Genomic DNA, 72089 nt, shown 5'->3' on the forward strand with positions numbered 1-72089 from the left:
CTTTCACTAAGACCCTCACCAATTTCATCATTTTTCATGAAAAAACCTCCAAGCATGTTGAGCAAATCCAACCATCTCCCAACCTTGGTTTTGAGTTTTGAGTGATCCTAGGCATTTCCTCACTCCATTCCACCCACCAACCACCTTACCTAATCCTTCCATCACCTTCAGCACCCATCGTTTTTCTCTCAACTGTATCTTGTAGAAATATAGGGAATCTTGTAGGTTTTTAGGACATCCTGTAGATTTTCCTGTAGTGCCCTGTTTTGAGGCTGAATTGAGGGAAAACCTATAGGAAGCCACACAAGGTCACCTAAGGGTCTCCCAAATATTCCAACCATCCACCAACATCCCTAAGGCACCTACCACATCACCAAAAGAGATTAGCTTTCACACCTCTCCATAAAAAGGGAAAAGGAAAAAAGCAAAAACAGATTTGTTGTAACCATTTACATGCACAGTAGTAGGATGTTGATGCTTTGAATTTACATGCTTAAGATAATTGAATTTCATACGTGTTAATCTAGAATTCTTTCTTACACATTGTCTCTTAGCAGTTAGGTAGGAAATGGTGTGTTTTACCATTGGATTTCAGTCTTTTTCCTTACTGCAATAGACCAGCTTTCTCTTAGAGTAGATTTCTCTTTCCCTCATTAGTAATAAAGATTCTTCTGAATCCATTGAATTTTGGCTTGACAAACCCTAGTGGTCTCTCACCAGCTGAAGAGTGACAAAAGATAGAACCATCACTTTTACTTGTTTATAGAGCATTGTGACCTCCAAGTTTGTACGAACCTCGGGTTGATAAAGTAAAGTTCGTAGCCCCAGGAGTTGCAACATTCTTGCTGCAATATTGGTGCTCATCACTTTTTGGCATCATTTCTCGGGAGGTGTCTGAGTAATATGTCATTACTGCTTTCTTTCTTCCATTTTTTGTTTCTGATATTCTACTAGTAGTTTCATTTTTGCAAGAGTAATTTAGTTGCTTTGTTTTCCATTCTGCATTATTTGCTTTCCTTTCCATTCTGCAAGTAAGATTTCATGCAATTAGTTAGTTTTCATTCAGTCTGCAATTTCAATTCTGCAATCACTTTCAAAGTTTGAAAAAAAAACTCAAAACAAAACAAAAACATTTTTTTCATGCCTCGTAGGGATAGGGATAACTTAGGAAAAAAATTCCAAATACCACCACTGCTTCAAATAGCCAACCTTACCTCTTCTTCGGTGGCTGTCAATTGGAGAAACCCTTAGGAGAGAAACCTAAAATATTTTAAGAACCTACAGGGGAAGAAGAAGACGAAGAACCCATTCCTACTGGTCCAATGGCTGAAAATAGAAATGACAGAGGAAATAGAGAAAGATTTGAGGGTGCCTTCCCCATCAGGGAAACCAATGGGGATACTAAGATGAAGAATATAATCCCCTCTGCCCTTCCTCATTTCCATGGCTTGACCTCAGAATATCCAAAAAACTTTCTTATTTGAATTTGTTGTCATATGTCGAACCTATGACTACACCAATGATGAGTAGAAGTTGAAACTATTTCCATCAACTCTCAAGGATGTAGCTTTGTGTTGGTTCATGGGTTTACTGGAGATAGTATCACAACTTGGGCTCAGATGCAACAAGCCTTAACAAGTATCGAGACTATTATAGGTCTAAAAACACTAAAGAGGAAGATTCCAACTTAGCTACAAAAGGGTTAGGTGCACACTTGACCCCAAGTCACTGAAGCTATTCCTGCTTAGAGGAGTAAGGGGAGATCTTCTGGATACCCTAAACTTGTTAGCAGGAGGGGACATCTACCAGTTACCCTATGAGGATATCAAGACTGTCTTTAGAAACCACTCTAGGGCAACTAGGAAAAAGGGTAGGGGTAGTCAACCTATGTTCAGTTCATCCTCTTCCAATACATCCATCAAGGGTGAAATTGGAAACATGTTGGAGGATTTCAAGAGTGAGATGTTGCAAACCTTTACCCTACATATGGACACTATGCACATTAAGAGAAAATAGGAGGAAGCAGAGAGAGCCTTAGCAATATTCTACCTCACATGCACCAGGAGGCACCCAAGGAATGAATGTCCATTGAATTCTATTGAAATCTGCTTAGTTTGTGAATAAAACCACTCCACAAACAAGTGCCCTTCTCTCCCTGGATTAAAAGTTGTATATCAAGGAGCTAAAGGGGTAACTAAACAGCTATGCTACATAAACCAAAGGATACCTCATGGGCCTAGGCCATACCAGCAAGGCATGCATGGGTCATCACGTGCATATTACAACCCCAACCAAACCATATCCATACCTTATTTGGGGGGGGCTATGTTGGCATTATGATGCATGTGTTGTACTTGATGGCAAACAACTCATAGAAGATCAACTCACTTATATATATCTAGATGAATCTACGGAAGAGATATCAGATGACAATTCTCAGTATGACAAGTCCAAAGGGGGAGATTGTTGGCATTATGAGACAAGTGTTGTCCTTGATGGAAAATCACACAAATGATAAATTATAGTGCAACAAAGTTTCCTTCATGTAGAGAAAAGTTCACGCGCTTTTATGCAGAGAAACGTTTATTCCATGTAGAGAAAAGTTCACGCACTTTTATGCAGAGAAACGTTTATTCCATGTAGACAAAAGTTCACACACTTTTATGCAGAGAAAAGTTTATTCCATGTAGAGAAAAGTTCACGCACTTTTATGCAGAGAAAAGTTTATTCCATGTAGAGAAAAGTTCACGCACTTTTATGCAGAGAAAATTTTATTTCATGTAGAGAAAATTTCACGCACTTTTATGTAGATAAGAGTTTATTTCATGTAGAGAAATGTTCACGCACTTTTATGCAGAGAAAAGTTTACGCACTTTCATGCAGGGAAAAGTTCCCTTCATGCAAGAGAAAAATTCTCACACTTTCATGGTTGGTTCATGGTATTAGTCTAACAGTTTTTGATCCTATGGTTTTGGTCCGTGGTATTGCATCCAAAAGTGTTGATCTCACGCACTTTCATGGTTGGTTCATGGTATTAGTCCGATAGTTTTTGATCCTATGGTTTTGGTCCGTGGTATTGCATCCAAAAGTGTTGATCTCACGCACTTTCATGGTTGGTTCATGGTATTAGTCCAACAGTTTTTTGATCCTATGGTTTTGGACCGTGGTATTGAGAAAGGACTAAGGCTATAAAAGAGGAAGGAGATCATTTGGCAAAGCATCTTCTGAATTATCGAATATCTGATAAAGTGCTAGATCTGGAATATGGTGATTGGGTTATGGTGCAGATCTGGATCTGAATGAAGAAGGAACCTGAGCGTAAGGAGAAGGATAAGTTCTATTGATGGGTCAAAATCTTAAGGCTAGAATAGTGGTATCTCTATATGATTTTGATCTGTGATATGTGGCACACGCTTGATCTATAAATCTAATAATCCTGGTTAACTAATATCTAAATATTTGAAAGAATGAATTTATAGATTTGAATTATTGATGCATGTTTTATTGTACACATGTTATGATCTGGGTATGTCTGATGTATGGAACAACTGCAAAGTTATAAGGAAATATTTGCAGATCTGTATGCGGGTTGGCTTTGGTGAAAGCATTGATTCAGTATTGGATAAATCAGAGATTGATGATGCAAGTGTAGTTGATGGGTTTTTGATGTTCTTGGATCCAGTCTGAAAATTAATGAAAAGTGGTCCTTGAAAGAAAAGAAGTAGGGGGTTGTAGCTCCCTTCCAGGAGAGACTGGAAAACGAGAGAGAGAGTTGTAGCTCTCTGCAGGTTGTAGCCTGCGTACTGGTAAAGGACTGCACCAATACAAAATCATTGTAAAAGGAGTTTCTTATTAAAAGAAGATAGAGACATATTGCAGCAGGTGGTTTTCACCCACATTGGGTTTCCACCTTATATCTGGTGTTCTTTTGTGTGACTATTTTCTTTTCTTGTTCCTGCTCATTATTTTATGATACTGACATACAAAGTAATGATCAATATTTGAAGAATTATTCAAAGTATAAATAAGGAAGATATATTGAAAAGAATTTGATAATACTGATTCACCCCCCCTCTCAGTATTATTTCCAACAGCCTACTCATCCTTCCTGGTATACACCTCCTCCTTGGTCCTTTTCACCTTAGTATCAAGTCCCAGCCAACCAGCCAGCCATTTCAACCATATGCTCCGCCACAGCCTCAGTGGAATGTACCACCCCAGGGGTGGAGGCCACCATACAATAATGCTCCAGCTTTATTGCCTTCTCCACCTGCTCAACCATAGCTTTTACACCCTGATCCACATAAACAACACTAGATATCTGCCCAGCCAAAACAGAACCCGAACAATAGACAGACACAGCAAGTATATAGTGGAGAGACATCCTATCATGCTTATGTCGTGAAGATTTAGGAAATCAACTTGAGATCTGGGAGGTTACTCTCAGACAACCAACATCTACCTCAACCTAGGGAGGTTGAGGAAGAAAGAGAGGAAAGCATGCCTAAAGTAAATCCACCACCCTTTCCAGAGAGATTAACCCAACCACTCTAGCCTACCCTAGAAGAGAATGAACTTCTAGGAGAATTGAAAAATCTATGTGTCAAAATTCCACTTCTCCAAGCTATAAAAGATGTGCCTATTTACAACAAGTTGATCAAAGATAAGTGCTTCAAGCATCCAGGGAGGCAAAGAAGAGATGCCCCTAACATTAATGTCATTGGATAGTTATCTGACTTAATGTTGGGGCAGGTAATCTGTCCAAAGTAGTTGGACCCTGGAAGCCCTGTAGTAGATGTGCACATCAATGGCACCATTGTCCCACACACTTTGATTGATCATGGGGCTTCTATTAATGTGATGAACAAGGAAACCATTCTCAAGCTCAACCTCCAGGGTTCATTGAGAAAGACCACAGCAGTCTTGCAACTTGCAAACCGCTCCACAGTGACCCCTGAGGGGATTTTAGAGGATGTGATGGTCTCCATTGACTCTTGGGAATACCCTACAGATTTCCTAGTTCCCTAGCCTAAGGCCTAGCTTACTGGTTACCCCTCATCCTTGGGATACCATGACTAGCCACTGTCGACGCTTACATTAGCTGCAGAGCTGGGAATATGACTATCAAGAATGGGCATATGTCCAAGCAGTTAGTCCTATATCCTCCTGCCCAACCATCTCTAGAACATGACTTACCTTTATGGCTGGAAGAGGAGGAAGAAGAAGATGAAGTTTATTCCACCCAACTCTATACCTTAGAAACAACCATGGGAGGGGGACAACCAGATGAAGATGATTTGATTGAACATATACTCCAAAGTCCAACTCCTAGTACATTATCCTTAAAATAAGTAGTAAAGGAAACCTAGAACAACCATCATATTGATCTATTCTTAGCCGATTCCAACCCTATCCGTGTCAAAACCATAGAATTCGACCCTGAGAGAACTTTGAAAATCAACCCATCTCTTTCTGTTCACCAAGAAGAAAAGTTGTGCAACATGCTAAAGGAACACCTGGATGCCTTTGCTTGGAGTTACAAATAAATGAAGGGAGTGCACCCCTCAGTGTGTACTCACCACATTTATATCAAAGAAGGTTGCAAACCAGTCCAACAACCCCAAAGGAGGATGAATCCAGCTCTCAAAGATATAGTCAAAGAAGAACTGCAAAAGTTGCTAGATGCAGGATTCATTTACCCTATCTCCGACAGTGAGTGGGTCTCTCCTTTGGTGTTGGTTCCAAAGAAAAATGGTAAGTGGAGGATTTGTGTCAATTACAGAGAGTTAAACAAATCCATAAAGAAGGACCATTTCCCTCTACCTATCATTGACCAATTTCTAGATGGTCGGGCAGGGAAAAAGTTTTTCTCTTTTGTAGATGGATTCAGCGGGTAAAATCAAATCCAGAGCGGCCTGGAAGACCAAGACAAAACCACCTTCACTTGTCCTTGAGGTACCTGTTGGCATTATGATACATATGTTGTACTTGATGGCAACCCACTCATCTCAGATAATAATTATAATGTAGAGAAAAGTTCACGCACTTATATGCAAAGAAAAGTTTATTTCATGTAGAGAAAAGTTCACGCACTTTTATGCAGAGAAAAGTTTATTTCATGTAGAGAAAAGTTCACGCACTTTTATGCAGAGAAAATTTTATTTCATGTAGAGAAAAGTTCACGCACTTTCATGCAAGGAAAAGCGCGTATATGTTGGAGAACTTACCTTTGGTCCATGGTAGTTAGTCCTTGGTATTTGAACCTATGGTTTTGGACCATGATACCTCGTCAGAAGTGTTGAACCCAAGTATTGGGTTCGTGGTATTGGTTTATTATGGTTTTGGTCCGTGGTATTGCATGTAGAGAAAAAGTTCACGCACTTTCATGCAAGGAAAAGCGCGCATATGTTGGAGAACTTACCTTTGGTCCATGGTAGTTAGTCCTTGGTATTTGAACCTATGGTTTTGGACCATGGTACCTCGTCAGAAGTGTTGATCCCAAGTATTGGTTTCGTGGTATTGGTTTATTATGGTTTTGGTCCATGGTATTGCATCCAAAAGTGTTGATCTCACGCACTTTCATGGTTGGTTCATGGTATTAGTCCAACAGTTTTTTGATCCTATGGTTTTGGACCGTGGTATTGTGGAAGGCCTAAGACTATAAAAGAGGAAGGAGATCATTTGGCAAAGAATCATCGAATGAATTGAATATCTAATAAGTGCTAGATCTGAAATATTTGTGATTGGGTTATGGTGCAGATCTGGATCTGAATGAAGGAGGAACCTTAGCGCATAAAGAAGGATAAGTTCTATTGATGGGTCATAATCTTTATGCTTGAATAATAGTATCTTTGTATGATTTTGATCTGTTATATGAGGCGCATGCTTGATCTATAAATCTGACAATCTGGGTAAATTAGTGTCTGAATATTTGAAAGAATGAATTATCCTTTATAGATCTGCACGTAGGCTTTAGGTTGTTGAAGTAGGGTATATCTTTAAATTATGATCTAGCTGCCTCTGTTTATTGCTGCAGTATTCTGGGTTCAGAATTTGGTGTGTGGTTACTGTTACTGTGTTCTGGGTACAGCTATCAGAGAAGTGTTTACTTGATTCAGTGCTAATTGGGAAAAGGAGATTGTTTGATGCAGATATACTTGATGATTGATTGATGTTCATGGATCGAATTTGAAAATTTATGAAAAGTGGTCCTTGAAAGAAAAGAAGTAGGGGGTTGTAACTCCCTTCCAGGAGAGAGAGTTGTAGCTCTCTGCAGGTTGCAGCCTGCGTACTGGTAAAGAACTGAACCAGTACAAAATCATTGTAAAAGGAATTTATAATTGAAAGAAGATAGAGACATATTGCAGCAGGTGGTTTTCACCCACATTGGGTTTCCACCTTATATCAGGCCACCGAATTTTGATGGAACAAACTTCGTATATTGGAAGGTAAGAGTTACTGCCTATCTTCAATCTTTGGGTACAGAAGTATGGGACATTATAGAAATAGGGTATACTTTTCCATCAGCTACTCCTACAGATTCAGCTGAGAAGAAGAAATATGAAAAAAATTCAAAGGCGGTTAATACTCTTCTAGTATGTCTATCTCAATCTGAATTCGTGAAGGTTATGCAATATAAATCCGCAAAAGAAATATGGGACAAGATTGTTTTGAGCTACGAAGGAGATGAACAGGTAAAACGTGCAAAACTTCAAACCCTCAGGATTCAGTATGAGAATCTCAGAATGTATAATGATGAAAGTGTGGCTAACTATTTCCTTCGGGTAGATGAGATTGTTAATTGTATGAAAAACTTGGGTGAAGAAATAAAAGAGGTTGTTGTGGTTGAAAAAGTCCTAAGATCATTGTCCCCCAAGTTTGAATCTAAAGTGTCTGCAATAGAAGAAAAGGAAAATCTACGAACTCTTACTATGTCTCAGCTACACGGAATTCTAACTGCTTATGAAATGAGAAAAGGAGGTCCATCAGACAGGAGAGAAGCTTCTTTTAAGGCTTCAGGCAAAGGAGACTACTATGAATCAAGTCACGTGCCAGAAGAAGAAGAAGAATCAAATTTTGTCAGAAATCTTCAACGGGGTACTGGAAGGTTCAGAGGTAAGCTACCTTTTAAATGTTTTGCTTGTGGAAGAGTAGGTCATTATGCTGCCAAATTTCCTCATAAGGATAAGATTGACAAAGGAAAGGAACATGCCAGATGGAACAAGAAACAGAATGCAAATAAGAAAAGCCACTACACTCATGAAGACAGTGATGGTCTATCAAATAGTGATGAAGATGAACGAGGTAATGACTATAAACTTGTAATGGCATTTGAAGATGATGATTACATGGATGCTATAGATGTGGATAGTTTTTGTGAAGAGATTTCTAGACTTAAGACATGTATAGAAGAAAAGAATATGATCATTGATACTCTACAATTTCAAATTGATGAAAAAGAAAAATATCTTGAAAAGTTAGAAGGTGAAATTGTTGGCCTTAGAAAAGAAATTGAGAAAACAAAGGCTATTAATCTTAAGTTTGTCAAAGGATCTGTAACTCTGGATGAGATCATCAATGTACAGCGTTCTCCGTTAAACAAGACAGGTCTGGGGTATAATGGAGAAACATCTCAAGCATCCACCTCAAAGAGTTATCTTGATGCAGCAAGAAGGAATGAGCAAAGGCACAATGGAGATCACCAGGTAAAGCAGGGACGAATTACATCAAGAACTAACAAAGATTACCAGGTAAACCAGGGGCAATCTGTCTTAAGGGTGAACAAAAGCTACAACCAGCCACAGGTAAAATCTTCTCAATTTGCTTCAAGAATGGATGACAATAAGAATTACAATCATTTGGGTGGTAGATTTGATAACCGCAAAATTTTCTTCAATGGCCAATGTTTCTCTTGCCATAACTTTGGTCACAAAGCAGTTCAATGTGTTGCATATAAAACAATCATGACTAGAGAAGCTCAAAAACAAAGAAGTATGACTGAGATTACAAAAAGGACCTATAACAATTTTTTGGCTCTTGAAAATGAAATTGAATGTTCTATTTGTAATAACTTCGGTCATGAAGATTCTGAATGCAGGAGCAGATTTCAGCAGACAAAGGAACAAGCCTCAAGCACCAGAACATGGAGAATAAAGGAACCACAATCAGAAAGATGTGGGGTAGCCTTTTATGCAGAGGGACAGGAAAATCTATGGTACATCGACAGTGGATGTTGGAAGCATATGACAGGTGATAAAGAAAAACTTGAATCATATTCTGCTTTAGAAAAGGGAAAGAAAGTTTCTTTTGGAAATGATACTCCAGCAGCTATAAAAGGAAAAGGCACAGCTCAGTTAAAAGAAAAGGTCAAAGATGGAAATGTTTTGTATGTTGATGGCTTGAATCATAACCTTCTGAGTGTCAGTCAGATGTGCGATCAAGGAACCGAGGTAATATTTCGATCAAATGGATGTAGCGTTCGTGATCTTGATACAGGGAAAACAGTGATCAAAGGTAGAAGAACTCCAAATAATCTATACATGTTTGAAGAAGGACAACAACAATGCTATTTGAGCAAGGATGATGAACATTGGTTATGGCACCGGAGGTTGGGGCATCTAAGATTTTCACAAATAAGGAAGGCATGCAAATATCAGGCAGTTCGTGGTCTTCCAGATATCAAAATTCCAGACAACACTATATGCAAATCATGTCAGTTTGGTAAGCAAACCAGAACCAACTTCCCGGAGAAGGAAGGATCAGCCAGCAGGCCTCTTGAACTAGTCCATACAGATGTATGTGGTCCTTTCAAGACGAGGTCACCTCGAGGAGAAGAATACTTGATATTATTCATTGACGATTTCTCCAGGTTTGTTTGGTTAGGACTTTTGAAGCATAAAGACGAAGCATTTGAAAAATTCAAATCCTTCAAAGCCTTGGTTGAAAATGAATCAGGTTACAAAATTAAGTGCCTCAGGTCCGACAGAGGTGGGGAGTTTACCTCAAATGAATTTTTCGATTTCTGTGAAGAACATGGGATAAGAAGGGAATTCTCTACAGCTAGAACTCCTCAGCAAAATGGAGTGGTGGAAAGGATGAACAGAACAGTCCAACAAATGGCCCGTGCTATGCTTGATGAGTCCGGAACTCCCGCAACTTTCTGGGGTGAAGCTTCATATGCTGCAGTTGTTATTCTCAATAAAACAAATGTCCGAGTGAACAGCACTCAAACTCCTCATGAACTCTGGTATGGTGAGACTCCTTCGGTAAAACACTTCAAAATCTTTGGGAGCAAATGCTATATTAAGAATACTGATGAGCAACTTGGCAAACTTGAACCTAGAGCAGATGAAGGCATTCTTCTTGGTTATTCTCCACACAGCAAATCATATAAGTGCTACAATAAAAGACTTGGAAGAATTGTTGACAGCATTGATGTAGTGGTTGATGAAAAAGGATACATTCCTAGGCAAGTAAATCATGAAAATATCGAAGAAGATGAAGACTACCCTCAAAGACAGAATGATGAAGAAGAAGAACCTCAAGAAGCACCAGAGGAACATATAAGGGTAGAAGAGAAGACTCCATCCAGGTACGTTCAGAAGAATCATCCAAAATCTCAGATTTTGGGGCAAAAAGAAGCAGGTGTATAAACAAGAAGAACAATTGCAGAAGCTTCAAGCTATTTGGCATTACTCTCATCCACTGAACCACAAAATGTAAAAGAGGCATGCAAAGATGAATGTTGGGTCAAAGCAAGGATGAAGAACTTGAGCAGATCGAAAAGAACAACACTTGGGAGTTGGTTCCTAGACCAAAGGATAAGAATGTTATAGGGACAAAATGGGTCTTCAAAAATAAGTTGAATGAAAATGGGGAAGTAATTAGAAACAAGGCCAGACTTGTTTGTAAAGGGTATGCGCAACAAGAAGGAATAGATTTTGAAGAAACTTTTGCTCCTGTTGCAAGACTTGAGGCCATCTGAATGTTCCTTGCTCTCTCAAGCTTTCAAAAGTTCAAAGTATTTCAAATGGACGTGAAATCAGCCTTTCTGAATGGAGACTTAGAAGAAGAAGTATACATTAAGCAGCCAGATGGTTTCATTCTTGGAAATGATCCAAATCTTGTATGCAGATTGAACAAGGCTCTCTATGGTCTTAAACAAGCTCCAAGGGCTTGGTACTATCATTTGGAAAAATATCTTCATCAACAAGGTTTTTCAAAAGGATCAGCAGATAGCAATCTTTATATAAAAATTGAAAATGACAAATTGCTAATACTTGTTGTGTATGTAGATGACATTATCTTTGGTAGCAATGAAGAATCTATGAGTCAAAGCTTTGCCTTGGTGATGCAGAAAGAATTCGAAATGTCCTTGCTTGGAGAATTGACATATTTTCTTGGTTTGCAAATCCAACAAAATGAAGGAGGGATCTTCTTGTCTCAAACCAAGTATCTCAAGCAGATTTTGAAGAAATATGGTATGGAAGAAGCAAAACCAGTATGTACACCCATGGTCACAGGATGTAACCTCAGTGCAAATGATGAATCAGCAGCAGTGCATCAACCAACTTACAGATCTATGATTGGAAGTCTACTTTATTTGACAGGTACTCGACCAGACATCATGCATGCAGTGGGAATAGTTGGAAGATTTCAGGAAAATCCAAAGGAAACTCATCTTCAGGCAGTGAAGAGAATCTTCAAATATCTTCAAGGGACTCAAAACTATGGCTTATGGTATCCTAGAGATACAGATCTCACACTTCATGCTTATACAGATGCAGATTGGGCCGGAAGCGTGGATGACAGGAAGAGCACAAGTGGTGGTGCATTCTTTATGGGTTCCAGATTAGTATCTTGGTTCAGCAAGAAACAGAGTTCGATTGCCTTGTCTACAGCTGAAGCAGAATATGTTGCTGCTGCATCTTGCCGCACTCAACTCCTTTGGATGATGCAGACCTTGCAGGATTTTCAAATCACTTGTACACCACCCATCTCCATCTTATGTGATAATACAAGTGCAATCAGCATTTCAAAGAATCCAGTCATGCATTCAAAAACCAAGCACATACCAATCAAGTATCACTTTCTCTGGGAACAAGTGCTTGAACAAAAGGTCAAGTTGGAGTATGTTCCTTCTAAGGAACAGGTTGCTGATATACTTACCAAACCATTGCCTAGGGAGACCTTTGAATACCTCAGGCAAAAGCTGGGGGTTGTTGATGCATCATCTTGTTGTTGAATCTCTTCTGATTGTTGGTTGTACGCAAGGTTCATCTGAAGTATATGCGTACATGTGCTGGGTTACGGATTGGTCAAAGATCGAATGACACAGGTTCAGGGGGAGCATATCATGCATTGTTGGCATTATGGATGAAGTACAGAAGGAGATCATGGATGCTGGTCTGAATATTGTTGCAATACGTCTCTATCTCTTTCATGGTCATGGATTATGGTTCTTCTTTGCAGATCTGGTTTATAGTCAGGGGGAGCATGTTCTTAGGGGGAGCATAACCCTTTGCCCTTGATGTCAAAGGGGGAGAGTGATTGGTTGTTGTTGCCATCAAGTCCAAAGGGGGAGATTGTTGGCATTATGATACATATGTTGTACTTGATGGCAACCCACTCATCTCAGATAATAATTATAATGTAGAGAAAAGTTCACGCACTTATATGCAGAGAAAAGTTTATTTCATGTAGAGAAAAGTTCACGCACTTTTATGCAGAGAAAAGTTTATTTCATGTAGAGAAACGTTCATGCACTTTTATGCAGAGAAAAGTTTATTTCATGTAGAGAAAATTTCACGCACTTTCATGCAAGGAAAAGCGCGTATATGTTGGAGAACTTACCTTTGGTCCATGGTAGTTAGTCCTTGGTATTTGAACCTATGGTTTTGGACCATGGTACCTCATCAGAAGTGTTGATCCCAAGTATTGGATTCGTGGTATTGGTTTATTATGGTTTTGGTCCGTGGTATTGCATGTACAGAAAAAGTTCACGCACTTTCATGCAAGGAAAAGCGCGTATATGTTGGAGAACTTACCTTTGGTCCATGGTAGTTAGTCCTTGGTATTTGAACCTATGGTTTTGGACCATGGTACCTCGTCAGAAGTGTTGATCCCAAGTATTGGGTTCGTGGTATTGGTTTATTATGGTTTTGGTCCGTGGTATTGCATCCAAAAGTGCTGATCGCACGCACTTTCATGGTTGGTTCATGGTATTAGTCCAATAGTTTTTTGATCCTATGGTTTTGGACCGTGGTATTGTGGAAGGCCTAAGACTATAAAAGAGGAAGGAGATCATTTGGCAAAGAATCATCGAATGAATTGAATATCTAATAAGTGCTAGATCTGAAATATTTGTGATTGGGTTATGGTGCAGATCTGGATCTGAATGAAGGAGGAACCTTAGCGCATAAAGAAGGATAAGTTCTATTGATGGGTCATAATATTTATGCTTGAATAATAGTATCTTTGTATGATTTTGATCTGTTATATGAGGCGCATGCTTGATCTATAAATCTGACAATCTGGGTAAATTAGTGTCTGAATATTTGAAAGAAGGAATTATCCTTTATAGATCTGCACGTAGGTTTCAGGTTGTTGAAGTAGCGTATATCTTTAAATTATGATCTAGTTGCCTCTGTCTATTGCTGCAGTATTCTGGGTTCAGAATTTGGTGTGTGGTTACTGTTACTGTGTTCTGAGTACAGCTGTCAGAGAAGTGTTTACTTGATTCAGTGCTAATTGGGAAAAGGAGATTGTTTGATGCAAATATACTTGATGATTGATTGATGTTCATGGATCCAGTTTGAAAATTTATGAAAAGTGGTCCTTGAAAGAAAAGAAGTAGGGGGTTGTAACTCCCTTCCAGGAGAGAGAGTTGTAGCTCTCTGCAGGTTGCAGCCTGCGTACTGGTAAAGGACTGCACCAGTACAAAATCATTGTAAAAGGAATTTCTAATTGAAAGAAGATAGAGACATATTGCAGCAGGTGGTTTTCACCCACATTGGGTTTCCACCTTATATCTGGTGTTCTTTGGTGTGACTATCTGTTTTTCTTGTTCATGCTCATTATTTTATGGTACTGACATACAATAATTCAAAGTATAAATATATTGAAAAAGAATTAGATAATACTGATTCACCCCCCCTCTCAGTATTATTTCCAACAGTACCTTCAGCTATAGGGTCCTTCCTTTTGGCCTATGCAATGCTCCTTCCACTTTCCAGAGAGAAGTCTTGAGTATCTTTGCTGAATTAGTCCATGATGCAGAGATTTATATGGATGATTTTACACCTTATGGATGTGATCTCCAAGAGATTCTGTCCAACTTAGGTAAGGTGTTGCACAAATGCATTCAGATGAGCTTATCTCTTAGTCCTAAAAAATGTGAGTTCTTGATGACTGAAGGAACTGTGCTAGGTCATTCGATATCCCAGCAAGTACTGCAGGTTGACCCAAACAAAATAGTTATCATCCAAAGGGTCCCACCTCCACAAAATCAGAGAGATGTCAGAAGTTTCCTAGGGTTAGCTGGACACTATTGAAGGTTTATAAAAGACTTCAACAAGTTAGCTTCTCCCTTATTTTGGTTGTTGGCCAAAGACTCTGAGTTTGTATGGTCAAAAAGCTGTCAAGAAACCTTGGACACCTTGAAGGACAAGTTAAGCACTGCATCGATTCTCCGAGGCCCAAATTGGGCCCTTCCTTTTCATATACATGCTAATGCCTCACACAAAGCCATAGGAGCAGCTCTAGGCCAGATAGATGAAAAATTGCCTTACGCTATTTACTTTATCAATAAGAATCTATCAAAGGCCAAAGTGAACTACACAGTAATCGAAAAGGAGCCCCTGGCTATTGTGCATTCATTGAACAAATTTAGGCATTACAAGTTATCAAACATTTGTACATACTGACCATGTTGCAATCAAATATTTAATGAATAAACCTGATGTGAATGCTCGGATTATTATATGGTTACTTTTATTACAGCAATTTGATCTAACTATTGTTGATAAGCCTGGCAAGGAAAAAGTTGTTGTAGATTTTTTGTCCAGATTGACTTTTCCTGCAAATGAGGAAGGAGTGGTTGATGATCCACTACTAAATGAACACTTATTCGCCATTTTAGTTCTCTCTCCATGGTTTGCTGACATAGAAAACTATTTGGTATCTGCACAGTTCCCACTGAACTTGTCCTCCAAAGAGAAAAGCAAGATTGTGAGGAAAAGTGCCCCATTCACTTGGATTGGGGGCAACCTCTTCAAACTAGGCCCGGATCAAATACTAAGAAGATGTGTTAAGGAGGAGGAAGTCTTTGACATCATTCTTACCTATCATGATGGGCCTTGTGGAGGTCACTTTGTAGCAAAGAGGACAACATTCAAGGTGTTACAAGATGGTTATTATTAGCCCACTCTTCATCAGGATGTGAAAAGATATACTAGTCAGTGTGGTCAGTGCCAAAGAATGGGGAAGCCTACTCCAAGGGATGAAATGCCTTTGTAGCCTCAGGTGACTTTCAAGCCATTTGACAAGCGGGGCATGGATTTCATTGGGCCTATTAACCCTCCTTCCAAGAAAAAGCAGTATATTGTTGTGTGCACTGACTATCTGACTAAGTGGGCCTAAATCAAGGCAATCAAGGTAGAAATAGAGGAGAAGGTGGTTGAGTTCTTAATAGAGAATGTATTCTACAAGTTTGGGTACCCTAGAGAACTGGTCACTGATCAAGGTAGCCAGTTTGCCTCCAACATGATTGAAGACTTGTTAAGCCAGCACAATATTAAGCATAGAACCTCCACTCCCTATCACCCACAAGCTAATGGATAAGTGGAGGTGACCAACATAGTGTTGGATGGCATTCTAACCAAAGTAGTTTGTAGCAGTAGAAAATATTGGCCAGATAGACTAGTTGAGGCCACATGGGCCTATAACACCACCTGGAAGACCACCATTGGTTTCACACCAGTTCACAAAAATATCATCACCATGATTATTTGCAGTCAATATGGGTCTATCATCACTTGTATTATCCTCCTAAGCAAGTCTCAGACCTTAGCTCTTCAAGTCAAGCTTTGAAAATGGGAGAAAGACATTAAAAATCAACAAAGCTTTGGTTCCGCACTTTCTCTCACTGTTGCCTGCGGTCCCGCACCCCCTGTTCACAAAAACTGCGGACCTGCCCGCTCTGTCCCTAAAGGAGTGGGTGCGAACCCCTATGAAAGTCAAAAAGGCACAGGTTTATTCTAAAAACTCACTTTGGGTTAATTCTAGATGATTCTAGAAGGAATTTTGACGTGGATTGGTCGCTCTTAGGTGGTTCATGCATCCCAAAAGAGAAGGAGCTAATCCCTTGATGAGAGGAGCTATCCCTTTGAAGGAGGACTTTATCCCTTTGAAGGAGGACCTAGTAACTTCCCTCCATTGCACTATAAATTAAGGCATTGGGTTGGTTGCTAGGGAGGTTAGAAGCTGAACATTTTTTAGGGTAAATGCTGGTGGAATTGAGACTTCCTAGTTAAGCTTGAGAGGAGAGATCACATACCTTTTTGGCTTCATTGGGAAGAGAGTGAAACTTTTCAAAATAGAGGAGACTTCTTGTTGGACCCTGGGAGGAGCTTGTATAGCATCAAGGCACAGGTTGTAAAGTTCTTCTTTGATTTGAATTAATACAATCAGATTCATTTTTCTCAACAAATTGTCTTATGTCATTTGTTTCATGAATTCCTTGATCATCATGTTAAGTGTGCTTTATGATATTGGCTTTTCAGGTGCTATTTAATTTGTTTGCTTGTTTGTGTTTGCAGATTCGCAACAAGGGAGCTCATTTGGATCAAAGGAGCGAGGCTTCCACAAACTTGCATTGGACCCAAGGTAGGCCTAAACACTTGTTTGCCTTTGTTTATAAATGCATATTTAGAGAAAGATAGTTTTTGATTGGCTTGCTTTTCACTAGATATCATTAGATTATAGGAAGGTCTATCTTGTCCGCAAGATCGACTCATTCCGTGTGACAACACCCTATGAGCTGATCTATGGGAAGAAGGCCATGTTGTCCATTGAATTTGAGTATAATACATTGAGGATGCTAGCCCAACTACATCTAGATCTCAACAGTGCACAAAAAGAGAGATTGCTCCAGTTGAATGGTTTAGATGAGTTCAGAATGTAGGCCCTCCTACACACAGAGATAACTCAAATTCAGAGAAATATCTGGCATGATAAGAACATCAAGGATAAGAAATTTCAAGAAGGTGATTGGTCTTTGTTATATGATTCTAGATATAAAGACTTTAAGGGAAAGTTAAAGACTAGATGGTTAGGGCCTTGTGTTATAGAGAGATGTCATGATAATGGTTCAGTGCAAATTAGAACCACAGATGCAGAGGCCATTCCTTTACTTGTTAATGGGCATAGATTGAAAGTTTACAAAAGTCCATTGTCGAAGCAAGAGTTCATAGATGGTATCAACAAAACAGGGATGGTGGTGGGGCAAGTCTCAGCTCCTGCCTCATCAAGTCACTGAGAAAAAAAAATAAGAAAATAAGGAGACTCAAGTGAAAACCTTCATGAGGCACCTGAGTCCCACTAATGGTTTGAAAACCTCTTGAGGAAGACCAATGGTGTAAAAAAAAAAAGATCTCTGGGTGAAAACCTCCCTTGAGGTGCCCAGGGCAAGCAGCTAGGGTGAAAACCTCTTGGAGGCAGACTAGTTGTTTTCAAATAAAAAATAAAAATAAAAAGAAAAAGAAAAAAAGAGAGAAAAGAAAAATATGAAAATGTTGTTTACAGGTCAGCGGAAGGACAATCATAGCGGCAATGGAGAATCAAAAGGGACCTATTCAGCTCATATTTATATTTCTACATTCATTATCCTTCACTATTCCACCATTCCTTTTATTTTTTCACTCATTTGACTCGGTTTGCAAGGGTTCTATGTTTTCTATCGGATTCCCTGTAAACCTATAAGATCCTATGAAAACCTATAGGATGATCCTGTAAGAATTACAATGGATTGGGAATCCTAAAGGAAGCAACCCTAGGGCAAGGAAATGACCTGCCCATGTCAAAAAAAAAAAATCCCTACATCACCATCTCATTATCATACCACTCTCCACCTAGATCACCCCTACGTTCAACATTAAAAAATTAGTTTTCAAAAAAATTTACAGTTTTCATGGAAGAACACAGAGAAAAAAAGATGAGACAAAGAGCAAGGGGAACAACACCTAAAGGTTATTTTTCATTATTCACACACCCCTAGACCTCCTCTATGTCCATTTTCATCATCCTCAGGTCCCAATAGTAGAATATGATTAAAAATTTGGAGGGAGAAGCAGCTACAGGACATCCTGTAGGAAATCCTGTAGCAACCTATCCCACCAAACAGAAATCATAGGTTGCAACAAGTTTCAAGCATGGAGATCCAAGGGCAGAAGAAGCTCCTCCAGAGTAGCAGAAACATCATCATCCTCAACACCAGGTACCTACACATCAAGAAAATCATCAAAGGACAAAATATATATATAAAAAAGGGAGAAATCACATGCAGCCAACATACAACAAACACCTCATTTCTTCAACAAACTGCAGCAAGGTATTGTTACCATAGGTAAGTATCTCGCTTCACTCTCTCATTTGCATAATGTAATCAAAAGATGTAAAGATTGTGAACGAGTTGGTTTATAAGTGAAAGGTGGCCAGTTAACTTGGCCACCTTCGTTCAGTCAACGAGGACAAAACAGTTAGTCCTCACACACATGGTAGCAGTCAAGTCAAAGAAAAGGAGGATGAGGTCGAAAGCAGTTAAGACTGCGAATGCTCGAAGTGGGAGTTGATTACGAGGTGAGGGGAATGATGATGTGATAGTGGGGAAAAACGGTCCAAAAATAGAAATTTGTACCTTGGTTGCCAGCACACCACCTCACTCAGCTCGACCATAAGACGAAATAAACATTGATCCCCATGCATACATGCATTCATCTTCTCCAGGCTCACTATAGAAAAGTCTCTCTCGGCCCTCAAGCAACCTATAGGAAAGGGAAATTTCATTTTCTCCCATGCATGTCCTCCTACAGGATCCCATAGGAATCCTACAGGATATAGTCAAGCAGTCTACAAGATTGGCGGTGAGCAATTTCAAAGGAGGAAACGTAGGGGTTGGCTACATCAAGCATTGTAAGGAGGTAGGCTCTACATTTCCTCCCATCTTTCCAAGTCAAAGGAACAAAAAATCTTCTAGTTTGATTGAAATTTATAGTTGTATAAGGGAATTCTATCCACTGGATTTTCAGTCCCATTTCTGAATTCACTAAAATTTTGTATCATACATCTATGCTCCTCCATTCACCAAACAAAATGACGGGGGGGTTTAATAGAAGGGAGCCCATCAACACTATGAGGATTCACCAACACCCTCATGTGCTAGAAATATTCACAAGGCATAATTGGATGGGATACTTTGATAAATTGAGGGGGTATGATGATGAAGTAGCTAGAGATTTTGCTCTCTCCCTCATTCCACTGACCAAGACACATGCCACTATTGTGGTGAGAGGCCTCTCCATAGAGCTCACCCCTGAACTCATAAGCATAATTACCACACTTCCCTTAGGAGTTCCTTGGAGAAAGGAAGACAAGGGAAATAGCCAAACTGCAAAGAAGAAATTCTTTCTAGAGGGAGAGGAGGCCATGGAAGACAAGAATGGAGTGAGAAGAGCAAGCCTACCATACCCCTGGAATGAAATAAGCTACCACCTTATAAAATACATATCATGTGAAGGTAGGTATAGTGTGGTATATGGATACCACTTTAGGCTTCTTGAAGAATTGAGGTTTGGAGCAGATACACCTCCTCACCACAGACTCAGCATACCCTACTTCCTTCTTCAATCCCTGATAGATATGAGCATAAAAGTGAAGGAAGGAAACTACCAGTAGCTAGCCCATCATGGGTTAATTAGACTCATCATAGAAGATTCCCTCCACAACCTTAGAATTCCTATCACATGGGCAACTTTCAGAGACATACAAACAGAGGAGGATATAAAATCCCTCACATATGACAAAAGCCCTACTGCCAGTGAAAGGGATGAAGAGGAAACTGAAACAAATGAGGATCTAGAGAGGGATGAAGAGGAAATAGATGAGGAAGAAGAGGAAGAGAAAGAGAAGGAAAGTGGTGAAGAAATAGAGGAAGATGCCAAGAAAGAAACTGATGAACAAGATGAAGAAGAGGAGAAAGACAAAGATGAAAAGGGAAATGGAAAAGAGGAGGTAGAAGAAAAAGAGGAGGCACCCAGGGTGTCTCCAGAACCCACTGAGAGAGAGGTAGCAGCTGCCCTCACTGCCCTTTTTTATAGCACCATTTACCACTCTTGGTAGATCGAATGCTCTGATTATGGCTTAGGGCAACCCTTCCTTCCAGACTTGGTCCAAAATTTAAAAAACATTGTTTTATTCCCTATATGCTACTTTTCCCTGTGATGAAATCATGTACACGCGGATCAGCATATACCCAACCCGCATACATATGTTAAAACACTTAAAAAAAACAAATTCCTTAATTTCAGGTGGAGTTCACAGGTTTTACCTGTTACTCACCTCCTATTGCCAGTGGCCCATTTATTTCCCAACTGAAAAAACTAATTTGGAGAAGTATAAATAAACCTCCATGGGAAGGCCTTAAGGGAGAAGAGATGAGATATTGATACTATAGTGAGATTATCCCTGATCGAGTCTAATGAAATCCCTGTGCCTCCTGCACTCCCCAAAGCTTCAGGAAACCCTTGTTTCCTTGTTGGAGATATCCTTCATCTTTCTTGAGATATCCTTGTATTGGTGATGGAGGAAGATTGCTAAGGCCTAGAAAGGATGGATCTGAAGGACGGTTCCATTTGGAGCCGGAGAAGGACTCATGTCGTATTTCTCCACTTCACTTGTAGCTAAATTCAATAAAGAAATGTTGTTTTGTTTCTGATACTAAATGTGTTTATGCATCTATTTATATTGTAATTCATTTATGAATCTTACATTGATGCGTAATTGTTCATTCATTTATATGATTTAAAGTTAATATCATGAACATGCTTTATGTTTATACTATTGTATATGTTTCATTTAAATAATTTTCAGGTTTCGAAGACATCAAGAGAAGTTGAGGGTTTGCACCCTATGGGATCTACTCAAACGTAGGACTTCCAGGTAAGGACACTCTTACACAGTTCAATAGAATAAGCATTCAGGTTGATTGCCTGAGCATTTCTTGTTGTGGTTTGTCCTCCGCACTGTTGGGGTTCTCAACCCAAGACCCCAAGGTGTTCTCACCCACAACAGAATTAGCGACTCCACTCGTGATAACATTCTTATTATTCTTGGTTTGGGTTGTTTGTTCTTAATCAGGGTTCAATTTCTTGATTGCTTGCTTTTACAGCGTTGTTTGATCCATTAGTGTCCCAGACATCAAGTCTGATCTTCTTGATCAGACTTTTATTTTTTTTTCCTAATTAAGCTTTGTATATGTTATTTTCTTGGGTTACAGTCGCGTATACACACATATTTCTTCAAGCAGACTCATGTATAAGTGATTTTCTTGTATTAGAAACACGTGTGCATGCTTATATGTCATTACACAGTTGCGTATGAAATTTTCTAAATTGTTTTTTCAATTATTTTTGCCCAGTTAGGTCTACTGCCTAGTGATTTATGTTGTTGTGTGGTCATCTGTTGTCTATAGAAATCAATTTTCCTGCAAGCTTTCTTTGTCAAAATCTCCTTCTCACTGAAAAGTATTGATTGGCCTAGGATTGCTTCTTAAGCAAGTTCGTAGTTTGTGTCTTGGGTTCAAGGATTCACTTTGAAGTTCTTGGATGTTCTGGTTTTCTAGAACAAGAAATTGATTTTGATTTCATTTTCATCCCAGATTTCAATTTCCCTTGATTTGCTTGTTTAGTGGCCTTGTTGCTTTTCGTGCTTCTTTGAGATTATTTTTGGCAAGTTTGAAAGTATTTCTTTCTTGACATTTTGTTAGTTTGCCGAAATCTTTTGCTGTTGTTCGGATCAGTTTGTGCAAGTTAGTAGTCTTTCTTGTTTCAAGTTTCATTTATTTATGAGTTTTATAATTTGTGAGATTCAAAGACTCCTTGTACTTATTTCTTGATCTTTCTAATTTTAGTAGTACTTTTGTGACCTCAAAAAGTTTATTTTGTTTCCTTAAAAGAAAAACACAAAAACATCGCTTTTGTTTTTCTTTTTTCCAAGCTTTTGGTTTACGGTTTCTTTTGTTTTGTTGTTGAGAAGTGAATTGTGATCTTTTGCAATTTTTCCTACTTGCTTTGGAGAGAGATTTGTTTTAATTTTTTCCCTCTTCATTTTCAAGTTGTCTTATTGTCTCTATAAAGAACTACATTTTCTTATGAGTGTTGTTTAGGATCTTGCATCATCATTTTGACTTTCATTAGGTTAGTTTGCATTTTAAGCATTCTTAGTCTTTTTAGATTTTAGGTGTGTGTGGATTGTTTCAGAAAAGAAAAGAAAAATGTTTTTCTTATATATAGGTTTTCGTAGAACCCAAGTATAAATCACTCTTCATCGCAGAAAATGACTGCATCCATATAGTTAGTGTTAGAAAAATTATATATGATAGAGAAATGCAAGACATATAATATGCGGAAAAACACAAACACATAAAACCAGAGAGACACGGATACGTGTGTTCACCCATTTTGGGCTAAGTCCACCCCGAACAGCCAGTCCTTCCTCTTTATTATCCAGCAAAATGAAGAGACACAACCCGCAGCAGATCCATTGTAATATCCTCTGTTTTCTCTCACAGTCTCACCTCTCTATTTCTCGCTCTGAGAATACACATATATTCCACAGCCTCAATACAATACCCTCGTACAAAGAGAGGGTTTTGTCTTCTAGGGAAAAAAACTCTAAACTAAACATAAATTGTACCGTCAGATCATCTGCCTAATGAACGGCCCAGATTGACTAGAAATTACTATACATTTACAAGGCAATTTTACATTTGTTTTTAGATTCGAGGGTGCTACCCCTGAAACCCCCGCCGGGAGACCGTTGGCCCCCAGAAACCCCAACTGGGGGGGATTATCCCCCCCGGAACCCCGCAGGGTGGACAAGTCCCCCCCGCACCCCCCTGCGTGGATGGGTGTACAATATTCCTGGGGTATACATCCGGCTGAAACAAAGACCTATAAATAATCATGCTCCACACCCAACAGTTAGTTTTCTATTGGTTTCTTTTGCGTCATAAAAAATCATCAGTTTCACTCTCATAATTCCCCCTAACTTAAAGAACAGCTATATAAAATCAAGCGATCTAATAAAATTAACTAGAACTTTTATTGTTGTTATTAAAAAACACCAACAAGTTTAGGTTCATTAGGGCCCTGGAATAGGTGAGTGGAGAGTTAACTCTCCAAGGTCACTTAAATTACAAAACTTAGAAGTTGAATAAAGAGCGAAACCCAATATCGTTATAAAGACCAAGAAAGCTCCATGACTAGGAGTTAATCACGAGGGAGAGTGAAGACAAGGAAGAGAGATACCCCTTCTCCTACTTGTTGGATCCCGCCTCACGACTGTTCCACCCGACTTTTGATATGAGTTGGTATCCATAGTTACCTTTCCTAGGGATCACATAGGTGGCTGCAGAGGGGAATCTTGTGGCACCTTAGGCTGATGTTGCATCACGTTCAGCAATACTTCTAGAGGGTACCCTTGCGAAGCTTGGGTGCTTGCACTGGCAAAGGCTGTTGTTTGGAGGTCAGCGTAACTACTTCTGATACCTTCACTAGTAAGCATGGGGCGTAATTACCCTAGAATATTTTCGGAAGGCCCTTGATTTTGAATTTCTTGTATTTTGGTGTCTGGTCCTAATCACTCGGAGCAAAAATATTTGAAATTTGTTTGATTGCTTGTATCTTTAGGGACTTTTAGAGAATTCTCTTTGCTCCTAGTTGGCCTAGATTTGCAATTTTTTGACTCTTTAAGTATATCTATATAAAATAATTCAAAGTGGCTGATTGACCAGCTCATTGGTCTATGAGACTTCGTGGGCTATCACCTATGAGTTCTAAGCCTTCTCCTCGAAGGCGTAGGAGTAATCCTGCCAGTGATTTTCAATCGGTGGCAGCAGGCGCATCGGAGATTGATCCTACGGTTGGAGTTATTGATTCGCAAGATAGACCTAGTACAAGTAGAGAGTTAGAGAGGAACACTCCAGTTCTTTCTTGAGTCCACTTCTAGTTAGAAGACAATATTGAGGTTGAAGAGCTTTCTGAGTCTATTGGGGCTCCCAATTCTCCTCTTCTTCCTGATTATACAGACATTTTATTATACGTCGGGACGCCGACCAACAGGCTTCGAGCCTAGGTTTATATCGATATTTTCCTTCGATGACCACTGCTAGAAGCGTGGCATCCATGATAAGTGCTACAGATATGTAAACTCCAGTATCCGTACAAGGAGGAGGAACCAATTCTATACCTTTTGTTACTCCTAGCACTGCTATATTTGGTTCTACTTCCATTCCATCTTCGAGTCGAAGTTCTCAAGCTGTTACCTCTGGCATTGGCTTTTTCCATTTTGGAATGTCAACCAGTGCGATTACTTTGGTTCCTTTAAGTATTCCATTAGCTACCTCCACATCCATGGCAAGTGGATTAGATTTTTTTCAAAGTTTCCTGTTTAGGGGTGGTCATATACCACATTCCAATCCAACTTTGGAATCAATGCCTTTTTCCTCTACAGGTCAAAGTTATAATCTGTTTCAAAGTTGGACAAACCCTACGGTTAATGGGTTAGGAGCCGGGAATCAATCTTATGTCGATCGACAAGGGAATATGTCGTATTCTTCTGTCAGTTCTTTCTAGAACTTTTCTCCCTATGCTAATGCATGGAACCCTTACCAAGGGCTCTATTTTCCTTTTAACACTTCTCTATGGGGCAACTTTACTAGTTACAGAGGTTTTTCGGCAGGAGTTGGTCAAACTCCGATTTTTTCTGGACCACAAGGAGCTCCTTATGGTTTAGTTGGATCTACGAATTACTTCAGTCAACCTAGTTCCTTCACAAATCCAGGCCATTCTTTTCAGAACATTGGGAGTTCCACCCACACCGGGTGGAATCCTCAGGGTCCACCACGAATCCCTTTTCTGGCAACGTTAAACTTACCAGATCTCTCTAAATTGACTAATGATCCGATTAGGTATAACCCGGTTTGGCCTCTAGCCCAAAACCAAACTTCCCTTAGATATACCAAAATTCGAGGGGAAGACTGATGAAGATATGGGTGACCAAGTAACCACTTTCCACTTATGGTGTTCGTCCAACTCCCTGATAGACGATTCAATCAGGTTGAGATTATTTCAGCGTACCCTAACTAGAAGTGCAGCTAAGTGCTACATAGAACTACCAGGGGGCACCTTCACTTCTTTCGGCGATTTGGCTACTATCTTTTTGAACCATTTTCAATTTCCTGTCTGATATGATGTTGGAACTAAGCTTCTGGCTAATTTCCAATAGGATCAAGAAACTCACATTTAGGATCATATCCAGGAATGAAGGAGAAGGAAGAGGCTCATTAAAGTTGATATTCCATAAGAATTCCTTCTTGAATGGTTTCTTAAATCGTTACAACCTTAGATCTCTAAGGATGTGTCTCTCTTCAGTGTTTTCACCGAAGAGTAGGCTATTTTCAGAACCCAACAGTTGGAACTTATATATTCTAAGTCTGGGGTTCTTCAAAAAATTATACCTGACGCTCCTAGATCCAAGGTGGATATAGCCAAATCAAAGCCAAGTCCCCATGTTGACGGGCTAGTCGGATCAATTGATGCCAACATGGCTAACCCGCTGAATCAATTACAGCAATTGTCTTTACAAACTACTTCTTCTATGTACGCATCGTTGTCTGTATCTACACCTAAAGGAAACCAACAATATGACGGGAAGAAGAAAGGACGAGGTAGGAAAAAGAGCCAAGATGGGAAGGGCAATGTAAACAAATCGGGAAATGATGCAGGAGGGGGTAGGAAAGAGTCCAAGAAAAAAGTAAAATTTCCATACAAGTTATGCAATGGGGATCATTTGACTCAGCTCTTCCCTAAGATCCAAGACGCTCAGTGCTTGTTAGTGCAGCAGAGGTCCTCTAGCTCCCAAGTTGTCCTCACTAACCCTTTTCCCCAAGGGCAGCAATTACTTGCTGGCATAAACTCTAATGTTGGTACCCTCGCAGGGGGAAACTAGGAAGGGGATAATTAGTCAAATGTCTACATGATGAGTTCATATATTGATTTCGCTACGCGATCACGTGATTACGGTGAATCAAAATCATCTAAGGCTAAGTTTGCTTTTGATGCCTCAGAGTTGCTCCATATTGAGAGGCCCTCTATTGAGTCTATGCCTCGGATGTCGAAAGGCTCCGCAAAGCACTCGACCATTAACCCTAATGCTAGGGAAGCCCAGAACTACTCGATTGTAGAAGATATGGCTCAGAGTCCTTGTGTTATGTCAGTGTTAGAGGTACTCTAGTCATGCCCCACTTAGAGGAGTGCATTACTCTCAGCAATCGAAGCAGTAGATCCAAAACATTCTCTTTTGCTCACTTTTGATATGTCAAACATCAAAAAGAGACTCTCCCATCATATGGATTTTTAGATAAAGTCTAAATATCAAAAGATCAACATCTTTCTAACCATTATTGATGAGGGAGCTTCCACATGTGTGATGTCCATGTCATGTTGGAAGGCCATTGGATCACCTCAAGTTGTTCCTTCGTCAACTCTACTGATGTCATTTGATGGACATTCTCATAGGCCGCACAAGATTATTCCAGCCTTTCCCATATATGTTGGGAAGGTGGTAAATATTGAAGTAGAAATAGTTGATGCGAATCTGGATTACAACCTCCTCTTAAGCAAGAATTGGATTTATGATATGGATTTTGTTAGTGTCAGTATCTGCATACTTCTATCAGGGATCAAAATTTGCTCTTTTGCATTTTTATAGTAGGAGTCCCATACTGTAAATTTTTCATCACTCCATTAGGTCATGATATATGGATCCACTGATGATTGTTTTCTCTTCAGCTCCTCCCTCATAGACCATACTTGTTGATCCCCCTTCATATTGTCTTCAGTCATGGTTCATAAACAATTGACAATCCATTTCATTAGGTTTTAGGGTTTCACCAAGGTCAAAAGTCTGTTGCTGAAATGCAAATAAGAGTCGGCAAGGATATGAGGATGATCAATAAATCAAGCATGATGGCTTGAAAGTCATAGCTATTGAAATTTTTTTTCGAACCTAATGTAATTTTCACCTCAAAAACATGTTTTTGAGGTGAAAACAGAGTATTTTTTAATTTATTGTATTTTTTATGTAATTTTAAGTTTCTATATGTAATAATGGATCTCAGTTGCATCAGAATATTTCTCCTTCCTGCAAGACACACCAACACTGCAAAAATCAAGTTAAGTTGATCATTTGTCCACCTGCAAAAACACAAAGAAGAAAAAGCATTAAAGCAGAGTTTAAAAGGTGAAAGTGATCAAGGCAAAAAACATTAGAAAAAGGGATTTGAGGAGCTAAAGATTAAATTCAAGGGCCTATAAATATCTTCTCTCACTCTTTATCTCTCCATTTACCTTTTACCACGCATTGAGCAAACCAGAGCAGCATTTTGGGTGATTTGAAGTCGAAATCAGTGAAAACACTGAAGGTGTTGCGCATCTCCTCCTGGGGCTGCGCGTTCCCTTCAGGCGCTACACACTCCTCAGACGCTGTGCATTCCCTTCAGGCATTGCGCACTCCCTTCATGCATTGTGCACTTGGCCAGTTTTGCATACCCTCGCTCTTCAAGCTTTCACAATATCTCCTAGGCCCTAAAACAAGTAAGTAATGTAATTTCCCTCTCATTAAGGTTATTTCCTTCATGCTTGAAGAATGAAAATCACATGGTGTTAGTCTCTCACTCCAAACCCTAAGTTTTTCTCCTAAACCCTAGTTTTACAAGCAAATTTCCCATTTCCCCAAAAACACCTAATCTACACCCTATATTCTCCCTCAGAAGTTTTTATCCTTACCCCATCATACCCTCATTTAATCTCATCTACCTTCCCTTCCTTTTTCCTCCCTACACCCTTGCATTCCCATACCATCTACCTAGGGTTTCATTTCAAAAACATCATGGTTGATGAGGAATATAGACCACATAGTGAAGAAGAGGGATTAGACAGAGAAGGAAACATAGAACAGAGAAGACCACATAAAGGAGGGAATATTCACATATTTGAGCCCATGAATCTCAAAGAGCTTCTAGCTTCTCCCATGACAGTGACATCCTTCAAATGGTTAGGGTGTTTTGAGTTTTTTGAACGGGTCCAAGCATTTTAGTACCACCCTGAGTTGACTAGGCTTTTCATAATTGGGATTCAAGATAATCAAGTCACTCTTGTAAGCATAACCTTCACATTGTCTATTTCCACCATATTAGCTGCCACCGAGATTCCAGAAGTTGGGGAAAAATGGTTCAAGCAGGGTGAAATAGAAGCACATTTCTATGAACCATACATCAAACCTAGATACAGACATGAAAGAAAGGGCTATTTTCCTTTCTCATACCTCCTTGACAGATATCCTCCTATGATGAAGATTATAATGAAGTATTTTTCATGTGAGGGAAGATTTTCTAGGGTCTACTCCTACCATATCAGGTTACTCATGCATTTCACTAGGTTTAAAATGCTCAATATACCCTATTGTCTTTTCAGGAGTGTGGAGAAAATGGCTTACATTGCCCAAAAGAGAGAACACAAAGATCAAATGAAAAGCCTATTCCATCATGCCCTCATAAAGATCATAGTTCTTTATCACCTTAAAGAACTTAACATTGCATGGAGTACATTTATAGCCAACCCCATTTTCACTCATACTTCCACTCAGAATGTTCAAAACATTCCATCATCATCACATTCACCCTCACCTCCATTATCACCTTCCCATGCACCTATTCCTTCAACTAACAGGAAACAAGATAGTGGCAAAGAAAATCAAGGTAATCAGGGTCAAAGAAACAAGTCTGGAAGGATTGGTTCATGTACCATGGTGCATACTTATCAGAGAGGACATACGCAAGTGTTTTCCCCACATATTGTGGGAGGTGCTTTCCTCTCATCATCAGCAAAACAAGTACACAAAGGAAAGGAAAGGGTGGCTGAAACAAAGATGCAACAACACGAAGAACACCTCCATGAAACTGAGCAAGATTTTAACCTAGTGGACTTAGATGAGGAGGGTGAACAGACAAACACTAGAATTCTCATCAAAGAGCAAGAGGCACTGATAGATGAGTTACAGGTGAACTTACAAAGAGCCAAATACATCATCTCTTATTACAAACAGGAAAATAGGCAATTGGAGAGTAAGCATGAGCTTATGGCAGTTCAGCTCATCAAGGCCAAAAGGGAAGTAGAAGAGGCTAAAGTGCAACTGGAGGAAGCCTATGGTGACTATGGTGAGCCCTTGGAGGAAGAGATGCCAAGGAGGAGGCCTAAGACCAGAGGCCTAAAGCAAGCTTTGGAGCTTGAGAAGGAAAAAGAAGCTCAACTTGCCAACCAACTCACCTTGAATGAACAATTTGGCCAGATGGTGAATGAGAACCGGGAATATTGGCTTGAGAGGGTTAACACTCACCTTGAGGACTTGCTGGCCAAAGCCACTAGAGATGTGGAGGTGCAAAGGAGAATGGCCAAACATTATGCCATGAGGGACAAGATTGCTAGAGCCAAGCTCAAAAGGGCTCAAGCAAGAATTGAAGCCGTAGCTCATCAAGAAGAGAAGGACAAGCTTGACCTATTGGTGGAGGCTTCACTACAAGCTTAGTCACCTTCAACATCAGCCATCACAACCATTTTTAGGAGCCTTTATTAATTTTTTGTTTTCTAGCTGTTCCTGTCATTTTTAGGCATTTATTCTATCAGTCCACTGGTCAAACACAGGCGTTGCACACTTTTTTGGGGGACTTTTTGGAGAAATAACCACCACCATTAGATTTAGAAGGCCATGTACATTCAGAAAAACCATGTTTCCAGGTGTGAAAGTCAAAACCACCTAAAATTCATGTTTCTGCCTATTTTTTGAGCCTGGCTCTACGCGTTTGAGCAGTCTTGGGAGATTGCAGTTTTGGAAGGGAAAATCAAGCTCAAATTGGAAACTAAGGGCAGTTTTGAAAACTAGATAGGATAATATTTCCAACGAGCTATCATGCGCCAAATTTGGAGATCATGAAGGCAGTCAAAAATCATCTTGAAGTTGGTGTTGCACACTTCCTTCAAGCGTTGCACGTTTGACACTGGCACTACGCACTTGACAGGCTGCCTATTCTTTTCACTGTTTCTTTCTTAAATTGCTTTTCACCTATGGGATTTTAATCTTTTCACTAATGTAATGTAAAATCATGATGTAATTAAAGTGTATTTATGTTACCTAGGTGTTATAGACATTTTTGTGCCTTACAGCATGAAGCATGAAATGTCAATAATCTGAGGGATCCAAAGTCCCTAAACATGTTGTTCCTACCCCTAGAGGAACAAGGTCAGCAAACCACAGCACTAAATATCAGTTCTCCACCTGAAAACACTCAAAAACAAGCTAATTCTGGATCATGTCAACTGCTCCACTGAGCATCTGCGCTGAATGTCAACTGCTCCACTCTGTACCTGCGCTGAATGTCAAAAGCAAAGAAGGCTACCTGCGCTGGGCGAGATTGGCCAAGTGGCACAGTCATTCCTCAAGGTGTCAAATGCCCAGGAAGCTTCCAAAATGACACTTGGATCAGGGAATTCGCCTTGTGATGAGTAAGAGGATCTGGATCTCCAAGTGGAAGCAAGAACCTCCAAGTGGACTCAAGAACTGAAGAATAACTGAAGTGGGAGAGGACACTAGTCAGCTTCATGCCAGCCTCAAGCTGACTCATCCTTTCTCCAAATCTCCTATATATAGAGCTCTCTCATGAGGTATAGGGGGGCTGGAATTTGGTGAATGTAAAGAAGTGCTGTTGGTTTGAGTATAGAACTATTGGGTGATTTGCTTTGAAGGAGGTGAAGAGGAGATTTCTTTCTGCTGGGAGGTGTTGCTGGATTGGGCCTCTTATGGTTGTAACACTCTCAGAACTTTACTTCTTCCATTAATAAAGCATTTGAGGTTCTTCTATATGCATGTGTCTCAATGGCGTATTGATACTTGTATATTTGATTTATTCTAATCCTTGAATCGATTATGAATGTATGCTTCTTGTAGTTTCCCTCTCTTGTCATTTTGCAGGATCTTGGTGTAGCTGGGCCAGTGAAAGAGCAAGGAGCTGGGAGCAAGCAGCAAAGAGGGAAGATTGGATCAATCATTAGCGGAAGATAACGGTTAGTGGATCTCTTTCTCCTCTCTCTTACATCTCATAAAGAAGTAATCTTGAATAGCTTTGCATTCGGTTGTTGCTGAGGTACTATCACCCTTAGAGTGGGATAGGGTCATTTCGTATTGGATACTTTTCCCAACAACAAATTGGCGACTCCGCTGGGGAATCGTATCTTTTTGGTTGTTTGTGTTTTTTGCTATTCATTTCATAAACACAGGGAGTACCGAATCGAACTGCATTTGGATCTTTCAAATGCAAAGTAGAGGGCAGCTACTCTAGCTCAGTTTTTGGGCAAGTTTATGATTTGAAGAGCTGATCCACAAGGACTCTAATAAGCTCTTAGTGATAGCTTTTCATCCTCCTTGTCATCCCTTAGTGTGTACTTGACTGATAGCTTCTGATTTGGCCAAAAACTGTGAATTTTTGAGCAATCTGTGACCCGGAAACTGAGAGAAACGAAAGTTTCGTTCTTCAGTGCAGGTTGTGTGAAGGCTGTCTGCATTTCAGCGCAGTTCCCGAAGGGGCTACCTGCGCTGAAGGTCAAACTGCCTGTGTACTACCTGCGCTGGACCAGTTTTGCCTAGTGCTACTGGGGTTTCCTGTTGTTTCTTGCCCTGTTTCACTCTTGTTTTTGCTGCCTGTTACCAGTCAATGTACCTATCTGAAACCAACTTTCCTTGCCACTATTCTGCCTCGGTTGTATAAAGAAAATGTGTTTGTTCTTTGTGTATTTCTTGTATCATTTACAGTTTCCCATAACGAAAGTGAACTAGTCTTGCTGTGACCTCTTAGATCTAGACCTGTGTAAAGTGTCGTTTTGATCTTAAGAGTTAGTTTATTTGCTGTTCATAGCTGATTGAGCTTTTGCTTTCGTCATATGGTTTGAGTTTATATATTTCTAGTGTCGAAACAAGTAAATCTTAAGGTGTCTTTTGATTTTGGACAAGCTTGTTTGCTTTCACTTGAAATTGAATTCAAAGTTATACAACAGCTTTCTTTTTGTGTCACACAAACATTAAGAAAGAGAAAAGAAATACTTGCATTGTGCATGTGCATTATGACAGTTTGCATGTTGATTTAGGAAAATGCATTAGTGTGTGCTCTATGATCTGTGTGAAAAGATGTTATCTTTCTTTTCCCTCAGTAGTTAAGATTTTCAAAGTTGAAAGATTGAAAAGCTTGCTTATCATCTTAGGCTGCATTTAGGAGTGTTACTATACATCTCGTGGTGATCCATAAAGGCAAACTGCTAAATAATATCAACCATAAAATAAATTGAATTTACATAACAACGCATTGAAACATAACGCAAACACATAGAGGTCTAAGCTAGAGACGTGTTCCGGCGTCGTTAAACGTGATATCTTAGCATTGAGTGGGTGGGTGATTCCTCCACGGTGAAGCGATAAGTATCAATACGGACTTGTGCTCCCACGTACCGTCGCGTATATATTGGGAGACCCCTATAGGATCAAAGCCTTTATCCATAGGAAACTGTGTCGGCCGCCCTACTGATCGCAATGCAGTGAACACAGCATTCACGAAGATCGACCACTCGTACCATAAAACGTATTCTGTGGTTTTGCGAAAAGTTTGGCACACCCTCTGCCTAGAACTCCAGAGCAGTTTCTTTTGGCCTTTTTCAAACTCTATAACTGAAAAAGTCCATCCGAGCATTTGTCACTTCGGGCTCGTTAAAACATCGAAGGAGACTAGAGTCATCTTTAGCTTTTTCTCGACTCTTAAAAAGTGAAAAAGCAAGTTGTGTCTAAAGCGTCGTTATAAAATTTATTTTAAACAGAACATAATCACCTCCTATTCCTGCGTTGATCTTTAGGTTGAGAACATGGAACGCCCCAACCAAGGAATTCCACATGATGGAAATCCTAGTCCTTTCTCCTCTTGGGGAGAAGTTGGTGCGCCCCACATGGCCACATTATCGCTTCCAGGACTGACAATTGGCCTGCCAATTTGGCTATTCTCAACCAATGTAGTTCAGACCACCATGGTTCCTGAACAGTCGAGTCAACAGTTAGATGAGTCTAGAGCTGCCCACCAGCCTTCAACTTCCTATAACTCTTCCTCCAATCCTTTATCTTCGCAAGGTAGAGCCGGCAAAAGCCAAGCTCCCATGAAGAAGAAGGAGAAGAAGGAGAGAGAGAAGAAGAAGAAGGAGCCTAAGGCGACTGGGGGCAAGCAAAAGACATCTGACAAAAATCCACACACAGCACAGACCGGGCCTAAATCGCCATGTGTCATATGTAGAGGAGACCACTTCCATAGAGTTTGTCCCTGTATTCCCCGGATACTAAGGGACTGGTCCCCTCGGTTGCACAATTCGGGAGCATCAACCTCTGATAGCCATGTTGAATGCTTACCATCAACCAGCGAAAGTGAAGGTTCAAGACAAAGAGGGGGAGCAAGATCCCCCTGCAAACTGTGTAAAGGCGATCACGCCATCCACCGTTGTCCCTTCTTAGACGAAGCGAAGAGAGTTTTGGAAGATCGCCCGGTTTCACCGTTGAGACTTCCTCCTGGATACAAAAAACTCGTGCCAAGTCCTTCGTTGGTTGAAAATACAGCTGGCCCGCTCAAGTGGTCAGCTGAAGTGTCAGTCATTGAAAATGAACCTACTGAATCCAGACCAGACGAAAGTCTAAAGGTCGATACGGCAGTTGACCCGGTTCCACCTTCAGAGGTTTCATCTTCAAATGACACCGTCATTGAAGATTCATCTTCAAATGACACCCTCACTGAAGAGAATAAGGATGACACCATCCAGATTCTTTTCATCAACACAGATTCTGATGAGCATCAGGGCAATGCACCCATTCCTTTATCGCAGGAAGGAACATCGTCAGGGTCGTATCCGGCCGTGTATTCGGTCCCACCGCCAAGCAACCTGGTTGTGTCCTTTGATTGGAACCAACTAGGCAGACCCCGGTTACCAGCCAGTATACCATTCAGAATCATCGTCCAAATTTATAGAATGGTAATGGCTGGAACTATCATTGATGAAGGGGCATCTGTGAGTATCCTTTCCTCTATTGCTTGGAAAGCACTGGGTTCCCCGGAGCTTTTGCCTGAGATAAGAAATCTCTCGGGTTTTGATAAAGGAACCAGTCGACCATTAGGGATCCTCCCCAATGTACCTGTTACATTGAAAGGGAAGACCGTTCAAATGAACGTGATGGTTGTTCAAGGACCCTTGGATTATAACCTACTCCTTGGACGAGACTATATATATTGCATGGGAGCTATAGTCTCCTCACTCTTTAGAGTAATGTGTTTTCCACACGAAGGAAGAATGGTCAAGCTCGTAGATCAACTTTCATTTCCGGGATCACGCATCGCAAATAGTCACATACCAACCCTTAATGGTCTATTCACTCAAGAAATGTCTCCACCCCCAGTCCTCCTTCCCGATGAGTGCGAGTGATTCGGAAAGATGGGACTGGAACCCAGGGGGCATGCATCCTGGTCTGCTTTGGGCAGAAGAAACCCTGGGTATAAGGTAGAATTTCCACGAAAGAATATGACTAGTCCGTACCCCGTCCGAAAGAAGGAAGAGGGGTTGTTCTGGAACAGGATTTTTTTGTCAAGGTTACTTGTTTGACAAAAGTCATTCACCATTGTCTACTTCGGTGGACAGTGCCGAGGAGATGTTTTCGTTTGATGGTGTTAACAAAACAATCTTTGGGTAACCAGAAAGAGGCAAGCCTCCCTCAATAACACCAATGTTTTGTCTTTGAGTAGTGTTCTTCTCTTGTCGCAAGTAGTTGCTCTCTTGTCGCAAGTAGCTGTTCTCTTGCGATCTTGCAAAAGAGCTGTCAAAAGTTGGGCCGACGGGAAGACAAGTACCGCATAAGACCCGTTAAAAATAACGAGAAGACAAGTATCGTTAACATTAGACTAGCAAGACGACAAGTAGCTGTGAACACCCAAAGAAAAGCAGAAGTGGGGGAGAGGAGGGGCAGCCTTGAAATTGTATTTTATACCAGGGGGCATGCAAACCTTTTGGAGTGCAAGCTAAGAGCAGTTATTTATCTGTTTTTGGGATTAGCCGTTTCCGAACTTGCATAAAGAAAGGATGAGAGGGAGCAAAGCTTAGTGAAGATGAAGCTCTATAAAAAATAGAGATCTCACAGGAGACATTCTTATCTTATGACTGGTATTACCGAGCAGTTTTAGCACATAGTTCATGCTCGTTAAAAAATAAACATAAGATCGAGCAGTTTTACCGTGGAATTTATGCTCGTTAAAAAATAGAAAAGCGTGAGCAAGAGTTTCCTCCTGAGTTTAAGCTCATTAAAAAATGAACCTATTCCGGTAAATAACCATTGTGATCGTAAATTTATTAGCCATAAAAAGCCTTGGTCGTGTTTGCACCTGCCACCTCCATTCCATTTGGCCGATCGTTCACCCCCATATGATTGTTTACCCATTTTGAGGAACAACTGCGAAGAGTGATTTCACTTAGCCATCCTTGTGACACTGCCGTGATTGGAAAATTCCAACCTGTACCTGGAATCTGCTGCTATCCCTGTTTATCACTCGTTCCTCAAAAGACGAGTCTTCTTTGAGCTCTTTTCATCTGACTCGTAAAATATGAAAAGTTTGCCGAGTTTTGGCCTTCCAGCTCGTTAAAGTGACCGGAAGAGCTATCCCTCCTCTAGATTTTAATCTTTTTGGACCTGAGGGATTACTACACAAAAAGGTCGAGCGCTTGTTTTATTCGGCTCGTTAAAGTTATCGAAAACTCATCCCTTCTGTATTGTTTTATACTTTTTCGGACTTAAGGGATTAGATGACGAAAAAGGAATTTTGGAGTTAACTTTCTGTACCTTTTCAGACTCTCTAAAAATGAAAAGGACCGAGTTTTCTTTGTCGTTAGACTCGTTAAAATGATTAAATAGCGACAAACTTGTCTTTAGACGAGAACGAGTTTCCCTATCGCTAGGCTCGTTAAAACATAGCGATGGGCTTGCCCGAAGGGCAGGTTATAGAACAAGCATATGTTATCCTCCTCAAGCTTGACAAAAATAAAGAGGTACTGGTCAGAAATGACTGGGGAAAAATTGGGAGAACCTCAGAGCTTTAATGGTAGCAAGTCGCTCTTGAACATGACACTTTGTCCTCCGTATCACATCAGGTTGGGTTGTTTCATTCACCGGTCTCATCACCATGGTCTTCGCCAAACCATCCACATTTGGGGTAATGCTACCGATCCATCACATCAGTGTCGTTATATGTTCAAGAGATGTCGTTCAGAAAGAGTCAACCTTGTCCCATCCACTGCCATACATTATCCTTCATCCACCCATGATCGCCACCCTGAATCATGTCTCACAGATTGTTTTCACCTCCACTAAAATCATTAGCTCCGTTCCATGTCACTGATGTGGGATTCATTAAGGCCCTCCTTTGACGGATCGCTTCTTGTCGACTTCAGCTCATTATCCAAGAAGTTGATCTAGGAACACCCCCCTCAGTACTTTGAAGCTTGCATGCCTCAATGGCAAGTTTCTCACTTCCGGCGACAGGTATACATCAATGACCTTCGACCGGGAGATTTTGCGTGGTGTTCGACGCCAAGTCCTTTATTCACACCACGTGAATTGTACTGCAGTACCTCGAGGGTCATTGTCATTATTGGTGATTCCTCTCGCGCTTGTTAACGGTTTTCATTATTGACCGGTAATCAAGCGATGTCTTTCCATGTTCGACTTCAGCGCAATTCTCACATGGATCAACTTGTACTTAGAGTGAAGATCGAACGAGTTTGAAGACCCCGGATCTAGTTTCATCCATCCGGGCTGCGATATATATTCAGGAAATATAAAAACATTTGATATGTACATCATTACAGCAGATGATCATCCTACTCAAAGGATGATAATTTCAGCAGAGAATTATCAGTCTACCATCAGACGATCGTCTGTTCTATGTACCAAAATGAATTTATAAAGCTGAGCATGGGAATGCCCGCCTCAGCTAGATCATGAAAGCAGAATGAAAAATAATGTATTGTATTGTATTTTATTACAGGGCACCTCTCAACGATTGAATGAACTTCGGATCCTCCTGATAAAGCATTTCACCCGATAAACGACCTCATACTTTAGGTGGCAACTGTTATAGACATTTTTGTGCCTTACAGCATGAAGCATGAAATGTCAATAATCTGAGGGATCCAAAGTCCCTAAACATGTTGTTCCTACCCCTAGAGGAACAAGGTCAGCAAACCACAGCACTAAATATCAGTTCTCCACCTAAAAACAAGCTAATTCTGGATCATGTCAACTGCTCCACTGAGCATCTGCGCTGAATGTCAACTGCTCCACTTTGTACCTGCGCTGAATGTCAAAAGCAAGGAAGGCTACCTGCGCTGGGCGAGATTGGCCAAGTGGCACAGTCATTCCTCAAGGTGTCAAATGCCCAGGAAGCTTCCAAAATGACACTTGGATCAGGGAATTCGCCTTGCGATGAGTAAGAGGATCTGGATCTCCAAGTGGAAGCAAGAACCTCCAAGTGGACTCAAGAACTGAAGAATAACTGAAGTGGGAGAGGACACTAGTCAGCTTCATGCCAGCCTCAAGCTGACTCATCCTTTCTCCAAATCTCCTATATATAGAGCTCTCTCATGAGGTCTAGGGGGGCTGGAATTTGGTGAATGTAAGGAAGTGCTGTTGGTTTGAGTATAGAACTATTGGGTGATTTGCTTTGAAGGAAGTGAAGAGGAGATTTCTTTCTGCTGGGAGGTGTTGCTGGATTGGGCCTCTTATGGTTGTAACACTCTCAGAACTTTACTTCTTCCATTAATAAAGCATTTGAGGTTCTTCTATATGCATGTGTCTCAATGGCGTATTGATACTTGTATATTTGATTTATTCTAATCCTTGAATCGATTATGAATGTATGCTTCTTGTAGTTTCCCTCTCTTGTCATTTTGCAGGATCTTGGTGTAGTTGGGCCAGTGAAAGAGCAAGGAGCTGGGAGCAAGCAGCAAAGAGGGAAGATTGGATCAATCATTAGCGGAAGATAACGGTTAGTGGATCTCTTTCTCCTCTCTCTAACATCTCATAAAGAAGTAATCTTGAATAGCTTTGCATTCGGTTGTTGCTGAGGTACTATCACCCTTAGAGTGGGATAGGGTCATTCCGTATTGGATACTTTTCCCAACAACACTAGGGTAGATACATTAGATGAAAATCTTAAATGAGATGAATGAATCATTTTGCTTCATACTAGGAAAGTTTCAGTTTCAGCATTCTAGTCTTCAGTTGTCTGCTCAAATTTTTGTGCAACTGATTCCTCCTCTCATGGATTCGACCCTAAGGCTATGATTAGTTTATTTGAGGCCTATATCATGTATTTTCTTAGTCATTTTGTTGGTTGGACTCAGTGTGAATGCTCACAGCTTGATTGTACACCTATGTAAGCAATTTGGCGGGAAATTAATAAGAATTGCAGCTATTTTTATGGGATCCCTATGGTATGAAGTTCTAGTATAGTTTCTTCTTCTGTTATTATATTTTTATATGTTTTATGTATGCCATCAATCATTTCTTTGCTTCTAGTTGAATGTTTTCAAGTTTGATAGGTAGAATCCATTGCATCAGTGCTCTGCCTTGGGAAACCATTCACCATTTCATGTTTTCTACAGTCCAAGAAGGATCCATGATTGTCACATGCCCTTCTTAGCTTCTCACCAGTCTTAAATATCTCATTTCATCAAGCCCTAGAGTGTTAAAGCCTATGCCTACCTTGCCCCATAGAACACCCTGCATTTCTGACCTAATTTCCTAGACCTAAATTGCCCAGCTCCTCTTGATCCAGCAAAACACCAACAAAATTCAATCAAAAGTTTCAAGCTCCTATACCTAGCCTAAAATCCTTTACCTAATCCAGTCATCTTGATTGAGATCCTTATGGAGAGAGCCCTCTCTCGGCCCAGTAGGGCTAGCTACTTGGCTAAGCTTCATTTGTGGTTACCCTGGCATTGCCTCCCTTCAGCCTGAGGTCAATCTAGGTGATAACAAATGCCATAGTTTCATCATTATTTCACATCCTTTGTTTTACTCATGAGGGGAGGATTGTAAAAGTTGATCAGATGGACTATTCTCCAAGTGACACCCACGCATCTTCTGATTTTACTATTCCATTAGTGGACAATCCCAGGCAACCTATAGAGAATTTAGGAGTTGGGATGTACTCTTATTTAATGGGTATTTTTGATCTTCCTGCTCCTTTAGCTAGAATCAACACTATTTCATCCTCCAAGGGACCTTCTCGAAGAGAGTTCTTTCGAACTCATTATTTTTCGAACCCTTTGCCTTTACCTTCGTCTAACACCACATTAGATGGAGGGAAGGTAGGTGGAATGGCATGTCCTATGTCTGCAGCAGAAATTTCTTATCAGTCTATTGTTAATTTTGCAGACTTCCATCCTATTCCTTTCTCACCAGAGGAGTTAGATGGAGATGTGGCTCTGGCCTAGACCCTCGATTCAACTTCAGCTCAGGATTTCTTAGATACAGTCTTACCATCTGAGGAAGCAATCCTAGAAGCAATGATGGGTGTTGATAGACCATGGGATGATCTACATCATCGTTCATATTTCCTCCCTCATTTGCAAGAAATTGAGTCAAGTTTTTCCAGTCCTTCTACTAGTGATGTTCATACAGTTTTAAACCCTTTGGCCCCAGCACAGTTTTCTGCCGAAGGTAACATGTTTGTTATCTCACAAACTGTACCAGTGAACATCTCTAGGAATCCTAACATAATCGAAAATGTCTTCATTGGAGTTGACTGTTCCCCTGAATAAATTCAAACTTATATCGATCTCTTCAAATATTTTCGTGATGTGTTCGCTTGGTCTTATGAGGAAATGCCTAGAATAGATCCATCTATTGTCCAGCATGAGATCAAGACATACGAAAATGCTAAACCTATTCATCAAAAACTTCGACCGGTTAATCCTAGAAAAGCAGAAGCTATCAAAGTTGAAGTCGAAAAGCTGCTAAAGGCGGGTTTCATATACCCCATTCCTCTAACTGAGTGGGTCCCTAATCTAGTCCCCGTAGACAAAAAGCAAGGAACGATTCAAGTATGTATTAACTTTAGGGACCTAAATAAGGCTTGTCTGAAAGATAATTACCCCATGCCCTTTATTGATCAAATTATTTATGAATGTGTGGGTAATGAAATTTTTTCATTCATGGATGGATTCTCTAGTTATAATTAAATTACTATCCGTCTAGAAGATCATCACAAGACAACCTTTATTTTTCCTTGGGGTATGTTTGCATACAAAAAGATGCCTTTTGGCATTAAAAATGCTAGAGCCACTTTTCAGCGGGCCATGTGTTATGCTTTTCATGACATCAAGCATGTTATCGAAGCATATCTGGATGATTTAGCTACTTGTTCTTGAAATAGAATTGATCATCCTAAGCACCTTCAGTTGATCTTTGAGTGGTGTCATTTTTATAAAATACGGTTGAATCCAAATAAGTACGTTTTTGCAGTCCCATCCAAACGGTTGCTAGGATTCATCGTGTCAACAGAGTGGATTCGTGTTGGTCCTTCAAGGTTGAGGCAATACTTCAGTTGCCTCCCCCATCTTCCATACATCAACTTCAAAGTATCCAAGGAAAAGAAAATTTATTGAGGATATTTATAGCCAATTATGTCGAGATCGCAAAAGGATTTATGTGTTTACTTAAGAAAGGGGTCCCGTTTTTATGGGATGATTTCACACAACGATCTTTTGATGCTTTGAAAAAGCATTAACCTCTACTCCATTGTTAAGTCCAACTGATTATAGCAGAAATTTCCTCTTGTATCTCGGTGCAGCAGAATCAACCATTCGTCTGGTTCTGGTTCAAGAAGATGATGCCTTATGTGAGCATGCAATATACTATCTAAGTCAAGGCTTGGTAGGTCCTGAACTGTGTTAGACTTCCATCGAGAAATTAGCTTTGGAAATTGTCCATGTTGTCCAGCAGCTTCGGCATTACATTCTGCTTCGAAAAACGTTCGTCTTAGTAGCCGTCAATCCATTTCAGTTTGTTCTCGGTAGGCAAGTGATTGGGGGCAAATATAATAGATGGATTGTCATTTTGCAAGAATTTGATCTTGAATTGATGTCGACTAAATCTAAGAAATCTTTAGTATTACAGAGTTGATATCAAGGTTATCTTGTGAGGAAGAAATTATTCATGAGGAAAGTTTTCTTGATGAACACTTATTTCTTATTTCTTCACAAGATCCTTGGTATGGGGATATCATTATATATCTCTAGACTTCGAAGTTTCTGCCCAATTTTTCCAAAGATGAGCGTAGAAAGTTGCGTCACCTCGCTAAGAATTATGTTATTATAGGTGACACATTATATCGTCGCAGGATTGATTCAATCCTTAGGCATTGTTTAACCTTGGAAGAAGTTGAGTCAGTTCTTAATGATTTCCATAGTGGAGCTTGTGGCAGTCATCTATCCAGGCTTGCAACAACCCAAAAAAATTTGCGAGCAGGCTACTTTTGGCCTTCGATCTTCAAAGATTGTATTGAAGCGGTCAAAAGATGTCATCCTTGTCAAGTCTATACTCGGAAAATGCGCGCGCATCCAGCTCTGCTTTTCCCTATTATCACCGTCGGTCCTTTCAAGAAGTGGGGCATTGATTTTACTACTTGTAATCCACCTTCGGCAGGAAATCACAAGTACATCATAGTGGCCATAGACTGCTTTATGAAGTGGGCTAAGGCGATGCCTACTTTTAAGAATGAAAATGAAACAATAGCCTTGTTTTTCTTCAATCAAGTTATTTCCTGGTTTGGTATCTCTAAAGAGATTTTCACTGATCATGGCAGTGATTTCCAAAATCAAATGATGTCTGAATTGGCTGTCAAGTTTGGTTTTCGGCAGGAGCATTCGTCTCCATATAATCCTCAGTCCAATGGGAAAGTTGAGGTCGTGAACAAATCCATTAAAATCATCCAACAAAGGATGATTAACAAATCTAGATCCAGTTGGAACATCATGTTATATCTAGCACTTTGGGCATACCGAACGTCCGTTAAGATTGCCACTAGATTTACTCCTTTTCAACTAGTTTATGGGTTGGAATCTATCTTTCCTGTTGAATGTGAAATTCCTTCCCTTAAACTAGCTTTTGAGCTTCTTCCTGAGACTTCTAGTCTCGAGGAGCACCTTGTTCATTTGGAGCATGTTGATGAGCAGCATCGAGATGCCGCCACAATAAACGAAGCCCATAAAAAAAAGGGTAAAAGCTCAATACAATAAAGTTGTTCGTCATAGAAATTTTTCTGAAGGTGACCTTGTCCTGGTCTACAATCAAAACAAAGATGCCTTGGGGGTACGCAAGTTTAAGTCTATGTGGTACGGTCCCTTTTTAGTCAAGCAAGTTTTTAAAAAGGGAGCTTATGAATTAATTGACTTTGAAGGAAACAAGTAGGCAGAGCCCAGAAATGGCTCTACCTTAAGAAGTACTTTGCTTAGGCTTCAGCTGAGCACTTACTTGTTTGTATATATTGTATGTTTATACATATCTATCTATCGGTTTTAGTGATATCGATATTTTTTATCTGCTTTGGCAGGTATTGATGGACGATTCAATATATTTAGGATTCGTCGATGGTGCAAGTAGGCATACCCAGAACCTTGCTTCCGAGGCTTGCGTGATTTATTATCCATTTGGCCATTTAATGGTTTCAAGAGGAGTATGTATCAGTCCTGCTTCGAGTAATATTTCTGAATATATTGTTGTTATTAATTTGCTATCCGAAGCGATATCTCTTGATATTGATTCGTTAGTGGTTTATTTAGACTCACAACTGGTGGTATCTCAACTGAATAAAATTTATCGGGTACGAGATCCCTATTTGTATTGCCAAATTCTCAGAGTACGATTGTTGCAACAATCATTTGATTATATCACATTTGTTCACATTCCACGATCAAAAAATTCTTTAGTAGATTCTATTGCTAATCAAGCATTGGATTGGCATATATATCATTCATCAAATTAAAAAAAATCAAAAATAATCGAAATATCATCTGTATATATGATCATCATAAAATCACATGTACATAGATAGAGTGTTTGTGCCCAAAATAATATACAAAAGTCAGGACAAAATGCCCTACAAAATTTGGGCTTATGCCCATCATCATGTCTAATCATAAAAAGATCTAATCATCTATCTAGTTGGCTCAAGATGAGCAGCTAGAAAATAAACAATGGCTTTGGTCACATGCCGAAATAGTTGCACCCAGTCTTGTGGTACTCCTACCATGCGACGCTGCATCTCCTTGGGTAAGTCCTCTATGGATATCATGGGTACTTGGTGAGTGAGTCTCACCAAGTTCCTCTGAACTGCATGGAGAACTCTCTCTATCTCAGTTGCAGCCCCTTCAGCATCTCTTCCATGACACCTATGTCGGGAAAATCTATCAGGTCTCACTGGCCCCACATCTGAAACATGATCATATATTTTGTAAGTGTCTTGTCTCATAAAAATATTTTTAAGTTCATTTATATTAAAAATCCAAAAAAAATTAAGAAAATCAAAAAATCAAAAATCGTTACCTATGGCGCCCGATGTTGCATCTGGTGGTTATACTAAATCTGGATCTCCCCGGAAATCCATTCCGGCATAGGGGTAGTCATCGACTACGATGACCTATTGATCCAACCATGTGAAAAACTCGTCATCAAAAGTCATCCTCGGGACATCACCACCCCCTAGGTGTTTCATTAGGTCAGCTCATTTGGCCATCCGCGCATCCCTCGGGCTGCTGATGGTCGATAATACCTTGGGTCGAAGCCCAAGTACTTTCTCAAAGAAGAATGAGCATAAGATTGTGTCATATCCAAAATTATTTGTCTGACCCTTCTGAATGGAAGTGAGTTAGTTCTTCTTGTTGTTCAGTAAAGGTGTACACCAATCAAACATAGTAGTGAGGCATTCCACTGCTAGGCTCGTGGATACACATGAGTCTTGATGTAAATCAGCAAAACCGTTTACCTTGGCGATGGTAAATAGTAGGATTTTCAAGGATAAACTCTCTACATGCTTGATTGGAATCTGACTTCCAATCTTTTCAGGATGACCAGGACAGTATATGTGGACATAGTCTTCTACACTAAGACTACCTCTCGTCCTGCCAGTAGAATGCACTATCTCTCCCCTTCGAGAAAGACTGGTAATGAAGTAAATATCTTCTATCTCGATCCTTAGGGGCATCTGATCAATCATGAATGCATCATCCTCTGCACTCTAGTAATGAATCAGCAACTCAAGAAATCGTGTATTTTCCTTCATGTTTGGCATTTTAAAGAATTTTAACAAGCCACAACCTCTCAAAGCATCTAAGGCATTTTGATCCTCCATTACTTGGTTATCAATGGCACTATGCTCCCTTTCTCACCAGGTGATTGTCATCTTGCCCAAAAAAGATGTTTCAAATCATTAGATTTATGTTTTAAATTTTTTACCCGCGCACACGCGAGTTCCCTTTTTACACAGTCATGTGTAGGGCCCTCGTATACACGGGTTACCTGTATTCAACCCGCGTGTACACGGAGTTGAAATTTTTAACATATTTTCCTGCGGTCAAATTATGAAAAAAACATCTAAAAAGTATCACAAATGATTAAAAGACTAATAAAAGGGTTACTTAGAAGTTTTGGATCGATTTGAAAGGTTGTATTAGATGGAAGAAGTTTGTTTGAGTTTGTCTCCACAGATCCTTGCTCAAAACACAAATGAAAAAAATGTGAGTCCAAAATTCCTTATATAGGTTGCAAAATGAAAAAAAAAATCAAAAGTTGATTTTTATCTTATGGATTTTTTGACCTTTTGGCTTGGAGTGTCGAGAATGGGTTGTCTTTACAAGAAATTTTGGAGACTTCTTCAAGAAATCGTTTTGGTCCCATGACCGCAGACCCGTCATGGCAAGTATCATTTTCTTACTTGCATATAGGTTAGGGAATACCACTTTCCGCTGCATTTTTCATACTAGCCTCCATACTGTGATATGTTTGCCATAGGGTCGACCCCATCGTGTCTTTGTTCACAAACCATTTTCACTCGCTGACTTTAAAATCATGACGCAATCATAGAGCCAACCTTTACATGGACATCTTAGTTAGATCCTCACTGACATTTGTTGCCCATGTTGTTATATTGAGTAGGCTCGGGAGTCCTCTTTAGTCCCGCCATGGCTTGTGTGTTGAAGACTCATTCTTGTTTTGTTGTGTTGTTTTCTGGCCTTATACCCTAGAGGCTCCTTTGTGTTGAGTTATTGTTGCATTGCATATTGACTATTTTCACCTTTTGGCCTTGAGCCAACTTCACTTGGATTCGTGTTTAAGCCACTTTTTCACCATGTCTTCTACAAAATCAACCTTGTAATCACTTAGCCTCTGCAACTCGATGCACCCTTTTACCCATGGAAAGAACATTCCTTTGAGTGTCCCTAACCAGTTTCACCACCTTGCATTGAGCATAGGAAAGTTCCCCTCCCATGAACTAGAGCATCTGTTTTTTCGATACTCATTCTTTCCACTATACTATAGCATTATTTATTCTTTTTCAAGCTTCATATAAAAGAAAAAGACAAAAAATTTATATATTCCAAAAAGAGTGGGAACGGGACATTATTTCCATTTTTGATGGCGGCTAGAGTCAGTTGTGTCACCCTTGAACAAAGCACTCAAAAGTAAGTATTTTCCTCCATTGGGATGGGCTTTAGTTTGTCTTAGGAGAGCCTTAACCTTGTTGAGTCAATACTCCTCTGATTGGTTACCTCTTCCGATCAAATGGAGAGTTTTCTTATGCCTCCTGTATGACGAACTTATACAAAGTTATCATATGCTACCATGTAGTCACAATTCAGTCGTGCTTTTGTTCAAGGGAAGTAAACCTGAGTCAGCATCTCTACGGTGTCTCTTGACCTAATTTTTAGTCGGCCATCCCTAGTTGTCAGCGTCATGTTCATTATCACATCAACTATATTGGTCCTTTGCTCATGCCGGTTTGAGAAGGTCTCCATTGACTTCTTATTGGCGGATCTCGCTCTTATTGACTACGAAAAATTGCTCTAAGTGTAGATTTAGAGCCGCACCCTGGCCCTATTTTCATTATTGATAGGTCATCTTGTGCTCAGCATCGATCAGTATCATGGGTCTTCGACTAAGTAGTTTCCCTTGTGTTTGACATCAGCTTTCATTATCACACATTGGGATTTGTGTAGTGCCTTGGTTTCCATTTGACCCTATTGGTGGATTCCTCACCTCTTTGTCAACTTTCATTTTTGGTTGGTTCAGAGGGTTTCTATCGTGCGCTAGCCACATCTTGTGTATGCTGGAAACATGCTTCGGTTGGGTTACTACATCTTTATTCATCCAATTTCTTCCACATTATTGGCCTACGGGTTACACTCGTGCTAGATTGATGAAGGATACCTTAATGCCTTCCTTCTAGCGGATCTTTTCCCATTAACTTCAACTCATTGCTCTAGGAAAGAGATCTAGAGTCCATTTAGTAGTACCTTAGGGTTTGCAGTCATTAGTGGCAGATTCCTTCGCTATCAACAGTGGGAAAACATCATTGTCTCCTAATTGATAGATTCTTCCAAGTGTTCAGCTACAACTCATTCATTCGCACTTGTTAGATTGTACTGGGTGCCTTGACTCTCATCATCATTATCGTTGAGTAGCCTCGCATTTGTTAATGATATATATCAATGACTGATAATCAAACGATTTCTCACATGGTCGACTTCAGACCATTTATTCCCATTGTGTAGAAATGTACCATGGCGGTCGGTGAAGACCTCATTTTTGCATTAGCATGTCTTGGTTCACTTGTCAGTTGCTCCTGTTTTTGCTAGTTGACACCATCCACCTTATATATTGCAGTTCATTACAATGATATCTTATATGTTGGCACCCGAGTTGCAATGTAGTACCATTTATTCCATCATGTTCACTTGGTACTATTTGGATCAGTTTCTTGACTTCAGTGATCAGCTTCATACTTCAGCATCATTGGTCAGCTCTTTATATGTGATATTCAAACATGTACTTTGTTGATTATGATCAGATGATCCATTATGTATTTCAAGTTCCTTTATACTTGTATGCATATTAGATCTGCTTTTGTACTTGACATGCGGACATGCTTTACTATTTTTGAGCATGGGTATGCCTGCCTCAGACAGCAGTTCCTTTCTGATCTCTTTCGTTGGCTTGGCAACTTGAATTTTGGTGAACTCCTCCTCAATCTCGGCATGATTCCTTCTATACACTTAATACATTTTAGCCATCATGTACCCCTTCTAACCTCATATATTAGGGGGCATATGTTATAGCACCATTTACCACTCTTGTCTAGATCTTATGCTCTGACTATGGCCTATGGCAACCCTTCCTTCCAGACTTGGTCCAAAATTTAAAAAATAGTGTTTTATTCCCTATACGCTACTTTTCCCTGTGATAAAAGCATGTACATTTGGGTCAGCATATACCCAACCCGCATACATATGTTAAAACACTTAAAAAAAATAAATTTCCTTAATTTTGGTTGGATTTCATGGGTTTTACCTATTACTCACCTCCTATTTCCCGTGGCCCAATTGTTTCCCAACTAAAAAAACTAATTTGGAGAAGTATAAATAAACCTCCATGGGAAGGCCTTAAGGGAGAAGAGATGAGATATTGATACTATAGTGAGATTGTCCCTAATCGATTCTGATGAAATCCTTGTGCCTCCTGCACTCCCCAAAGCTTCAAGAAACCCTTGTTTCCTTGTTGGAGATATCGTTCATCTTTCTTGAGATATCCTTGTATTGGTGATGGAGGAAGATTGTTGAGGCCGGGAAAGGATGGATCCAGAGGACGGTTCCGCTTGGAGTGGTAGAAGGACTCAGGTCATATTTCTCCACTTTACTTGTAGCTAACTTCAATAAAGGAATGTTGTTATTTTTCCGATATTAAATGTGTTTATGCATCTATTTATATTGTAATTCATTTATGAATCTTAAATTGATGCATAATTTTTCATTCATTTATATTATTTAAATTTAATATCATGAACATGCTTTATGTTTCTATTGTTGTATATGTTTCATTTGAATAATTTTCAGGTTTTGAAGACATCAAGAGAAGCTGAGGGTTTGCACCCTGCAGGATCTAATCAAACATAGGAATTCCGGGTAAGGATACTCTTACACAGTTCAGTAGAATAAGCATTTAGGTTGATTGCCTGAGCATTTCTTATTGTGGTTTTTCCTCCACTCTGTTGGGGTTCTCAACCCAAGACCCTCGAGTGTTCTCACCTGCAACACCCTTAGCACCCCTATCAAACAAAAAGGCAAAAGACAGAGACAAACCCCATTATACTTTAGAACAAGAAAGAGTACAAGGATAAGGTAGGGAAAACCTCAAACTCCCACCAAGGTTCCCATTGGCATTAAAGATTCACCTAAACAGCAGGAAAAGATGGCTCCTCTTATTAAAACTCAAGGAGAAGGATCCTCAGCACAAACCTCCCCTAAGTCTCCTATCACTTATGAGAGAAGGCCTGTGACTAGATCTGCCTCATCCAAGGGAAAAGACATCCTACATGATACACAACAGTACCTACAGGAAGCAGAGGCAATGCTACAAGAAACTTTGTTAAACCTACAGGAAACTCAAAAATTGGATAAGGAAGGGAGTATGTAGCAAGAACCAAAGAAGGAGGACCCAAAGCTAAGGGAACCTACCCCTCAACCTAACCTTGACTCCTAATATAGATTTATTGAAGGGGGTAGGGTCATTCCACAAAAATTTTCCATCCCATTATTCTTTGAGCTTGAGACAGAAAGAGCCAAAACACATAGATGGATGTAGATTGACAAGTCCAAGGGAATAGAGGACATAGGTCACATGGAGGAAAAGCTTAAAGAGATGGGCACGGAACTAAGCAGCCTGAGGGACAAAGAGGCCATAATGAAAACTCAGTTGGAGGCAGAAAATGCATGGTTGAAGGGACAGCTACAAGAAAAAGAGAATCAATTGGCAACCATTGCTAGTCTATCTTTAGAGGTAATCCAGTGCAAGATTCCAGCTAAGTCTTATGCATTATACCTTACGGAACAGTGGTTGTAGTTCCAAATCAAGACTCTAGCACAGAGAGGCACTATGCCATTCTAGGATTATAGACAGTTCATTGATATTTATGATCAAAGCACATTGGAGGATAGGGCTAAGATGTCTGAGTTCTACTTGCATAACATGGCCTTGACATATCTGAATGTATGGGACCCTAATGCAAAACTAGGGGATTTACAGTTGATGGCCTTGGAATCATGGATGAACCATGAGGAAGCAAGGGCTGCAAAAATGAAGAAGATATTGGAAAGGGAACAAACAGAGCCTCTCATGATAAGATCTGAGCAGTCAAATCCAATGGCTATCATCAGCACACATAATTTAATTCCAAATGATCCTCAACTTGCACCCAATATCTTGTTGCCCAAGAGCAATAAATTACACATTAGGGGATGATAGCATGCAAGCTTGCCAAAGGATATGGAATACTCTGCCATACAGTTTGAAAATCAGAGAGTACCATTCTCCTCAAAGAATGAGAGAAGCATTGAACAGGACACCCATGTACAAGAAAACCATCCAGAGGCTCAAAGTCAATTGGATTATCTTGACACTCAGTCCACTAGTGCTCTTGGGGATGTTAGAAGGAAGGAATGAAGAGGAAGAAAGAAAGCAATGGGAGGAGATAGAAAGGAAGGCAGGATATTGATTGAGTTGCTCAGAGGATGAGCAACACTTTCAGTAGGGGGTGATGATGAGCCTCATCATTGGGTAACTATATGGACCTTAATTCACCTCCTAGCTTAGTCAAATCAACTCTTCTCACAATTTATTACATGTTTTGATTATATTTTCTTTAATGAGATAAGTCAAAGTGAGATATTATGCCTAGTGGACTAATGTGCATTGAATGCAGGTTTGTGAGAGGAAATCAGGGAATTTTGGCAAGATTAAAGGCTAAAACTCAAATGGGAAAAGGAAGAGACATTGTAGGAGGTAAATCCTCCCTCATTCGAATATTCCTTCATCAATCACACTAGCTCGTAGTACAAGCAGCCAAGTCATGAAGATTGAAAAGCAGTCGAGCAAGTGATAGTCAAAGAGTTAGTTCATCACGAGTTTGGGAGCCGAGCCTCCCTAGATTTAAGGAATTCTAGTGAGCACCAGTATTGCAGCAAGAATGCTAAAACTCATGGGCTGCCAACTTTACTTTTATCAACCCGGTAGTTCGTAACAAACTTGGAAGCGTCGGTGCTATATTCACAAGTACTAGTTCTCACTACAGGTTGTCACTTCGTCAGCTGGCGCAAGATCACTAGGAGCTCAAGCCAACTTCTATAGATTTAAGAAGAATCTCTAAGTATGATGAAAGGAAAGAAATATTACTCTACAGATGCTATTCTAACTACAGGAAGGAGAAAGACTAGAATGTAAAGCAAAACCTAGTAAACCCTAATTAACAAGCTAATTCTACTTTTGCCAAAAACACTATGAAAACCATGAAATAAATGCCATTACCTACTCAAGGAAGTAAACAAAATCTAACCATGCTATTTCTGGAATTAAATAATCAAAACAAATATTTTTGGATTTTTATGTGTTTTTATGTGAATTTAACATGCATCTAATTTATTGTGTGTGAGTGTGGCAACGAACAGGTGGTGTTAGAGAGTGGTTTTGGAGCTTGGGAGGATGTAGGATGGTGGGTATGGGTCCTAGGAGGTCTTAGGTGGCCTTATGGAAGCTTTTCCCACACTCGGCCTTCAAAATAAAGCCTACATGAAAAACTACAAGAGGACATAAGAAAACTACAGGAGGAAACCAGGGAAACTACAGAAGGCCTACAGGAGGAGGCCAAGAGCAATTTCCGTTGTTTTCAGGGTGTGAGAGTGGGTGGAAAAGGTGGATGAAGGTTGGAATGAGGTGTTATGGTGCCAAAGATCTACCATGAATCACCAAGAGAGAGAAAGATGATTGGGTTTGCTCAAGGAGAGAGGTAGAAGTTCTATGAAAAAATGAAGGAAACTAGGGAAAAATTGAGGTGAGGTTTGGGAGACCTATAGGGAATGGATCAGATGGAGGGTGTGATTGCTGGTAAGCTAGCCTACTTTTGGAAGAGATCCGTTGAATAGAAACTGACATTCAACCAAGAACATCAAGCAACTAATGAAATGAGTGCATTCTAGAAAAATGGAGTTTTGCATTAAAATGGCCTAGCTATGATGCATAGAAGGAAATGCTAGGAAATGTTGTAAGAAAGAAAATTATGCAAGAGAACTATTGCAAATAAAGAAGTGAAAATGATAAAGAAGATATAAAGCAAAGCAAAACTGGACTATCAACCTACTAGAACGCTCCAAACACTAGAAGTCCTAGGAATGAGGAAAATATGTGTTTTTGGGGCAGCAAGAGAGTCTTTGCCTCAAATCATGGTCCTAGAGGGAGGAAGAGAGGCCAAGCCACTGTTGCTAGCCTTTTGAATCTTCTATGATCACTGCTTAACCTGCTACAAAAAGCACAAATGGAAGCGAAGTACTAAATCATCAAGAGCAACCTATTCTTAACCATAAGAGAAATACATCTAACAGCAAACTAATCTACAAACTGAGATAAAGCATAAAAATACAAGTAAAGAGGAGCTTGGCTACTTATATTGGGCCCTAACCCAAGAGCTTCAGCCCTCTGAGGTAACTCAGTGCTAGCTCAAAAAATATTCCATCTTCATTATCAAAAAATAGCAAGATTACATAAAACTGTCATAAAATAGTGAGTTCGAAATTTGAGTAGAGTTTACACAATGTTATAGACATTTTTGGGCACTGCAACCCCAATCATAAATGTCCATAAACCAAGGGCTCTTAAGTCCCTAAAAGTTTTGTTCCAACCCCTAAAATAACAAGGTCAGCTGATTACATCATCTCCCAGAAGTTCTCCATGAAAAACTACTCAGAACTGGTCAAAATTGGACCATCTCACTTGCTCCATGATCAAAGTGCATTGCATCGCACCTAAATGCACACGGGAGGTGCGATGCATACTGAAAATCCCTTCTATGGGGTGCGATGGGCGAGAGTGGAAAAATGGCAGGGTCAATCTGCAAGGTGGAGGATCATGGAATCTTCCAGAAACTTCTCTTGTGACACTTGCCTCTCTGCATTCGCCCAAGGATGAGTAAGAGATCATCAATCTCCAAGTGGAATCAAGAACTATCAAAGAGAGGACACTAATCTAATCTCAAAAGCTGACTCACCCCCCTTTCAAACATCTATATATGGATCCCTCATCCCAGAGATCCAGAGGCTAGAATTTTATATATTGTAAGGAAGTGCTGCTGGTTTCTTGGTTCAACATCATAGTGTTGGGTGATCTAAGATTTTCATGAGGTGAAGAAGGGCTTTCTTACTGAGAGGATGACGTTGGGTCAGAACAATTGGTTGTAATCCTCTTTTCTATTCTTGATTATTAATAAAGCTATTCAAGTTTTCCTCCACATTCTTGTATGATTGATGATATATGCATTTGTGTGGTCAATATATATCTGGTCCTATATTGTTTATGATAGTATATCTCTGTTCTTGGATAGTGTTATGCTGCTTTGATTCCACAGGTGCTCTTTGAATCTAGGTAGACGAGGAAGCGAGTGGCAAAGACCTATCAGAAGGGAGAGGAATCAAGCAAGGAACCAAGCACAAGACAGAGGTTGGTCTCCTTTTTTTCCCCTCTTATCTACTTCTCATAAAGGAAAACGAAAGTGGTGCTAGTTTGTTTGTTTCTAAGGTAGCTACCAGCCTTAGTGGGACTAGCAGCTCTACATAGACGCTAGATTTCCTGATAACACACAAGCAAAAAAGTTGACCCTAGTGAGGCCCTAGGCCTCTCTACTTATACATCTAAAGCTACCAACAGCTTCTTTAAAATCAAGGAGGCTTGGCTCCCAAAACTCGAGATAACTCTCAATCATCTTCCACTTGCATGGTTTCCTTCTAGTGCATGATTCAGTTGCTTGTACTCTGAGCTGAATGAAGGGGAATTCGAAGTGAGGAGCAATAAATGAGGGGGATTCCCTCCTATAAGTCCTCTCCTCTGTCTACTTCGAGTTATTGTTGTAGTTTGGCCACTAGATCCTTGACTTTGACCTTGAAATCCATCAATAATCTGCATTAAATACATGTTAGACCACATGGCATAATAACTAACTCAACTCACCCTATAAGCATAAATATAATCAGAAAATCATACAATAAGCTAAGAGAATGGTTGATTTGACTAGGTTAGGAGGTAAAATGAGCCCATATAATTACCCATTTATGAGGCTCATCATCACCCCCCTACTGAAGGTGTTTCTCATCCTCTAAGCAACCTAGTCAATCTCTTCATCTTTTATGGCCCTGGTGACCTCCCTAGCATTCTAGGCTTCTGATGTGGTCTGCTCATGTTCTCCATAAAATCCTACCTTTTTTTCTATGTCCTTCCACTGGTCCTTCTCTTCTACCTTCCAGCATGCCTAATAGGAGTGGAGGACTCATTTTCAGGCCAATCCAGCTGACCTTTGACCTTTGCATGGAGTGCTTGTACATTGGCACTCTTATCCATGCCTCCCTCAACCTCATGGGAGAATGGTATTCTCTGATCTGCAAGCTATGGGGTAGGGTGTTCCATCTTCTCATGCATGCATGCACACATTCATCCCCGAGCAGCCTAAGCATATCTTCAAAGTGTGCAATGGCTTGTGCCTGATTGGCTAGAAATTTAGGAGAAATCTGAGGGTCATTGGCAAGTAGGTTGTGTGTGCTGATGAGCTCCATAGGATCTGATGGCTCAGCTCTTATCATTAATGGTTCATTTTTCTCTTTTATCATCAATCTTTTCATTTCTGCTGCCCTCAATTCTTCATGGTTCATCCATGATGCCATGGCCATTAATTGCAGATCTCCTAGCTTAGCATTGGGGTCCCACACATTCAGGTCTGTGAGGGCCATGTTGTGTAGATAGAACTCTTCCATATTTTCTTTGTCCTTGGAGGTGCTTTGGTCACACAAATCCATGAATTGCCTATAATCTTGGAAAGGCATTGTGCTTTTTGTGCCAAATTTTTTATTTGGAATTCAAGCCATTGATCCTTCAGATAAAGGCCATAAGGTTTGGCTGGTGTTCTGCATTGTAATGCTTCCATGGATAAGCTACCCATGTATGCCAAATCAGTCTCTTTCTCCTACAGCTTCCTCCTTAGTATTTCATTCTCATTCTCAAGGTGGCTTCTTGTAATGGCTTCTCTATCTCTAAGAGCACTCAATTCCCTGCCCATTTCACTCTCTCTTTTTCCAATTCGAAAAACAGTGGAATTGCAAATTTCTGTGGGATTACCTTGCCTCCCTCAAGTATTCTATAATAGGATTCAAGATTAGGCTGGGGGTCAAGTTCTTATAGCTCTTGTGCTTCCTCTTTCATCTCTAGTTGTCCTCCTATCCCAGTTTTTGGGTCTCCTGTAGTTTGGATAGTGTCTCTTGTAGGACTGTTTGAGCCTCTTGTAGGTACAGTTTGGGGTCCTATAGAATTTCCTTCCCCTTCCATGTAGAAGATCTTGTAGTCCCCCCTTCATAGGTTATGGGTGTCTTGGAAGGAGATTCTTTCACCTTGGCAGATGGTGAATCTTCAATGTGAATGGGTGTTATAGACATTTTTGTGCCTTACAGCTCTAAGCATGAAATGTCCATAAACCAAGGGCTCCTAAGTCCCTAAAAGTGTTGTTCTAACTCCTAAAGGAACAAGGTCAACAAATTACAGCTTCTCCCAGAAGTTCTCCACCAGAAACTGCTCAGAATAAGTCAAATCAGGATCATTTCAGCTGCTCCACTAGCCAAGTGCATTGCATAGCACCTAAGTCCACTAGCTAGGTGCATTGCAACGCACCTAAATGCACTACCAGGGTGCGTTGAGCGGGAAATGACAAGTGGCAGAGTCATTCCACGAGGTGGAGAGACAATGGAAGCTTCCAGAATCTTCTCCAATGACACTTGCCTCACTGAATTCGACCAAGGATGAGTAAGAGGCTCTCAGTCTCTAAGTGGAAGCAAGAACTGACAGAGAGAAGCCACTAATCAATCCATGAGCTGACTCATCCTCCTTTCATACATCTATATATGGATCCCTCATCCCAGAGATCCAGAGGCTGGAATTTTGCACATTGTAAGGAATTGTTGTTGGTTTTGAGATACATATCAGAGAATTGGGTGATCTATGCTTTGTTGGGGTTAAAGAAGGGACTTCTTTGCTGGGAGGTTGATGCTGGGTCAGGAATCATCGGTTGTAAGTCCTCCTGGATCTTCTTGTATGTCAATAAAATTATTTGAGTTTCTTCTCCATGCTTGTGTTTCATTGATGCTTGTTACATTTGTATGGTTAACTTAAATCTGATCCTAAGTTATTTGTGAATATAAACCTACGTCTTTGTATAGTTTCCTTCTTCTGTGATCTTACAGGTACTTGGTGAAGCTGGGCAAGTGAGAGAGCAGGTAGCTGGAAGCTGTCAAAGAGAAGAGAGATTGGATCGAAGGACTAGCGCAAGACACAGGTTGGTTCATCCTATTCCTCTTTGTTTATAGTTCATAAAGAAGAATACAAAAGTAATTTTCTTTGTTTGTTTCTAAGGTAGCTGTCACACCTTAGTGGGATAGAGTAGTTCTAAATAGACACTTTTCCCGATAACAAAATGGCGACTCCACTGGGGATCGTGTCTAGTTAGTTTGTTTGTGTTTCTCTTGTTGTTTATTTCATAAACTTAGAAGTAGCAATCGAACTGCATTTGCCATTAACAAATGCAAAGTAGACATCTGCTGCTTCAATCCATTCACTGGATCTTTTTATGATTTGAACATCTGATTCATAAACTAACTGATTGCCCTTGTGATAGCTCTTATAACCCCCCTTAGATCTACCTCTGATTGTGCATTTCTAATTGCTTTTACTCGGCCAAAAACCATAGATTAAACTGCAAACTGTGACCCAGAACCCGGATAGAATTCTCGTTTCTGCCCCAGCGCAGGCTCTGTGAAGAGGTTCTGCATTTCAACGCACTTCCCGAGAGGGCTACCTGCGCTGCAATGCAGTTTCTCTGTGTAACAAGTGCGCTGATCAGCCTAGCCTTGTGCAGCTGAGGTTCTTTGCTTCATTTTTTCCAGTTTTGTCTCTGATTTTTGCAGCCTGTGATCAGTATTTCACTGTTTCAAACCCCTTTTCCTTACTGATATTCCGCCTCAGTTGTACAAAAGAAACTGTAGATGTTTTTATGTGTTTGTTGCGTCGTTTATAGTTTTCCATTGCAAAAGTAGAATAGTCGTATTGTCGTCCTTTGATTTGGATCTGTCGCAAGTGTCGATTTTGATCATAGGAGAAAGTTTATTTGCTGTTGATAGTCGATTATGCTTTTACTTTTGCCTTTGGTTTGAATTTGTGACTTTCTAGTGTCGAAACAAGTATTTATTTCAAAATCATAAAGTGTCGTAATCATCTCTACATTTTGATTTCGAAAAGAAGCTTGTTTGTGTTTGTCACTTGAAAGCAAATTCAGATTTGTACATCAACTTTCTTTTTAGGCATCAATATTAAGAAAGTGAAAAACAAAACACATGCATGTGCATTTGCATATTGGCAGTCTGTTTGGCTTGATTTAGGAAAAGTGCATTTACAGTGTGCTCTTTGCTCTTTGCGAAAAGATTGTGTCTTTCTTTTCCCCTAGTAGCTAGGATTTTCATTGCTGAAAAGAGATAAAAGTTTGTTTATCATCTTTAGATTGCATTTTAGGAATTACATCTACATCTCGTGGTGATCCCAAAAGGAAAACTTCATAAGAAAGATCAACTTAAAATAAATTCAATGAACTTAACAACACTTTGGAACTTAATGCACAACATTTAGAGGTCTAGGCTAGAGACGTATTCCGGTGTCGTAAAGCCTGGTAACTGTTGTCCTCACTGATGGTTGGGTGATTCCTCCACTTTGAGACGATAAGTGCCAGTACGGACTTGTGCTCCCACGTACCATCGAGTATATATTGGGAGACCCCTATAGGCTTAAATCCTTTCTCCTTAGGAAGCCGTGTCGGCCGCCCTACTGATCGCAATGCACCGAACACAGCATTCGGGAAGATTGACTGCCGTACCGTAAAAAGTATTCTGCAGTTTTGCGATTGGTTTCGTACTCCCTCTACCTAGACCTCTAGAGCAGTCCCTTTCGTTCCTTTTCAGAATCCTTAACGGAAAAGGTCCATCTGAGCACTTGTCACTTCGGGCTCATTAAAAATCGAAGGAGACTAGAGTCATCTTTTGTTTTTTCTCGACTCTTAAAAACTGAAAAAACAAGTTGTGTCAAAGCATGTTAAAATTTATTTTAAACGGAATATTCATACCCTTTTCCTACGTTGATCTTGGGTTGAGAAAATGGAGCCTACCAACCAAGGAATTCCCCTTGGTGGAAATCCTAGTCCCTTCTCCTCTTGGGGAGATGTTGGTGTGCCCCATATGGCCGCATTGTCGCTTCCAAGACTGACAATTGGCTTGCCAGTATGGCTCTTCTCAACTAATGTCATTCAGAACACCACCATTCCTGAACAATCGAATCAGCAATTAGACGAGTCCAGAGTTGCCCACCAGCCTTCTACTTCCTCTAATTCTTTCTCTCCTCCTTCCTCTTCGCTTGATGGAACTGGTAAAGCTAAAAACCATGTTCCTAAGGAGAAGAAGGAAAAGAAGAAGAAAGAGAAGAAGAAGAAGGAGCCAAAGGCTAATGGGGGAAAACGAGTGTCGTCTAATGAAAATCCACACACTGCACCGACTAGGCCTAAATCGCCATGTGCCATTTGCAAAGGAGACCACTTTCACAAAGATTGTCCTTGCATCCCCCGGATACTAAGGGACTTGTCTCCTCGTTTGCACAACCTGGTGTCGTCAACCTCTGGTGATCATGTTGAAAGCACACCGTCAACTAGTGAAAGTGAAGCCCCAGGACAAAAAGGGAAAGCGAGATTTCCTTGTAAATTGTGCGAAGGCAATCATGCCCTCCACCATTGTCCCTTCTTAGACAAAGCCAAAAGAGTTTTGGATGATCATCCGGTTTCACCGTTACGACTCCCTCCTAGATATAAAAAACTCTTGCCGAGTCCGTCACTAGTTGAGAATCCAGCTGGCCCGCTCAAGTGGTCGGCTGAAGCGCCTATCATTGAAGATAAACCAACTGAATCCATACCAGACGAAATTCAAAAGGTCGAGGCGGCAGTTGACCCGGTCTTGCCTTCAGAGGTTTTATCTTCAGATGATACAGTCACTGAAGAGAACAAGGATGACACCGTCCAAATTCTCTTCATAAACACAGACTCCGACGAGCATGGGGGCAATCTACCCGTTCCTTTACTGCAGGAAGGAAGTTCGTCAGAGCCATACCCGGCTGTCTACTCGGTCTCACCTCCAAGCAACCTAGTTGTCTCCTTCGACTGGAATCAACTAGGTAGACCCTGTTTACCAGCAAGTGTACCATTCCGAATTATCGTTCAAATATATAGAATGGTCATGGCTAGTACCATCATAGATGAGGGGGCTTCTGTGAGTATCCTTTCCTCTACTGCTTGGAAATCGCTTGGTTCGCCATCGCTTTTGCCTGAGATAAGAAATCTGACAGGCTTTGATAAAGGAACCAGTCGACCTTTAGGGATCCTTCTCGATGTGCCCATAACATTGAGAAGGAAGACAGTTCGCATGAACGTAATGGTAGTTCAAGGACCCTTGGATTATAACCTACTCCTTGGACGAGACTATATTTATTGCATGGGAGCCATTGTCTCCTCACTCTTTAGAGTAATGTGTTTTCTGCACGAAGGAAGAGTGGTCAAGCTCGTGGACCAGCTTTCATTTCCCAGATCATGCATAGCAAATAGTCATATACCGTCCCTAAATGGTCTTTTCACGCAAGAAATGTCTCAATCCCCAGTCCGTCCTCCCGATGAGCGCGAGTAATTCGGAGGGATATGACTGAAACCCAGGGGGCATGCGTCCTGGTCTGCTTCGGCAGGAAAACTTCGGGTATAGAGTAGGTTTCCGCGGGAGAATATGCCTAGTCTGTACCCCTGTCCGTGATTGGAAGAGGGGGTTATTCTAGTACAGGATTCTCTTGTCAAAGTTATGAGAGTTGGTGAGCGCCGCCACTCACCTTTGTTTATCTCGGTAGACATCGCTGAAGAGGCGTTTTGTTTGCGCCGCGAATAGAACAATCTTCGGGTAGCCTGTAAGAGGTATACCCTTCCTGATAAAACAAATGTTTTGTCAGCTCGAATAGAGGGTGACCTTAAAACTCTGTTTTATACCTGGGGGCATGCAAACCTTTTGGAGTGCAAGCAAAGGGCGGCTATTTATTTTTTAAAATTTTTAGGACCTCTAACCCTTTAAACTCGTAGGATTAGTCGTCACCTAACTTGCATAAAGAAAGGATGTGGGGCAAAAATCTAAAAGTTGTCGTTTTTATATGAGACATTCTTATCATATGACTAGATTATCGAGCAGTGTTACCGCAAGGTTCAAGCTCGTTAAAAAATAAACCCGCACCGAGCAAATGTTTCCACCTGCGTTTAAGCTCGTTAAAAAATGAACTATCCCCTGGTAAATAACCACCGTGAATGTAACATTTCAGCCATTAAAGCCTTGGTCGTGTTTGCACCGTCACCTCCACTTTTCCATTGGTCGATCATTCACCTCCATTTGATTGTTTACCCATTTTGAGGAACAGCTGCGAAGAGTGATTTCACTAGCCATCCTTGTGACACTGCCGTGATTGGAAAATTTCAAACCTTACCTGGAATCAGCTGCTACCCATTTCATCACTCGTTCCTCAAAAGACGAGTCTTCTTTAAGCTCTTTTCTGAATCGTAAAATATGAAAATATTGCCGAGTTCTGGCCTTCCAGCTCGTTAAAGCGACTGGAAGTGCTATCCCTCCTCTATATTTTAATCTTTTTGGACCTGAGGGATTATTGCACAAAAATATCGAGCGCTTTTTTTGTTCGGCTCGTTAAAGCTAATCGAAAATTCATCCCTTCTGTATTGTTTTATACTTTTTCGGACTTAAGGGATTAGATGACGAAAAAGGAATTTTGGAGTTACCTTTACGTACCTTTTCAAACTCTCTAAAAATGAAAAGGACCGAGTTATCTTTGTCATTAGACTCGTTAAAAAGATTAATAGCGACAAACTTGTATTTAGACGAGAACGAGTTTCACTATCGCTAGGCTCGTTAAAACATAGCGATGGGTTTGCCCGAAGGGAAAATTATAGAACAAGCATATGTTATCCTCCTCAAGCTTGACAAAAATAAAGAGGTACTGGTCAGCAATGACTGGGGAAAAATTGGGAAGAAAACTCAAAGAATCTTTATTGGTAGCAAGTCGCTCTTGAACATGACACTTCCACTCCGCGCCCGAGTCGGGTTGGGTTGTTTCATTCACCGGTCACATCGCCATGGTCTCACCATACCATCCACTTTTGGGGTTAATGCTACCAATCCATCACATAAGTGTCGCCGACATGTTCAAGAGAAGTCATCCAGAAAGGCCACCTGTGTCCCGCCCACTACCATACATTATACTCCATTCTTTCATGACCGCCACCCTGAACCATATATCATCAGATCGTTTTCACCTCCATCAAAATCATTTGCTCCATTCCGTGTCATTGATGTGGGATTCATTAAGGCCCTCCTATGACGGATCACTTCTTGTCGACATCAGCTCATTATCCAAGAAGTTGATCTAGGAACACCCCATTCAGTACTTTGAAGCTTGCATGCCTCAATGGCAAGTTTCTCACTTCCGGCGACAGGTATACAGCAATGACCTTCGACCGAAAGATTTTGCGTGGTGTTCGACGCCAAGTCCTTTACTCACACCATGTGAATTGTACTGCAGTACCTTGAGGGTCATTATCATTATCGGTGATTCCTCTCACGCTTGTTAACAGTTTACATCATTGACTGGTAATCAAGCGATGTCTTTCCATGTTCGACTTCAAAACATTTCTCATATGGATCGACTTGTACTTCGAGTGAAGATCGGACGAGATTGAAGACCCTGGATCTAGTTTCATCCATCTGGACTGCGATATATATTCAGGAAAATAAAGACATTGAAATGTACAGCATTGCAGCACAGATAATCATCCTACCAAAAGGATGATGGCTCTATCAGAATCATCAGTCTACCATCAAACGATTGTTTGTCCTATGTACATGAAAATGAATTTATAAAGCTGAGCATGGGAATGCCCGCCTCAGCTAGATCATGAAAACAGTATGAAGATAATGTATTGTATTGTATCTTATTACAGGTCTCCTCCCAGCATTGAAAGAACTTCGGATCCTCCTAATAAAGCATTTCACCCAATAAACGGCCTCATACTTTAGGGGGCAACTGTTATAGACATTTTTGTGCCTTACAGCTCTAAGCATGAAATGTCCATAAACCAAGGGCTCCTAAGTCCCTAAAAGTGTTGTTCTAACTCCTAAAGGAACAAGGTCAACAAATTACAGCTTCTCCCAGAAGTTCTCCACCAGAAACTGCTCAGAATAAGTCAAATCAGGATCATTTCAGCTGCTCCACTAGCCAAGTGCTTTGCATAGCACCTAATTCCACTAGCTAGGTGCGTTGCAACGCACCTAAATGCACTACCAGGGTGCGTTGAGCGGGAAATGACAAGTGGCAGAGTCATTCCACGAGGTGGAGAGACAATGGAAGCTTCCAGAATCTTCTCCAATGGCACTTGCCTCACTGAATTCGACCAAGGATGAGTAAGAGGCTCTCAGTCTCCAAGTGGAAGCAAGAACTGACAGAGAGAAGCCACTAATCAATCCATGAGCTGACTCATCCTCCTTGCATACATCTATATATGGATCCCTCATCCCAGAGATCCAAAGGCTGGAATTTTGCACATTGTAAGGAATTGTTGTTGGTTTTGAGATACATATCAGAGAATTGGGTGATCTATGCTTTGTTGGGGTTAAAGAAGGGGCTTCTTTGCTGGGAGGTTGATGCTGGGTCAGGAATCATCGGTTGTAACTCCTCCTGGATCTTCTTGTATGTCAATAAAATTATTTGAGTTTCTTCTCCATGCTTGTGTTTCATTGATGCTTGTTACATTTGTATGGTTAACTTAAATCTGATCCTAAGTTATTTGTGAATATAAACCTACGTCTTTGTATAGTTTCCTTCTTCTGTGATCTTACAGGTACTTGGTGAAGCTGGGCAAGTGAGAGAGCAGGTAGCTGGAAGCTGTCAAAGAGAAGAGAGATTGGATCGAAGGACTAGCGCAAGACACAAGTTGGTTCATCCTATTCCTCTTTGTTTATAGTTCATAAAGAAGAATAAAAAAGTAATTTTCTCTGTTTGTTTCTAAGGTAGCTGTCACACCTTAGTGGGATAGAGTAGTTCTAAATAGACACTTTTCCCAATAACAATGGGAGTCTTTGATGAGGGCTGAGGTTTTCCTATTTTAATTCTGGTACTCTTCCTTGCCCTGAAATACATGGAGGTGTTTCTTCTTGTCTTCCACTTCTACTTGCTTGGTGTACTAAGTGCAGTGATGGTAGTTTTTGCTTCCCTTTCCAAAGTTTCAGGGGATTCTTCTCTTTGCTCTGCCTTCTCTGCCTCCTTTTCTCCCTGCTCTATCTCTTTTTCCTCCTCCTGCTCTGTCTCTTTTTCTACCTCCCTCCTTTCTTGCTCTGTTATGTCACCACTGGCTTCATCTTCTCCTCCTTGTTGTTCTCCCTCCTCACTGACAACAGGACTGACATCATAGGTTAATGCCTTGATATCATCCTCAGCTGTCATATTTATGAAAACTTCCCATGCTATAGAGAGTGTAAGGGCATGGAGGGCTTCTTCTACTAGGATCTTGATTAGGCCATGGTGAGCTAGCTGCTATGAATTTCCTTCTTGTACTTTGGTGCTGGAGTCAATGAGGGACTAAAGGAGAAAGTAAGGGATACTAAGCTTTTGATGTGCTGGGGTATCCATACCATATCTCAATTATTGGAGGATTCTCAAATGATATCCATAAAAAATGTTGTACCTCTCCTCACAAGAAATGTATTTGATCACTTGGTAGCTAACCTCATCGCAAGGATATGGTATACTAGCCCTTGTAATTCCATTTTTCTCTTCAACAGGGGTTTCATTATCTTGGAAAAAATTCTTCTTGGAAACCTGGCCAATTGGTTTCTCATCTTTACTCTATTGCAGCCCAAGAGGAGGGGTAGTGACCCTACTGATGACTTCAAGGGTTATTTCAATGGAGAGGCCTCTATTGATTACAATAGCATGATTTCTTGTGTGAGGAATTAGAGAGAGAAAATTCATGGGAAATTTCATCATCAAACCATCTAAACTTATCAAAGAAATTCATCCAGTTTGCCCTTGTAAATATTTCCACCACTTGAGGATGTGCATGGAGCCTAGTAGAGTTAGTGGACTCTTTTATCATAAACCCCCCTGTCATACTGCTTGTACTGCTTTTTAAAAAACCAGATATTGATAGAGGGAAATGTTCCCCTAGGGCTTTTTGGGTTGAAACCCTAGCAGACTGAAAGTTATCTATTCAAAGAAACATGCATTCATACAGCCATTATGCTATTGTAAGCAAATTCTATGATAAGGGTACGTGCCTTTGGTCCTACGTTTGAGAAGGCTCTTAGGGTCCAAACCCTTCTTGGAGTTCCCTTCTTCTCTTTTGTCCTGCAAAACAACCAATTCAAAGAACACAGCAGTACATGGACAAAACTTATAAAGAAACCATCTTCATGTTATAAAGAAAGGTAGTTAGTTATGAAATCCAAACAACCATTTACATATGAACTCAAACATGAATATCATTAACATAAAGAAGATTCATTTCGGGAACCAAGACATGTGTTTCTTTTATTATAAACAAATAAAGTACATAAAAAGGAATATTTTCACCTGAGTCACCTTCAGCAGGCTCCAAGCAAAGCTTCCTTCCGGATCCGTTCCAGCCTCAAGCCTCTAACAAACTCCTTCCATGACTCTCTCCATGATGTCATAAATAGTGGATGAACATCAACACACAAGGAAACAAAGGTTTCCTGTACAAAATGGGGGAAGTGCAGAAGGCACAAGGGACTTCAGACCTGGTCAAGGGAAAAATCTCAGCATAATAACCTTTCTCTCTCTTCTCTCCCCTTTTAGGCCTTCCCTTTGAGGTATTTTTATACCATCTCCAAAGTAGTTTTTTAGTTAGGAGTTGGTTGGGAACAGTTGGGCCGCGGGCACTAACAGGTGATCAGCAGGTAAAACCTGCAATCTCCGCCCGAAAATAAGGAGTGTTATATATTTTTTAAGTGTTTTAATACATACACGCGGGTTGGCTATACACATACCCGCGTATACATGCGTTTAACTCAGGGCAATGTCGAGTATAAGGGATAAAACACTGTTTTTTAAATTTTAGGACTAGGTCTGGAAGGAGGGGTTGCCCTAGGCCATGAGTACAGCATCACAAACCATAAGAGTGAGATTTGGAGCTATAAAAAATGACCCCTAATATATGAGGTCAGAAGGGGCACATGATGGCCGAAATATATTATGCGAGTACCTGGAAAGGAAGTCTATCAAAAACCGAGGAGGACTTCACCAGAATTCAACCTTCCAAGCCACCAAAGGAGATCAGAAAGAAACACTGTCTAAGGCGGGCATACCCATGCTCATAAAAAGTAAAGCATGTCCGCATATCAAGTACAAGCGGATCCACTAAGTATACAAGTATAAATGACTGAAAGATACATAATGGATCATCTAATCATAATGAACAAGTACATGTCTGAATATCACATATAAGACTGTCAATGATGCTGAAAGATGCAACGGATCACTGATATCAAAGACTGATCCCCAAAAAGTACCAACTGAACATGATGGAATAGGATGGTACTACACTGCAAACTCAGGTGTCAGCATGTGGAATGTCGCCATGACTGACTGCAACATATAAAGTGGAGTGGTATCAAGTAGCAGCAACAGGAGCAACTGTCAAGTGAACCAATGAATGCTGATACAACCTGGGGTCTTCACTAACCGCCGTGGTACATTTCTACACCATGGGAATAAATGATCTGAATTCGACCATGTGAGAAATCATTTGATTACTAGTCATTGATGTATACCGTTAACAAACACGAGACTACTCACCGATAATGATAATGAGCGTCAAGGTACCCAGTACAATCTAACAAGTGTGAATAGATGAGTCGAAGTCGAACACCTATAAGAATCTATCGATCAGGAGACAATGATGGTTTCCCACTGTCGATAGCGAAGGATCTGCCACTAATGACTGCAAACCCCAAGGTACTGCCCAAATGGACTCTAGATCTTTGCCCCAGAGAAATGAGTCGGAGTCGATAGGGAAAGATCCGCTAGAAGGAAGGCATTAAGGCATCCTTCATCAATCTAGCGCGAGTGTAACCCGTAGGCCAATAATGTGGAAGGAATTGGACGAACAAGATGTAGTAACCCAACCGAAGTACGTTTCCGGCGTACACAAGATGTGGCTAGCGCACGGCAGAAACCCTGTAAACCAACCAATAATGAAATCTGACACAGAGGCGAGGTATCCACCAATAGGGTCAAATGGAAACCAAGGTACTGCATGAATCCCAATGTGTGATAATGTAAGCTGATGTCGAACACAAGGGAAACCACTCAGTCAAAGACCCATGATACTGATCGATGCTGAGCACAAGGTAACCTATCAATAATGAAAATAGGGCCAGGGTGCAGCTCTAGGCCTGTCCTCAGAGCAAGATGTCATCGTCGATAAGGACAAGACCCACCAGCAAGAAGTCAATGGAGACCTTCTCAAACCGGCACGAGTAAAGGACCAATATAACTGATGTGATGATAGACATGACACTGACAACCAGGGATGGCCGACTGAAAAATGAGTCAAGAGACACCGCAGAGAGGCCGACTCAGGCTAACTTCCCTTGAACAAAAGCACGACTCAATGTGACTATGTGGCAGCATATGATGACTCTGTATAAGTTCGCCATGCAGGAGGCATGAATGAACCCTCCATATGATTGGAAGAGATAACCAATCGGGGGAGAACTGACTCAATAACAAGGTTATGGCGTACCTAAGTCAAACTAAATCCCACCCATACGGAGGAGACTTTGTTTTGAGTGCTTTGTTCAAGGGCGACACGACTGACTCTAGCTGCCAACAATAAATGGAAATAATGTCCCGTTCCCGCTCTTTTTTGGAATATTTAATTTTTTTTCTTTTTCTGTTAAGCCGGAAAAAGAATAAAAGAATGCTATGGTACAGTGGAAAGAACGAGTGTCGGTGAAACAAATGATCTAGTTCCTGGGAAAGGAACGTTCCTATGCTCAATGCAGGGAGGTGAAAAGTGGTCAGTGACACTCAAAGGTATGTTCCTTCCACGGGTCAAGGTGTGTCAAGCTGCAGAAGTCAAAGGTATGCAAGGTTGATTTTGCAGACGTCATGGTCAAAAGTTGGCTTAAACACGAGTCCAAGTGAAGCCGGCTCTAGGCCAAAAGGTGCAAGTGGTCAACATGCAATGCAGTAGTATAACTCAACACAAAGGAGCCTCTAGGGTATAAGGCCAGAACAAAGTGAAGAAGCTAAGAGGAATGAGTCTTTAATGCATAAGTCATGGCGGGACTACAGAGGACTCCCGAGCCTACTCAAATCGGAGCAGCATGAGCAACAATTATCAATGAGGTGCTAACTAGGATGCCCATGTAAAGGATGGCTCTACCATCGTGTCATGATTTAAGGAATCGGCGAGTGAAGATGGCTTACGAACCAAAACACGATGGGATCGACCCTATGGCAGATTTATCGGTCAAATGGAGGCTAGTATGCATAATGCAATGGAAAAATGGTGTCCCTAACCTATATGCCAGTGAGAACACGATACCTGCCATGACGGGTCAGCAGTCATGGAACCGTCTCGAAACTGAAAATCGTCCAAAATGTCCTGAAAAACAGACCAATCTCGACATTCCAAGCTCCCAAGTTAAAAGTCACATGAGGCCAAACAAAATAAAATTTTGAAAAAATTTTGCATTTTCAAAACTTATAAAAAGCATTTTGGACTCACCATTTTTACCATTTGAGTTTGAGAGCAAAGGATTTGGAGCAAAAGGAGCAAACTTCCCACAGCTAGATTCAACCGTTCAAATTCGTCAAAAACCTCCAGGTAACTCTTATACTTAGCTTGCAATTGATTGTGACTGGTTTTAAGATTTTTGATTGATGTTTCACCGTTGAACTTTTGTCCAAAATTTCCTCGCGACATATACGCGGGTTGGTAATATTGAACCCGCGTACACGCGGGCCCTATACGCGACTGTGTGCACAGGGACCCGCATATACGCCGCGAACCATTTTTAAACAAAAACTAACAGTCTTAAATCGGTTTTTTCTCAGGATGCCTGTCACGTGGCGTGAAAGAGAGCACGCAGCGGTAGATAATGAAGTTATGAACAGTCCAGAAGCATTAGATGCCCTACGGGGATGCGGTTTGCTTAAATTTTTCAAATTGCCAAATATGAAAGCGAACACGCGTCTGCTTGAGATGCTCATTGATTATTGGGATGTTGATGAGGAAGCTTTTATGATCGATCAGATGCCACTCAGGGTAGAAGTGGAGGATATCTATTTTATCACGGGCCTTTCCCGAAGGGGAGAGGTAGTACAGTCCCGGGGCAGGACACGGAGTGGCCTCTCGATAGAGGACTATGTACAGATATACTGCCCGGGACATCCCAAGAAGGTTGGGAGCCAGATTTCCATCACACATGTGGCGATTTTATCACTTAGGATAATCCTATTCACCATGGCTAGAGTGAACGGATCATCCTCTCTGCATCAGGCGTCACGGCAAAACATGAGCGTGGCAGTTGACTGTCTCACTACTGTGTTCGACTGGTGTACTCCTCTTCTGGCCAACATGAAGAGCCAGCTCACTTCTATCAGGAGGGGTCAGACTAAAAACTTTGGATATGGGAGCATCTTGTGTACTTTCTTTTTCGAGAAGGTTCCCGCACTCCGCCCCAGGGTAGCTTTTTCCATCAGCACCCCACGCGATCCACGCATGGGCCAGTGGGCTGATCTGATGAAACGTTTGGGGGGTGGGGAGGTCCTAAGGATTGCCTTCGATGATGACTTCTTCACCTAGTGGGATCAGCAGATCATCGCCATGGATGACTACCCCTATGCTGGGCTAGATTTCCGAGGAGATCCTGATCTAGTGTTACCACCGAATGTAGCATGGGGCGAGATTGGTAAGATTTTTTGATTTTATGATTTTTTTTCGATTTTTCAAATATAATGATGAATTTTGAAAAATATTTTTGATGAGATTCAAATGACTGATATGATGATCATGTTCCAGACATCGGGCCGGTACGACCAGATGAATTCCCGCGGCATGGACGGCGTAGCTGAGGAGTCGAAGAGGCGGCTGCTGATACAGAACGGACTCTAAACAACATCCAGGGACACTTGGCGAGATTGAGCTACCGAGTACCGATGGCCGTCATAGAGGACCTTCCTAAGGATATGCAGCGTCATGTGGTTGGCATGCCACGTGACTGGGTTCGCATTTTTCGGCGTGTGGCCAATGCTATAGTGACATACTTAGACGCTCATCCTGAGCCGAGGCATTAGATATGCCGGACATGATTATGGGCATTTGAGTCCCAATTTTGTATATTTTTTGGACACACATATGTACACTCGAGACGTTTTACGATATATATATATATATATATATATATATATACAGTTTGACTTTTTGATGCTTGATTTTATTATGATGAATGATTGATGTGCCAGTCTAATGCCTGATTAGCGATAGAATCAGCTAACCAATTATGAGATCTTGGAATGTGCAAATAATTAATATAAATAAATGATCTTTGCAACAACTTCACCCTTAAATACTGGCGATATAAAGATGGATCCCGTACCCGATAAATGTTATTTAATTGAGACACTATCAATTGAGAATCAAGATACACTACCAACGAGTCGATCCCATGAGAGATTGCCTCGGATAATAAATTAATAACAGCAGTATACTCGGCCATATTGTTTGAAGCAGGACCGATGCACACGCCTCTTGATGCCATCAATTGACTAGTTGGATAATAGAGTACCCAAGCTGCGGAAGCAAGATTCCGAGTGTGCCGACTAGCACCATCGGCGAACCCAAAATAGACCAAATAATCCATCAACACCTACCACATCAAACCAAAAAGTGCTGATATCAGAAAACTCTCGACGATATATGTACAAATATACATAAAATACAAAGAAGCCATTGCCTGGCCAAAACTAAGCAAAGTACTTCTTTAGGTAGAACCCGTTTCGGGGCTCCGCCAGCTTGTTTCCCTCAAAGTCGACTAACTCATACGACCCTTTTTATAAAACTCGTTTAATAATGAAAGGACCGTACCACATAGGCTTAAATTTGCATGCCTCCAAGGCGTATTTATCTTGGTCATAGACCAAGACAAGGTCACCTTCAGAAAAGACTCGAGGACGGACAGACTTATCATACTGGGTTTTAACCCTTTTATTATGGGCCTCATTCATCGTGGCAGCATCTCGACGCTGCTCATCGAGATGTTCCAAGTGAACTAGGCGCTCTTCGAGACTCAAAGTCTCAGGAAGAAGCTCAATAGCCAACTTAAGAGATGGAATTTCACATTCAACCAGAAAGATAGATTCCATCCCATAAACCAACTGAAAAGGAGTAAAACCAGTAGCTGTTTTGACGGAGTTTCGGTATGCCCAAAGAGCCGAATACAACATAATGTGCCAATTGGACCAATTTTTATCGATTGTCCGTTGGAGTATTGTCCTAAGAGTTTTATTGACTGCCTCGATCTGTCCATTGGCCTGAGGATAATAAGGGGACGAATTCTCCTGGCAAAAACCTAATTTAAGAGCCAATTCGGACATCAGTTGATTCTGGAAATGACTGCCATGGTCAGTGACAATCTCTCTTGGGATACCGAATCTTGAGATAACCTTATTGAAAAGAAACAAAGCTGTCGTGTCACTATCGTTCTTATAAGTAGGCACGGCCTCAGCCCACTTCGTAAAGTAGTCTACAGCCACGATAATGTACTTGTGATTCGCCGATGAATGTGGATTACAAGTTGTAAAATCAATACCCCACTTAGTAAAGGGACCGACGGTGACAACGGGAAAAGAGGAGCTGGATGCACACGCATCTTCCGAGTAAAAATTTGACACGGGTGACAGTGTTTGACCACTTCCACACAGTCTTTAAAGAGTGAAGGCCAAAAATAGCCGGCACGTAAGATGCACTGGGTTGTAGCAAGCCCTGATAGATGACCACCACAAGCTCCACTGTGGCAGTCATTGAGCACAGACTCTGCTTCCTCTAAGTTTAAACAGCGCCGAAGGATGGAATCAACCCCTCGACAATATAATGTGTCACCAATAATAACATAGTTTTTAGCCAGGTAACGTAATTTTCGACGTTCATCCTTGGAGAAAGTAGAGGGAAACTTCGAAGTCTGGAGATAGACAATGATATCTCCATACCAAGGGTCGAGTGAAGAGATGAGGAATAAATGTTCGTCGGGAAAACTTTCCTCATAAACAATATCCTCTCCACAAGGAAGCTCAGAAATTAGCTCCGCGAAAACCATGGATTTCTTAGACTTGGCAGACAAGAACTCGAGATCGAATTCTTGAAAAATGACTATCCATCTATTATATTTGCCCCCAGTCACTCACCTACTGAGGAAAAATTGAAATGGATTGACCGCCGCTAAGACAAAAGTTTTGCGTAGCAAGATATAATGACGGAGCCTCTGGACAGCGTGAACAGCTGCCAAGGCCAACTTCTCAACCGGAGAATAGCGAAGTTCAGGACCTATTAAGCCTCGGCTCAAATAATAAATCACGTGCTCGGCGAGAGCATCGTCTTCCTGAACGAGAACCATACCAATGGTTGATTCTGTTGCAGCGAGATATAAAAGGAAGTCTCTACCATAATCCGGTGGACTCAAAAGCGGGGCAGAGACTAATGCCTTTTTCAAAGCATCAAACGACCGCTGCGCAAAGTCATCCCACACAAATGGAACTCCTTTCCGTAGCAAACGCATAAACCCTTTAGTGATCTCGGCATAGTTTGCTATAAACTGTCTTAAGAAATTAGCCTTCCCTTGAAGACTTTGAAGTTGTCGAATTGAGGACGGGGGAGGCAACTGAACTATTGCCTCAACCTTGAAGGGATCAACCCGAATCCCTTCATTGGACACGATGAACCCTAACAACCGACTGGACGTAACCGCGAAAACGCACTTGTTGGGATTCAACCAGATTTTATAAAAACGACATCGTTCAAAAACCAATCGAAGATGACTAGGATGATCAGTTCTCTTTCGAGAACGAGCAACGAGATC

This window comes from Pinus tabuliformis, chromosome Q, assembly GCF_031772625.1.
Source record: "Pinus tabuliformis cultivar Carrire ecotype Pingquan chromosome Q, CPIR1, whole genome shotgun sequence".
In the NCBI taxonomy this organism is placed as follows: Eukaryota; Viridiplantae; Streptophyta; class Pinopsida; order Pinales; family Pinaceae; genus Pinus; species Pinus tabuliformis.